The 72,089-nt window shown below is 41.1% G+C and overlaps 2 protein-coding genes across 3 annotated transcripts; one reads left to right on the top strand and one right to left on the bottom strand.

Moving 5' to 3' along the window:
* The first annotated feature begins 36,825 nt into the window (after positions 1-36,825).
* Positions 36,826-42,899, top strand: nr4a1 (nuclear receptor subfamily 4, group A, member 1). The gene is made up of 7 exons (XM_034173069.1): positions 36,826-36,923; positions 37,376-38,151; positions 38,236-38,365; positions 38,478-38,641; positions 38,727-38,929; positions 41,169-41,347; positions 41,535-42,899. The coding sequence occupies exons 2-7, from the start codon at positions 37,378-37,380 to the stop codon at positions 41,789-41,791; spliced, it is 1,707 nt and encodes a 568-aa protein (XP_034028960.1). The 5' UTR covers positions 36,826-36,923; positions 37,376-37,377; the 3' UTR covers positions 41,792-42,899.
* Positions 42,900-54,840: 11,941 nt separating this feature from the next.
* On the bottom strand, positions 54,841-70,973 carry zgc:56699 (uncharacterized protein LOC405758 homolog). Of its 2 annotated transcripts, XM_034173070.1 has the most exons (8): positions 70,896-70,945; positions 67,635-67,733; positions 63,276-63,375; positions 58,547-58,653; positions 57,211-57,337; positions 57,025-57,108; positions 55,403-55,460; positions 54,844-55,322 (listed from the first exon to the last, which is right to left on the bottom strand). In XM_034173070.1, exons 2-8 carry the CDS (start codon positions 67,635-67,637, stop codon positions 55,244-55,246), a joined length of 558 nt encoding a protein of 185 aa, XP_034028961.1. In that variant the 5' UTR covers positions 67,638-67,733; positions 70,896-70,945; the 3' UTR covers positions 54,844-55,243. The 2 variants fall into 2 exon arrangements, with proteins under 2 accessions (XP_034028962.1, XP_034028961.1); XM_034173071.1 differs by lacking the exon at positions 67,635-67,733 and having other exon boundaries at positions 54,841-55,322; positions 70,896-70,973.
* Positions 70,974-72,089: the final 1,116 nt, after the last annotated feature.

Here is a 72,089-nt window from a genome sequence, read left to right as displayed (position 1 = left end):
TCTACCAGTATGTTTGCCTTTAACAACCTTCCCATGTTGTTTGTATTTGGTCCAGAGTTTAGACACAGCTGACTGTGAACAACCAACATCTTTTGCAACATTGCATGATGATTTACCCTCTTTTAAGAGTTTGATAATCCTCTCCTTTGTTTCAATTGACATCTCTCATGTTGGAGCCAAGATTCATGTCAGTCCACTTGGAGCAACAGCTCTCCAAGGTGTGATCACTCCTTTTTAGATGCAGACTAACAAGCAGATCTGATTTGATGCAGGTGTTAGTTTTGGGGATGAAAGTTTACAGGGTGATTCCATAATTTATTCCTCAGAATTGAGTGAGTCCATATTTTTTCCCTCTGCTTGGTCTAAAAAAGTAACCGTTACTGACTGCCACAATTATTTTTCCTGATTTCTTATAGTGTTTCTTAAAGCCAGAAAGTTGCCATTTGAAATGACTTTAGTTTTGTGTCATGTCTGTGATCTGCTTTTTTTCTACAAAATTAAACAACTGAATGAACATCCTCCAAGGCCGGTGATTCCATAATTATTGCCAGGGGTTGTATATGATATATTTACCTGAAATTGCTGATCCAAACAACCAAGGATTTATAAAGGAAAATCATGGAAATCACCAGGGGTACCCAAACTTTTACATGCAACTGTAACATGACACTCAGTCATCAACTCACAATCATATATTTTATTTACAATGTATTAGTAACACTGTTTGTTTTGGATACATTTTTCAAAGCCCATCTCCCTCTCTATTTACATAAAATAGTTCGGTGGAAGTCAGAACAAAAAAGAAAAGAAAAGAAAAGAAAACAGTCTAGATAGGAGAAAGAAACAAAGGGCCAACAGTATATCAACCAGTTCTTTCATAGGCAAAGTGGGTCTGTTAGTGGGTCATGTGATGGAAAGTTCTGGAACATTAGCCTGTTGTCTGTTCCTAACTTTGTCCATAGTTTATAAGGTAAATCACTTTTCTCCCCATATTAGCTAGTATTTCTGAAGAAAACTCTGGATTTATATATTTCACTGTTGTTTTAGTTAAATAATCAATGCAGGCAAACGTTTAGCAAGCTGCTCTGCTCAAAAAATGATACATGTTCCGAACAGACACATCAAGAGTAGCATCAGCCATCTGTGATTCCCCCCCGCAAACAAGCCCAAGTACCCCCTGAGGAGCTGAGTGTTGAATTAATCAATTATTATGGAAAAAAAACATTAGCCAAAAAGCCTATAGTCTGTATTTATTTCAGAACGATTTTAATGGTTTAAAAACCATCAGCTCTCACTGTAATATAATGTTGGGTGAGTAGTTTGGGACTCTCATCCCCCTGCTTTGCAGTAGGAACATAGAACATGTTGTGTGGGCCGCTGAAGAGGAGGTACTGCTGGCCCACCACCAGAGGGCGCCCTGCTTGAAGTATGGGCTTCAGGCACGAGAGGGCGCAGCCGCTGCCTTGGAGCAGCCGGGAGTGGCAGGTCCCACCCGGAAGCGAACATTTGCAAACATCAAACAAATGTTCATAGAATGTTTGTTTACTGTTCAGCAAGTTTGTGAACGTTCATTTAATGTTTGTGATGTTTGTCTAATGTTTGCATGGAAGCAAACATTAGACAAACATGTAAGGAAACATTTGCAAAAATCAATCAAGTGTTCATAGAATGTATGCTTAATGTTCAACATTCACATAATGTTCATGTTGTATGTGTAAAGCTTGCCTCTAAATAAAAGTGTGTGTGTGTATATATATATATATATATATATATATATATATATATATATATATATATATATATATATATATATATATATATATACATAAAATTTCACATTATAGGAAAACATTAAATATAATTTACAGCATACAGAAACTTAATGTTGGACTCCACTTAAATTATGTGTGCAAACATAGGTAGAATGAACAATAGGAAATAATTTAAGCACTCTACCATGGTAACCAAGAATTTGTCGATTTATGATTTATTCAGACCTACTGAATATATTGTATAATTTCAAGATTACTGTAATAAACTGACAGAGCTAACTCCGAAACATGTCTTGGTGCAACTTGCATAAACATGCACTCTGTTAATTGGAATATTAATTTTTGCAAAATAATTTACATCACTACAGACTGTGGTTGTCAGCTACCAAAATATGTTTTTTATGGAAACAGATTGCAATGGCAGCTTATTATCCAGAAGTCCCACAGACCTGAGTTACATACATTTTGCCAAATTTAAAAAAGCCTATCTTTAGCATTTTTGTAAATAAGGAAAAATACATTAAAGTTATTAAAAATTGATTTACAAAATAATGTTTTCAACATACATGAGCAGGAAGCATTGACATTTAAATAAAACAGCTCACAGACAAATAATATTTTTTACTGGTCACTTCACAACTTGCAGTTCAAACATGCTTTTGAACAAACACGCTGAACATGAGATGAATATAGCAGTTACACACATTACAGTGGCAGAAATCAACTAGATTTCACATTTCCAGAATGAACATTTGTCCAGGGTTTAGTGTTTCGCTCAGGCCTCATTTGAGGATGACTTCATGTCACAGTTGAACAGTGTTTGGTGGGAATTGTTACCACATAATTGTTACACATATTTCTTGCTTTCTGATTCCTTTAATTTCAGCTGCTTAATTCATGTTTGTAGTGAGGCATGATATTATAATTATCCAGCGTAAAACATGTACATTGTACACAATATAATTGTAAGACCTGGATACAATCATTTCTATATGTAAAATGCAACATACTCATTCTGGTAAAAAAATAAAAAAATAAATAAAAAAATAAATAAATAAATAATAATAATAATAATAATAATAATAATAATAATAATAATAATAATAATAATAATAATTATAAAAAGCAACAGTGATCATTATGTATAATTTCCTGTAATCACATTATACATTCAAGTATTGCCAATTAAGTTAACAAATTTCTAGCATAAGTGTTTGGTTCCTTCGTGATTAAAGGTAAAGCCAGAGCAGGTTTATCAGCTCAAAGAAATGCTGTCTCACAAAACTACTGTAATAATTGGGTCAGAACGTCTGAAACACTATAGTGCTTTATTTTAATACAGGTTTTACCACCATTATCAGAGGATACAATTCAAATGAATTCATTTTATTTAAAGTAGTTTGTGTACATAGATCTATTTACTATTAAATTATTTTGTTAACAATATGCTTGCTGCTTCACAGTCGCTTGTAGTGCTGCTCACGAACCAGTTGGTGGCAGTAGTGCACCGAGTTGGGTTAAAACCCGCTGTTTAACAGAGCAGAAGAAGAAGACTCAACTCTGTTCTGTTTTAGCAAATAAAAGTTTGTGTTCCACAAGTTAATTTGCCTGTTCAGTCTCTATTATGATTAAGAGACCATTGAGAGCAGAAGAGGAGACTAACGCTGGACGCTCGTCGACTGGGATTCCTCACAAAGAACCACCACATAGCTACCCACGAGGTAGCAGCTAGCTTCAAATGGCTGGGCCTTTGTGCCGTGATATCGACGCTGTGACTATCAAAAGAAGGTAACGGAACCTGATGTGAGCACAAATTCGTTTTAGTCAGAAATGTGTTTTGTTTTTGTTTCTGTAGTTTTCTCTGGGCCCCTCCCCAATCAGACCGGGAGTGACATGTTTAGCCGCATGTTCTCCTTGAATTGCTGGCTGTCTGAGTGGTGTCCAAAAAATGAGGTGGGCTTCATTGATAATTGGCAAAGCTTCTGGGGAAAACCTGGTCTTGTTAGGAGAGACGGCATCCATCCCACTTTAGATGGAGCAGCTCTCATTTCTAGAAATCTGGCCAATTTTCTTGGATCCTCCAAACTGTGACTAGCGTTGGGACCAGGAGGCAGAGCTGTGGTCTTATACACCTTTCTGCAGCTTCTCTCCCCCTGCCATCCCCTCATTACCCCATCCCCGTAGAGACGGTGCCTGCTTCCAGACCACCAATAACCAGCAAAAATCTATTTAAGCAAAAAAATTCAAAAAGAAAAAATAATATAGCACCTTCAACTGCACCACAGACTAAAACGGTTAAATGTGGTCTATTAAACATTAGGTCTCTCTCTTCTAAGTCCCTGTTGGTAAATGATATAATAATTGATCAACGTATTGATTTATTCTGCCTAACAGAAACCTGGTTACAGCAGGATGAATATGTTAGTTTAAATGAGTCAACACCCCCGAGTCACACTAACTGTCAGAATGCTCGTAGTACGGGCCGGGGCGGAGGATTAGCAGCAATCTTCCATTCCAGCTTATTAATTAATCAAAAACCTAGACAGAGCTTTAATTCATTTGAAAGCTTGTCTCTTAGTCTTTTCCATCCAAATTGGAAGTCCCAAAAACCAGTTTTATTTGTTATTATCTATCGTCCACCTGGTCGTTACTGTGAGTTTCTCTGTGAATTTTCAGACCTTCTGTCTGACTTAGTGCTTAGCTCAGATAAGATACTTATAGTGGGCGATTTTAACATCCACACAGATGCTGAGAATGACAGCCTCAACACTGCATTTAATCTATTATTAGACTCTATTGGCTTTGCTCAAAAAGTAAATGAGTCCACCCACCACTTTAATCATATCTTAGATCTTGTTTTGACTTATGGTATGGAAATAGAAGACTTAACAGTATTCCCTGAAAACTCCCTTCTGTCTGATCATTTTTTAATAACATTTACATTTACCCTGATGGACTACCCTGCAGTGGGGAATAAGTTTCATTACACTAGAAGTCTTTCAGAAAGCGCTGTAACTAGGTTTAAGGATATGATTCCTTCTTTATGTTCTCTATTGTCATATACCAACACAGAGCAGAGTAGCTACCTAAACTCTGTAAGTGAGATAGAGTATCTCGTCAATAGTTTTACATCCTCATTGAAGACAACTTTGGATGCTGTAGCTCCTCTGAAAAAGAGAGCTTTAAATCAGAAGTGTCTGACTCCGTGGTATAACTCACAAACTCGTAGCTTAAAGCAGATAACCCGTAAGTTGGAGAGGAAATGGCGTCTCACTAATTTAGAAGATCTTCACTTAGCCTGGAAAAAGAGTTTGTTGCTCTATAAAAAAGCCCTCCGTAAAGCTAGGACATCTTTCTACTCATCACTAATTGAAGAAAATAAGAACAACCTCAGGTTTCTTTTCAGCACTGTAGCCAGGCTGACAAAGAGTCAGAGCTCTATTGAGATGAGTATTCCATTAACTTTAACTAGTAATGACTTCATGACTTTCTTTGCTAACAAAATTTTGACTATTAGAGAAAAAATTACTCATAACCATCCCAAAGATGTATCGTTATCTTTGGCTGCTTTCAGTGATGCCGGTATTTGGTTAGACTCTTTCTCTCCGATTGTTCTGTCTGAGTTATTTTCATTAGTTACTTCATCCAAACCATCAACATGTTTATTAGACCCCATTCCTGCCAGGCTGCTTAAGGAAGTCCTACCATTATTTAATGCTTCAATCTTAAATATGATCAACTTATCTTTGTTAGTTGGCTATGTACCACAGGCTTTTAAGGTGGCAGTAATTAAACCATTACTTAAAAAGCCATCACTTGACCCAGCTATTTTAGCTAATTATAGGCCAATCTCCAACCTTCCTTTTCTCTCAAAGATTCTTGAGAGGGTAGTTGTAAAACAGCTAACTGATCACCTGCAGAGGAATGGTCTATTTGAAGAGGTTCAGTCAGGTTTTAGAATTCATCATAGTACAGAAACAGCATTAGTGAAGGTTACAAATGATCTTCTTATGGCTTCGGACAGTGGACTTATCTCTGTGCTTGTTCTGTTGGACCTCAGTGCTGCTTTTGATACTGTTGACCATAAAATTTTATTACAGAGATTAGAGCATGTCATAGGTATTAAAGGCACTGCGCTGCGGTGGTTTGAATCATATTTGTCTAATAGATTACAGTTTGTTCATGTAAATGGGGAATCTTCTTCACAGACTAAAGTTAATTATGGAGTTCCACAAGGTTCTGTGCTAGGACCAATTTTATTCACTTTATACATGCTTCCCTTAGGCAGTATTATTAGACGGTATTGCTTAAATTTTCATTGTTACGCAGATGATACCCAGCTTTATCTATCCATGAAGCCAGAGGACACACACCAGTTAGCTAAACTGCAGGATTGTCTTACAGACATAAAGACATGGATGACCTCTAATTTCCTGCTTTTAAACTCAGATAAAACTGAAGTTATTGTACTTGGCCCCACAAATCTTAGAAGCATGGTGTCTAACCAGATCTTTACTCTGGATGGCATTTCCCTGACCTCTAGTAATACTGTGAGAAATCTTGGAGTCATTTTTGATCAGGATATGTCATTCAAAGCGCATATTAAACAAATATGTAGGACTGCCTTTTTGCATTTACGCAATATCTCTAAAATCAGAAAGGTCTTGTCTCAGAGTGATGCTGAAAAACTAATTCATGCATTTATTTCCTCTAGGCTGGACTATTGTAATTCTTTATTATCAGGTTGTCCTAAAAGTTCCCTAAAAAGCCTTCAGTTAATTCAAAATGCTGCAGCTAGAGTACTGACGGGGACTAGCAGGAGAGAGCATATCTCACCCGTGTTGGCCTCTCTTCATTGGCTTCCTGTTAATTCTAGAATAGAATTTAAAATTCTTCTTCTTACTTATAAGGTTTTGAATAATCAGGTCCCATCTTATCTTAGGGACCTCGTAGTACCATATCACCCTAATAGAGCGCTTCGCTCTCAGACTGCAGGCTTACTTGTAGTTCCTAGGGTTTGTAAGAGTAGAATGGGAGGCAGAGCCTTCAGCTTTCAGGCTCCTCTCCTGTGGAACCAGCTCCCAATTCAGATCAGGGAGACAGATACCCTCTCTACTTTTAAGATTAGGCTTAAAACTTTCCTTTTCGCTAAGGCTTATAGTTAGGGCTGGATCGGGTGACCCTGGACTATCCCTTGGTTATGCTGCTTTAGACGTAGACTGTGGGGGGGTTCCCATGATGCACTGTTTCTTTCTCTTTTTGTTCTGTATGCATCACTCCGCATTTAATCATTAGTGATCGATCTCTGCCCCCCTCCACAGCATGTCTTTTTCCTGGTTCTTTCCCTCAGCCCCAACCAGTCTCAGCAGAAGACTGCCCCTCCCTGAGCCTGGTTCTGCTGGAGGTTTCTTCCTGTTAAGAGGGAGTTTTTCCTTCCCACTGTTGCCAAGTGCTTGCTCACAGGGGGTCGTTTTGACCGTTGGGGTTTTTCATAATTATTGTATGGCCTTGCCTTACAATATAAAGCGCCTTGGGGCAACTGTTTGTTGTGATTTGGCGCTATATAAAAAAAAAGTTGAGTTGAAGTTGAGTTGAGAAATAACAAAACTTGCTTGAAGCTTGATTATGCCAGCCATGGATTAATGGGAACCAAACCAACACATTTTTGACTAGCATGGAGCTAACGTTAGCCACAGAGAGGCACAGGCCTAATTAATATTTTGACTAAAACATGACTAAAATATATACTCTCTTTTATTAGGTGTTGACGCAATTGAAGTTTAAGTAATGTCAGTGCCCAGAAAGAGACTTTATGAAGATAAGCTTGTGATAATATTTTTCAATTATTGCTTGTTTTCCCCCCAACAGCAACCATGCCGGCTGCCATAAGAGTTGTTGAATCAGTGAATCCTCCATCTGATCAGTGGGTTGAGCGTCTGCCTGCAGTTGATTCACATCAGCCCAATTATCCCGAGGTTTGTACTATAATGGGATACTATAAATAAGATTGTATAGTGTCTTGTACCAGTAGACTCTAAAATTCATGTTCAGCAAGCAAAATATTCACACATTTCTGGCAGGAAATACTCTGTTCTATTTGGGATATAATTTGAAAATAGAGTAAAATCTGTCAGTAATGAAGTTGTATATGCTAACTTTCCTTCCTTAAAGAAATAATTTATAGGCCCTGTTACTCAACATATTTATTTATTACTGATATAAAGTTTCAGAATTTATATAAAAAATTTTGTGTCCCTTGCATAATGTTTCATTTGCATAGTGTGTGCATACTGTCTATGGTACCATACACTTGAAACATAAGGACTTCTATGCTGTACTACTGAGGTTTCCACCTTATCTGTGGTGGAAAAACTGACCTGTGCCAACAAAAAAATAAATTTTTGTAGATTCTTTTGGAATAGACCTGAGTAGCACCAGAATGCATTTGAGATTTCACATTTTTGTGGGGGACAACCACCAGACCCCGCCAGGGCCTTGTCAAGATCTTTCAAGTTTTTGTTTTTTCCCATAGCTCACTTTCATCACTCAGTTCATTCACAAATTTGTCCGTGCTCATGATGAAAGGCATCAACAGCATTGGCTTAATCATTTGTGAAGCATAGGATTTAATAAAAAAGTGGGAACTTCTGTATTAAGGTTGTAACATGTGGATCTATATACATTTTGTGTTCCAGGAGAAGCGGAATGACATCATTCACAGTATCGGAACAGCTGAATGACAAAGTTGATGCAGTGCATCCTTGGACCATCCCTGAAAGTGTCGGTTCCCAGACATACCAAGAGAGAGAACAATGTGAACGCTGCTGACACAATTATCCGAAGGTTGTCCAGCTCTAAACCAGAAGTGTGTGCTTGAACCAATTACAAGCAGTGCCTGGAAGTAATGGGGCTTCCAGTAAAGTCACTCGAAGTGTTAATGTGTTTTCTGTTTGTTAGATCCTCTTCACTTCAATAAAGTTTTGCTTTTTTTTTTTCCCCCCCCACAGTGTATTATAAACATGCTGTAGTTATGTAAACTAGCAACTAAAGGGCCTTTCACATTGCATGCTTTATACGTGTCAGGCAGCAACTCCCAATGTGTCGTCAGTCACGTTGTGTCGTCTCCCTACGCCCTGATGCGCCGCATGCAGCAGGGGGGCGGAGATCACTCTGATTCCCCCCCAGAGGAAAGCTGAATGATTGCCATGTTGTATATGTGTTGATGAACCAAGAAAAAGCTTTAATATAGCAATGTGATTTCACAAATTAATTTTTGGGTTAAAAACATTTGCAAGGATTTTTCTTCAGAAAACTGCTCTGTATAAATGTGCAGTCTTGTGACACGTTTCTGTTTTGTAGAGATCAGTGGTTTCTGCCACGAGTCTTCCATGTTTGGACCCAACACGTTTCTATTGGACAGTGCGAAGCTTTGTCACAGTTCAGAGCGCCAAAAGTTGGATTGGGTTGAACTTTGAACATCATTCTGTTGACAAGCAGGAATGTGCACACTCCTGGCAGAAGCATTTGTTTAGCTCAGCTTTTGACGCAACACTTCTAACGCCTGTAAAAAGCTGCGTGTTTCATTGAAAATAATGCTCTTTAGACCGATTTGTGATGCCTCTGACACTTCCAAAGCATGCGGTGTGAAAGGCCTTTACACAAATAGCGGTGCGTGGGTACAGAGGATTAATCATTTTTGTCTGATCTGCTTTTACCTGTGTGGTATACCTCGCTGATAACTAACCTGAGAAAAATTCTGCAAGTAAATAAACAGCTTGTTAAAAATATAGGGCCTGTCCAATAAGCAGTTGAGTTGAATACCAGTTATGACAATGCCGCTCAAATTATACAGTATCTGAACAGGAAAGTATACATAATTGCTTATGACTAACAATGGAAATGTTCAACTTGCAGCTCAAGAGTGCTAATGACAGACTTGATGGTGAGGACAAGTGAACCAGGCACCAGAGGAATGCCCTAATCAATGCCTTGATTGCATACACCCCTGGAATGGAACAAGGGAAGAATATGGTAAAGAGCATTGTCAGGGGCTGCTTGTACGCTATGGCTCCTGTTTATCTTTGGCAGTGCTTCAGCAGTCAGGGCAAGTCAGGAACCATCAAAGGCAGCCTTGCCAGGGACGTGCCACAAATTTACAAAGTTGTTATGGAGGCTGCAATAAATATCACATCAATGGACAGTAGTACATCATTTCTACAATTGTGCCATAGTCTGAAGATGTCCTATCCAAGCAGAAGAAGTATAGACGGGACCATCCTGAACTTCTTCCTGACCCAGATTACAGGTTTGAGAAACTAGCAATCTTGCAAATCTGTCTTTTGGGGGGGGGGGTGATACCCAGTCACAGTAGAGAGGCACCGTGACATCTGGTCTCTCTGGTTGCTAATGCAACATTGCAGAATCTACTCCAAAACATTAATTTCTGTGTAAATCTAACATGTCTATCATATATTATGTAAAAGCTACTGAAAAACACTTCGAAAACAGAAAATGCTGTTTTCACAACCTAACACGACATCTCGCAGACATCAGTGTGTACACACATCCTGCAGTCAAAGGTAACTTCCACATTTTTCAGAAGCTCATGCATGTGCACACGCATGATCTCCTTTGGATGCCATTAAAATGTCATTGAGTTTATCCTACAACACCAATATAAACATACAGAGGCGAATATATTAGTGATACACAGATAACACAATAAAGGGCATATATATATATATATATAAAAATACACTTTGCACTGGGTTACCAATTATTAAGAAGACAATCCTCATACGGCTGAGAGTATTTTAGCATTGTTTATATTTCATAATATCAAAGCTTATGAGCAGATTAGCAGCAGCATTTAATTTGCATTGTACATGGAATATTTTTGATAAAATTTAATTTTACTTCCGGAGAAACATTTTCTCTGGTGATCAAACATTAATTTAAATTAATATGTTTTTATTTTTGTATATTTTTTTATCATGAATTTCCTCAGGAAATTTAATTGTAATGTGTTTGTGTTAAAACTGTTCCAATTTTGCTTTAAAAATTGTGTTCAATTATATTGTCGTATCTGACTGTCATACTTCTATGTGATTAAAAACTTAGTGTTTTGTCATGTGAATTTCCTCAGGAAATTTATTGATTGTAATGTGTTTTTGTTAAACTGCTCAGTTTCGCTCTTAAAAATATGTGTTCAGCAAGTTGCATTGTCAGATCTGAATCTGTGATTAAAAACTTTATATTAATATTTTTTCATAGGAAGTTTTTCAGGGAATTTATTGAGAGTAATGTTTGTTTTAAAACTGTCCACAGTTTTGCTCTTAAATATCATAAAGAATTAACTGTATGTAGATGTACGCTGAATTTATTTTTGCTCCTAAAATGTGTAGTTGGTTGTAGATCAATAGATTAATTTTTTTTATTTTTTTAAGGTTTCATTATTATTTCTCGATGTATTCTTTATTTTGTCTGAATATCTTTTGGAGTAGTGTCGGTGGTATGCTATGTAAGAAATCTTTTGTAAAGTTGAAAATTTTTCATTTTATGTGCTTTTTTTTTGAGCATGATGTGTAATTCTGTAAAGATAAATTCCATCATGTTTTTTTTCCATCATTTCAAAAGTTTCTGCATTATTGATTTTATATGTGAATTCCATAAATACATTGCAAGTTACTATTTGAATAAAACCTGTTGAATTTTAAAACATTTATAAATGTTTTACCTACTGGTGGTTGGCTCTCACTGCGGTATTGTATCACTTCCTGTTCCGGAGCACAGCGGTGTTTTTCTGTATCTGTTAGCTGTTTAATCTGCGCAGTTAGATTGATCTAGTTATCTAGATTACGATTTGTTTCCCAGTGTAATCTTTACGTGCCTTAACTAAAGCACTCCTTCTGCTGAATCACCTCTAAATTATTTACACATTATTCACTTTGCGTGTTTTTAGGAATCCGCTAGCTTAGCATAGCTACTAGCTCTTAGCCGGTTTAGCATGGCGGCTTCTCCTGTCTCTCCCGTACTTTTCTGCTCTGGGTGTGAAATGTTTAGTTATTCCTCGGCTTCCTTTAGCAGTAACGGTACTTGTAATAAGTGTAGCTTATTCGTAGCTTTGGAGGCCAGGCTGGGCGAATTGGAGACTCGGCTCCGCACCGTGGAAAATTCTACAGCTAGCCAGGCCCCTGTAGTCGGTGCGGACCAAGGTAGCTTAGCCGCCGTTAGTTCCCCCCTGGCAGATCCCGAGCAGTCGGGAAAGCAGGCTGACTGGGTGACTGTGAGGAGGAAGCGTAGTTCTAAACAGAAGCCCCGTGTACACCGCCAAACCGTTCACATCTCTAACCGTTTTTCCCCACTCGACGACACACCCGCCGAGGATCAAACTCTGGTTATTGGCGACTCTGTTTTGAGAAATGTGAAGTTAGCGACACCAGCAACCAGTCAATTGTCTTCCGGGGGCCAGAGCAGGCGACATTGAAGGAAATTTGAAACTGCTGGCTAAGGCTAAGCGTAAATTTGGTAAGATTGTAATTCACGTCGGCAGTAATGACACTCGGTTACGCCAATCGGAGGTCACTAAAATTAACATTAAATCGGTGTGTAACTTTGCAAAAACAATGTCGGACTCTGTAGTTTTCTCTGGGCCCCTCCCCAATCAGACCGGGAGTGACATGTTTAGCCGCATGTTCTCCTTGAATTGCTGTGTGTCTGAGTGGTGTCCAAAAAATGAGGTGGGCTTCATAGATAATTGGCAAAGCTTCTGGGGAAAACCTGGTCTTGTTAGGAGAGATGGCATCCATCCCACTTTGGATGGAGCAGCTCTCATTTCTAGAATCAGACTAAAACATGATTTCTAGAAATCAGACTAAAACAGTTAAATGTGGTCTATTAAACATTAGGTCTCTCTCTTCTAAGTCCCTGTTGGTAAATGATATAATAATTGATCAACATATTGATTTATTCTGCCTTACAGAAACCTGGTTACAGCAGGATGAATATGTTAGTTTAAATGAGTCAACACCCCCGAGTCACACTAACTGTCAGAATGCTCGTAGCACGGGCCGAGGCGGAGGATTAGCAGCAATCTTCCATTCCAGCTTATTAATTAATCAAAAACCCAGACAGAGCTTTAATTCATTTGAAAGCTTGACTCTCAGTCTTGTCCATCCAAATTGGAAGTCCCAAAAACCAGTTTTATTTGTTATTATCTATCGTCCACCTGGTCGTTACTGTGAGTTTCTCTGTGAATTTTCAGACCTTTTGTCTGACTTAGTGCTTAGCTCAGATAAGATAATTATAGTGGGCGATTTTAACATCCACACAGATGCTGAGAATGACAGCCTCAACACTGCATTTAATCTATTATTAGACTCTATTGGCTTTGCTCAAAAAGTAAATGAGTCCACCCACCACTTTAATCATATCTTAGATCTTGTTCTGACTTATGGTATGGAAATAGAAGACTTAACAGTATTCCCTGAAAACTCCCTTCTGTCTGATCATTTCTTAATAACATTTACATTTACTCTGATGGACTACCCAGCAGTGGGGAATAAGTTTCATTACACTAGAAGTCTTTCAGAAAGCGCTGTAACTAGGTTTAAGGATATGATTCCTTCTTTATGTTCTCTAATGCCATATACCAACACAGTGCAGAGTAGCTACCTAAACTCTGTAAGTGAGATAGAGTATCTCGTCAATAGTTTTACATCCTCATTGAAGACAACTTTGGATGCTGTAGCTCCTCTGAAAAAGAGAGCTTTAAATCAGAAGTGCCTGACTCCGTGGTATAACTCACAAACTCATAGCTTAAAGCAGATAACCCGTAAGTTGGAGAGGAAATGGCGTCTCACTAATTTAGAAGATCTTCACTTAGCCTGGAAAAAGAGTCTGTTGCTCTATAAAAAAGCCCTCCGTAAAGCTAGGACATCTTTCTACTCATCACTAATTGAAGAAAATAAGAACAACCCCAGGTTTCTTTTCAGCACTGTAGCCAGGCTGACAAAGAGTCAGAGCTCTATTGAGCTGAGTATTCCATTAACTTTAACTAGTAATGACTTCATGACTTTCTTTGCTAACAAAATTTTAACTATTAGAGAAAAAATTACTCATAACCATCCCAAAGACGTATCGTTATCTTTGGCTGCTTTCAGTGATGCCGGTATTTGGTTAGACTCTTTCTCTCCGATTGTTCTGTCTGAGTTATTTTCATTAGTTACTTCATCCAAACCATCAACATGTTTATTAGACCCCATTCCTACCAGGCTGCTCAAGGAAGCCCTACCATTATTTAATGCTTCGATCTTAAATATGATCAATCTATCTTTGTTAGTTGGCTATGTACCACAGGCTTTTAAGGTGGCAGTAATTAAACCATTACTTAAAAAGCCATCACTTGACCCAGCTATCTTAGCTAATTATAGGCCAATCTCCAACCTTCCTTTTCTCTCAAAAATTCTTGAAAGGGTAGTTGTAAAACAGCTAACTGATCATCTGCAGAGGAATGGTCTATTTGAAGAGTTTCAGTCAGGTTTTAGAATTCATCATAGTACAGAAACAGCATTAGTGAAGGTTACAAATGATCTTCTTATGGCCTCGGACAGTGGACTCATCTCTGTGCTTGTTCTGTTAGACCTCAGTGCTGCTTTTGATACTGTTGACCATAAAATTTTATTACAGAGATTAGAGCATGCCATAGGTATTAAAGGCACTGCGCTGCGGTGGTTTGAATCATATTTGTCTAATAGATTACAATTTGTTCATGTAAATGGGGAATCTTCTTCACAGACTAAAGTTAATTATGGAGTTCCACAAGGTTCTGTGCTAGGACCAATTTTATTCACTTTATACATGCTTCCCTTAGGCAGTATTATTAGACGGTATTGCTTAAATTTTCATTGTTACGCAGATGATACCCAGCTTTATCTATCCATGAAGCCAGAGGACACACACCAATTAGCTAAACTGCAGGATTGTCTTACAGACATAAAGACATGGATGACCTCTAATTTCCTGCTTTTAAACTCAGATAAAACTGAAGTTATTGTACTTGGCCCCACAAATCTTAGAAACATGGTGTCTAACCAGATCCTTACTCTGGATGGCACTACCCTGAGCTCTAGTAATACTGTGAGAAATCTTGGAGTCATTTTTGATCAGGATATGTCATTCAAAGCGCATATTAAACAAATATGTAGGACTGCTTTTTTGCATTTACGCAATATCTCTAAAATCAGAAAGGTCTTGTCTCAGAGTGATGCTGAAAAACTAATTCATGCATTTATTTCCTCTAGGCTGGACTATTGTAATTCATTATTATCAGGTTGTCCTAAAAGTTCCCTAAAAAGCCTTCAGTTAATTCAAAATGCTGCAGCTAGAGTACTGACGGGGACTAGAAGGAGAGAGCATATCTCACCCATATTGGCCTCTCTTCATTGGCTTCCTGTTAATTCTAGAATAGAATTTAAAATTCTTCTTCTTACTTATAAGGTTTTGAATAATCAGGTCCCATCTTATCTTAGGGACCTCGTAGTACCATATCACCCCAATAGAGTGCTTCGCTCTCAGACTGCAGGCTTACTTGTAGTTCCTAGGGTTTGTAAGAGTAGAATGGGAGGCAGAGCCTTCAGCTTTCAGGCTCCTCTCCTGTGGAACCAGCTCCCAATTCAGATCAGGGAGACAGACACCCTCTCTACTTTTAAGATTAGGCTTAAAACTTTCCTTTTTGCTAAAGCTTATAGTTAGGGCTGGATCAGGTGACCCTGAACCATCCCTTAGTTATGCTGCTATAGACGTAGACTGCTGGGGGGTTCCCATGATGCATTGTTTCTTTCTCTTTTTGCTCTGTATGCACCACTCTGCATTTAATCATTAGTGATCGATCTCTGCTCCCCTCCACAGCATGTCTTTTTCCTGGTTCTCTCCCTCAGCCCCAACCAGTCCCAGCAGAAGACTGCCCCTCCCTGAGCCTGGTTCTGCTGGAGGTTTCTTCCTGTTAAAAGGGAGTTTTTCCTTCCCACTGTAGCAAAGTGCTTGCTCACAGGGGGTCGTTTTGACCGTTGGGGTTTTACATAATTATTGTATGGCCTGCCTTACAATATGAAGCGCCTTGGGGCAACTGTTTCTTGTGATTTGGCGCTATATAAAAAAATTGATTGATTGATTGATAAAGTTTGTTTTACGTCATTTTTAGTTCTCAATAGGAAAAATCACAAAAAAAATTGTAGATATATTGAGCAGGAACATTGCACAAACATCATATGAACAAAAAAATGAGGACAGGTAATGTTAGCATTCGAACATTCTACAAATGTTCATTTAATGTTCTGGTTCAACTGTTCATATGATGTTTGTAAACATTTGTATAATGTTCATTGAATGTTTGCATGCAAACATTACCTGTCCTCATTCTTTATTCATATGATGTTCATCCATGCCATGTTTGCAAACGTTCAATGAACATTCAAAGAATGTTCAGTTTCCGGGTGGGGTGCCACTCATCATCATCAACCCCATAAAAGCCGGACAGCATCTCCACCTCGCTGCCGAGATATCATCTTACCTCCTAGGTAAAATACTCAGCCGTTGTGTTGCCGAACGCACGTTACTCTCTCTCGTGTTTGTCGTGTTTGCAGGTGTCTTGCTCGCTACTTTCAGCTGGAGGCTGGATTCGCGGGTGGTGAAGGAGTGACGGATTTCACTTCTCACTCCGAACTTCACTAAGTATGAAATTGACTGCATAAACTGTGTACTTATTTCAGAGGTGGAGGTGTTTTTCCCACCAGAAAAAGGAGAGACGGTTTGTTGACTGTTTTACTGGGTGTGTACACACACACTCACCATTAACTGTTTTTGCTTCCTGCCAGCAGTACCAGATCTGACAGCTGGAGACGGTGGCCACCTGGGGACTCGGGACTTGGCGGCTCCAGTATACTCCAGATCCGCTGGCAGTGGAAATCGTGTGGGATCCGGCTCTTCTCTGGACAGACGTCTTCTATCCTCGAGCCTGCCCGCACGCCACCTTTGTATATTTGACTGCATTCCAAAATCTGCAATTGTCTGTATTTCGTTGTGCACATTTCACAACAGTAAAGTGTTAAACTTTTGGCTCATCCATTGTCCGTTCATTTACGCCCCCTGTTGTGGTGTTGTGGGTCCGTGTCACTACACTTTCCCAACAGAACAGTTCTAGTGCGTGCAGACTGGGTAACTGCTCTCAATCCAATCAGAGAAATGTTTACATTTTCTGGAAATCGCAAGATTAAATAGCAACAACCATATAGCCTCATATATGTATATTTTTTTTTTCCCACCACAATGCTATCACCTATGAGTCTACAGTTTTGGAGATAAATTAGACCTGCATGTGGGGCTACAACAAGGAGACAGTGAGTAGTGGAGTATTGGTAATAAAATCACATTTCCCTTTGTTATTTTTGTTCAACTGACTGAAAACACCTTTAAGTAAAACAAAATGGGGAGAGGCTATTTGAAATAGTGATTATGATGCTATTACAAATGGTATTACATTATAGGAAATACTATGCACAAACCACTTGGCCACCACCCCTGCTTGTATGGCATGAACATAATTGTGTTTATTATAATAACAACAATAATAATAATAACAATAATTATTATTATTATTATTGTTGTTGATTTTATTTATGTTTATTGTTTGCTTGTTGCATCTTGTTCTATAGATGATAATGTTCAATAAATCATAATAAGCAATTGGTCATTTTGTTTTTGATGGTGTTTTTTTGCTGAGATTTTATTTGTTTTTTCCATTATAATTGTATTTCATTTTAATGAAAGAGGCTATTTTGTATTTAATTTTTGTATTTTCAGGTAATTAATCTTAAAATCAGTCTTGCAGCAAATAATTGAATCTAAATGAATTTCATTGTATCTTCAGTGCTTCTCCTACCAAGTAACTGTCGTGTTTTTCTTTTCACAAATATGGGAACGATAGTCAAAAATATTAAAATGCGTAGTTCTATGTAAAACAGTATAAAAATTTTCTGCCGGCCCAGCAATATTTCTTTTCATGGGGCCCAAAGTCCCTGGCAGATGCACACCCAGATAACTTGTACATGTTTTTAAAATCAGGTGAGACAAAGCAGCCAATTTCATAGAGCTGACAATTCTTATCAATAAAATATTATTTGTCCACGCACACATAAATATTAGTATGTGCACTTAGCCATTAACAAAATGTATTTCAAATAAGCATGTACTAAATTTTAAACATCCCCAATTTCTTTATTTTTGGAGGTGCCTTTGGATTGACTCAGACCACCACCACAAAAAAAATAAAAAAAATCAGAAGCAACAGTGGCCTCTAGTGGCTATCAGGACCCTGTGATTATGTTATCTTATGGTCATTGTGCATGTGAAAAGATGCTAACATGGACCATAAGAGGATGGTCAATAGTCCTCATCTGTCCACCAGAACCCAAATTTCAGAGGTGGATATACACTAACTGTGACAGAATAATAGGAATTTGGTGGACTCAGTGACTCCATTAGTGTTTGCTCTGCTGTTCACTGTGAATATGGATGTGAGGCGAATTAGCTTTCTGTGACCTATGTGGAGAGCTGATGAAAAGTTGTTTTCATCCTAGGATTTTGAAAAGAATGTACTTTTGGTCATCAGTAGGTCAACAGATAATCTAATGTGACAAGGAAATTTGTGCAGTATACTTTGATGTTTTTTTTTTTTGGCAATGTCTACTGCAGAAACCTCGAAGAGGAAGATCAGCTGCTACCTCCGAAGATGGCCGGGCCTGCCTCATAGCCTCACCGGTGCAGTGCTCTACAGCAGGAGCAATAAGCTGCAACTTCCATTCAGCAGCCTGGAGGAGGAGTTCAGAGTCTCTAGTACAAGATTTTAGCCTATGGGGACTCAAGAGATTCCAGAGTGGCATCAGCAGGCGTTGTAGTGCGGACAGGTAGGAAGTGGAGCGCGCAGGAGGGGCTGGTGGTAGCGGAGTCTTAGCTGAGACACAAGGCGCTGCTGGGCACAGTGGCAACAGGGCAAATAGGACATTGAGCCATCTTGCACCCACGGTATGATGAGGCTCGCGGCAAAATCACACAGCACCTGGTGTGAGCAGGTGTGGAGGAAGTGAGGACGAGCAGGATGGTGATCATGTGCCAGCAGGGGGGCATGGACGAGGTGGGGGGAACGCTGGAGAATGACTGGAAGGCAGAGCCACAGTGCATGAAGTTCATGAGTGATGTTCCAACCTGCTCACTCTGTCCAAGACGGGGAACCCTGGAACATGGCTGCTGAACAACCCTTGGGGAGGGTCGCTACCGCTGACGGCATGACCAAGTCCTGAAGACAGTGGCAGAGGCTATCTCCAGGGCAGTGGCCACCAACAAACACATCCACAGCCATAAAAAGATCACCTTTGTAAGGGCTGGAGAGAAGCCACATGCAAGAACTTCACCATCAGGCAGCCTGCTCTCAGCGGCCTCAGACTGGGAACTTGACTTGGGCATGCAGGTCAAGTTCCCAGACTTCATAACATCAACCTCCTTGAGACCAAATGTGGTGCTGACATCGGCTTCTTCCAAGCAGGTCCTATTAGTGGAGCTAACAGTCCCTTGGGAGGACCACAGGGAAGAAGCCAATGGAGCGCAAGTGGCCCAAGTACCAGGAGCTCATCAAGGAGTGCCAGAGAAAAGGCTGGGAAGCTCACTGTGAGCCAGGCAAGGTGGGGTGTAGGGGCTTTGCCGCCCACTCCCTTTGCAAGACCTACAACTTGCTTGGTATCATGGGACCAGCAAGGAGGAGAGCCATTAAGTCCACCTCAGAGGCTGCTGAGAGAACCTCGAGGTGAACTTGGATTAAAAGGTCCGAGAAGTGGGTCAACTCTGCTGGGACACAAGTCAGGGACTGATGAACCCCGGCTGGGTCGCCTGAAGGAGGGTGTTTGATGTTGTGATACCTGAAACACCCGTTGATCTCTGGAAAATCACTGATGATGTGTCCGAGCGCATCTGTTGCAGATGTATCTACACACTTTTGTTGATTTCTTTGCAGAACCACATAATTGTATAGTGAAGTTGATAACTTAAGTCAAAGACTTGCAAGTCCAGACTAAAGATACACTTATTTTTCCTTTCGTATGGCTAGCATACTGGTATAGTATGTTACTATGCTTTTTACTCTTTTAGGAAGAGTAGGAAAAGGAGTGGGCCGCAGCCTCAACTTTATCTAAATTCTGGGTCTTTTAGTGACGCTTAGGGCTAGTGGCCGGTGATCACCTTGGTATTTCTTCTGTTTTTCTTGTTGCTTAATGCTGACAAATTATACTGTATTTGTTGTCTTTCTGATGCCTGATTGTGCTTTTTTCTTTTCTCTCTGTTTGAGGTGCGGCACCATCCAGAGATGGGTGTGGTGTCTGTTCCTGAAACCCTCCTGTCCTGTGCACCGGCAATATTTCTTGTATATTCGTGTATATCTTATATATTTTGTGAATTGTTTTGTAATTTGTGTTAGAGCCCAACCGATATGGATTTTTTGAGGCCGATGCCGATAACGATATTTGGATGAAAACATTGCAGATAATCGATAAATCGGCTGATTTGCCGTGGCCGAGAAATGAGCCGATATTACTATAATTTTTTTAAATGAATAAAATGTTCTTTTTGGACCCTTAGCAAAAAAGGTATGAGCTAAAAGCTGAAGCTTTGTCCTCATATTGATTAACTTTATAACAGAGACGAATTTTCAAGTTCAAAAAAAATGCAGTCAAGAATTAAACCTTTGTGAAATTAGCAAATACATATCCTTAAAAGAGTTGTGAAATACATCTGATCTTGTACCTCTTGTTGCTGCAACTTAGATATAGGTTCAGGATAAGGATATAGATCCTTATAAACTTACTTGTATGCTTTTGTCAGCCGATCAATGCAGTGTGAACTACGGGGGCCGGTGATGAACACATTTAAGCAGGGGTGTAAGCAGCTCTCAGTTGAATGGAGTCAGAGCTCCATCTACTGGACAAACGGTGCAAGGACATTTTATATTGCCGACAAACATTATTTCAGGAACTGTTCTGTTTATGAGAAATTATCGGCGTTCTATCGGCAAATTTCGGTCGATAGTGAGTACTTTGAAAAGGGCTTATATCGGCCGATAATATCGGCCGGCCGATATATCTGTCAGGCTCTAATTTGTGTCTGTAGCATGTCCCAAGCAAAGGGTCACACCTTTGAGTCTGGTCTGCTTGAGGTTTCTTCCTCAGAGGGAGTTTTTCCTTACCACTGTTGCTCTGGGGGTTGGCAAGGTTAGACCTTACTTGTGTGAAGCACCTTGAGACAACTTTGTTGTGATTTGGCGCTACATAAATGAAATGAAATAAATTGAAATTGCTAAAATGTTTTGGGTCTGGGTTGGAAAATAAAGCATTATAATTCTGGCCAAATCAGGATAATATAATGTGGATCCAGAAATTTAAAATAATAATATTATAGTTATTTTTATCAGTGCATTAAGGAGGGCTCGGCATGTGTATGCACTCTAATGTGTGCTTTTTCTCTCCCTCTTTTCCTTTGTATTTCTCTGCAAGCCTGTCTGCTGTCATGTGTCATATCTTACTGTGATACTATTAATATAATACGATCAAGTGTGCAGCAATGTTAAAAAATGTCATGCTTCCCTACCGCACCACCAGATGGAGCAAGTACCATCCTTACGATTACAGAAATGTTTTATAATCTCCCAACTCATCCATTAGCAAACGTTGAGCTGCCTAAAGTGAGAGAATGGATAGGATATCACCTTTTTTCATGTGCTGAAGTTCAGGGTTACGGTCACTAAAAACCCACTGACCTCTGACCTCAACATTTTAAAAAAGCATTAACGCTCTGCAGAAAGGGATGAAGATTCTAATTTTATAATCTCAGTGTAGAATCTGGATTTTACGTAAGGCACGCTGGAAAGTGAAACCTGATAATGACAGTGGCGGCTTACGCCTTGCAGAGGAATGTGGGCACGGCTGGAAAGTGTCACTCGACAGATCATATTTCCTGTCAAGAGACAAAAAAAAAAGGAAGAGTTACAGCAGCAGCAGCAGAACAGGCTTGGTCATGTTTTCGTCATGAGTCTGGCAGTTGTCCCATGATATCACTGATGTCAACAACATGATGAACTTCTCTCTGTCTCTCTCTCACACACACACACACACACACACACACACACACACACACACACACACACACACACACACACACACACACACACACACACACAGTTTGCACATATTGTTTGACTTTTCAATTGATCCCATTATTAAATAAGGTGTTTAAAAAGTAATTTGTGTTCAGCTTTATATATTTATATTATTCAATTATGGGCAGCACGGTGCCTTAGTGGTTAGCACTGTTGCCTCATAGCAAGAAGGTCATGAGATCGATTCCCACACATCAAATTCACCAGTGTAAAACTAACAATGACAGTGTACATATGGTCCTATTCTGGTCAGAGTGGGACTATACTGTATGTTCACTGTCAGTGTTAATTTAACACTGGTGATTTTACTGTGCACCTGTGGTCTTTCTGTGTGGAGTTTGCATGTTCTCCCCATGTTTGCGTGGGTTCCCTCCGGGTGCTCCGGCTTCCTCCCACATCCAAAGACATGCAGGTTAGGTGGATTGGGACCCTTACCAAAAAGTAGTATATGTAAGTATGTTTCAAGTATACTTCTAGTTTACTTTTTATATACTTATCAGTACTATTTTTTGGTAAGGGGAACTTTAAATTGTCCGTAGGCGTGCGAGTGGGTTTGAATGAGTTTCTGTCTTTATGTGGCCCTGCAACAGACTGGTGTGCTGTCCAGGGTGTACCCCACTTCATGCCCTGCAGCCCACCTATGACCTTTAATTGGAGTAAGTGGTTGAAAATGAGTGAGTGATATGAATTAATGAAAGAATGAATGAATGAATTTTTATTTGGCGTGTACACACACATATACTTAACAAAAGAATGTCTGATTATGGCCTTTCTGTTATATTTTTCTTTTTTGGATGTGTGTGTGTGTACAGTGCAAAAAAGTATTCACAGAGCTTCACTTTTTCCACATTTTGTTATGTTATGACCTTATCCCAAACTGGAGTAAATTAATTTTCCCCTCAAAATTCTACTCACAACACCCCATAATGACAACATGAAAAAAATGTTTTGTTTTGTTTTTGTTTATTTTTGCAAGTGTATTAAAAACAAAACAACAACAAAAAAGAACTCACATGTACATAAGTATTCACACCCTTTGTACAACACTTTGTTGATGCACATTTGGTAGCTGTTACAGCCTCAAGCCTTCATGAATATGAAGCACCTATCTTTGGGCAGCTTTGCCAATTCCTCTTTGCAGCACCTCTCAAGCTCAATCAGGTTGGATGGGGAGTGTCAGTGCACAGCCATTTTCAGACCTCTCCAGAGATGTTCAATTAGATTCAGGTCTGGGCCACTCAATTCACAGAGTTGTCCTGAAGCCACTCCTTTGATATCTTGGTTGTGTGCTGCTGAAAGATGAACTCTTTGTACATTGCATTAATAAAAAAAAAAAAAATCTCAAGAAATGTTTTTCACACTGTCATTATGGGGTATCGTGTATAGAATTTTGATGAAAAAGAATGAATTACATCTTACTGTTTATGTACCACATGTTGTGTGGGCTGCTGAAGAGGAGGTACTGCTGGCCCACCACCACCAGATGGCGCCCTGCTTGGAGTGCGGGCTTCAAGCACGAGAGGGCGCTGGAGCCACTGGGAGTGACAGCTGTCACTCATCCTCAGCACCAGCTGTCACTCATTAATCTCATCACCATCACCATAAAGGCTGGACTGCAACTCCACCTCCTCGCCGAGAAATCAACTACCATTCAGGTAATTTTCTCTGCTGACTCAAAACATTGAGTAATAATCTGAACTTCTTTGCAGCCGTTTTCCTGTGGTGTGTCCTTATCTGTGGGATTGGCATTTGGTGTGATCAGCGACGGCTTCGCTTCACACCCCAACCAGATAAGTGGTTAGACAGGAGCTGCACGAGTGTGTGATTGGAGGTGGAGGTGCTCCCTCCTAACTAAACACTGACTGTGGGATTACTGAGTGTGCGAACTCACACTCATCAGGACTGTCTCTGTTTTCTGCCAGCAGTTCCGGGTCTGACTGCTGAAGACAGCGGCCACCTGGGGCGCAGGGCTTGGCGGCTCCGGTGTTCTTCAGCTCCGTTGGTGGTGGAAGCTGTGTGGGATCCGGCTCTTCTCTCGCCAGGTGTCTTCTATCGTCGAGCCTGCCCACACGTCACCTGGTGTATGATTGATAGTCCACCATATTGTTATTGTCTGTACGTCGTTGTGCGATTTACAACATTAAATTGTTACTTTTGGCTTATCCATTGTCCGTTCATTACCGCCCCCTCTTGTGGGTCCGTGTCACGACACTTTCACAACACCACAAACCCAATTAAAATATAAAATAAACAAACCGTAAATGCACCACACTGCACATATCAAAGACTAGCTGTAACTTAAAACGGGACCAGAAAATTGATGTTAAATCGAGCAAATTCTAAATTAAAGCTGGTGTAAATTCTTTCATTGGTTATTTTTGGTTTTTGTTCCGCCTCTGACTTTGCACATTACTTCCTTTTCCCCATGCTGTCAGCCACAAACTCTTGGGTCATCATGTCTGACCAATCAGCAGTCAGTATTTGGATGCTGCACTTTAAATGGGCATAATTAAGAAGAAGTTTATGAGATGTTCCACACCTCAAGAACTCCATTTTTCATACCCTGCTCTGTCCATATGCCATGTCCATAAAAATTTGTACTTTGTTATTTCTATCTCTAAAAGGTCTCTTGGAGGTCTTTCTTGGAACTACAGGTTCTTTCTATCCTGCTTAACCTTTACATCCAAAATCCAACACTCTGTTGAAGTAACAGTGACATCATCGATTTCTCTTTATTCCAAACCAACCTTTCTGTTACAGAAGAAAGGTTTTAACCCTCTGGAGTCCAGGGTATAATTGGCTGTTTTTGACTACTTTTGGTTTTACTTTTATAAATTACCATTAAAAAGTGTTTAGCTGGCCTTGTTTGGTGTCATTTCTTTCAGTCATTTGGTTTTTTGACTGTGAAAACCACAAACTTGTTTAATGAACCATTTTCATAACTTAAAATGTAAATATAAATTGTAAATTTCAAAAACATACACTCAACAAAAATATAAACACAACACTTTTGGTTTTGCTCCCATTTTGTATGAGATGAACTCAAAGATCTAAAACTTTTTCCACATACACAATATCACCATTTCCCTCAAATATTGTTCACAAACCAGTCTAAATCTGTGATAGTGAGCACTTCTCCTTTGCTGAGATAATCCATCCCACCTCACAGGTGTGCCATATCAAGATGCTGATTAGACACCATGATTAGTGCACAGGTGTGCCTTAGACTGCCCACAATAAAAGGCCACTCTGAAAGGTGTAGTTTTGTTTTATTGGGGGGGGATACCAGTCAGTATCTGGTGTGACCACCATTTGCCTCATGCAGTGCAACACATCTCCTTCGCATAGAGTTGATCATGTTGTCAATTGTGGCCTGTGGAATGTTGGTCCACTCCTCTTCAATGGCTGTGCGAAGTTGCTGGATATTGGCAGGAACTGGTACACGCTGTCATATACGCCGGTCCAGAGCATCCTAAACATGCTCAATGGGTGACATGTCCGGTGAGTATGCCGGCCATGCAAGAACTGGGACATTTTCAGCTTCCAAGAATTGTGTACAGATCCTTGCAACATGGGGCCGTGCATTATCCTGCTGCAACATGAGGTGATGTTCTTGGATGTATGGCACAACAATGGGCCTCAGGATCTCGTCACAGTATCTCTGTGCATTCAAAATGCCATCAATAAAATGCACCTGTGTTCTTCGTCCATAACAGACGCCTGCCCATACCATAACCCCACCGCCACCATGGGCCACTCCATCCACAACACTGACATCAGAAAACCGCTCACCCACACGACGCCACACACGCTGTCTGCCATCTGCCCTGAACAGTGTGAACCAGGATTCATCTGTGAAGAGAACACCTCTCCAACGTTCCAAACGCCAGCGAATGTGAGCATTTGCCCACTCAAGTCGGTTACGACGACGAACTGGAGTCAGGTCGAGACCCCGATGAGGACGATGAGCATGCAGATGAGCTTCCCTGAGACAGTTTGTGCAGAAATTCTTTGGTTATGCAAACCGATTGTTTCAGCAGCTGTCCGAGTGGCTGGTCTCAGACGATCTTGGAGGTGAACATGCTGGATGTGAAGGTCCTGGGCTGGTGTGGTTACACGTGGTCTGCGGTTGTGAGGCTGGTTGGATGTACTGCCAAATTCTCTGAAACGCCTTTGGAGACGGCTTATGGTAGAGAAATGAACATTCAATACACGAGCAACAGCTCTGGTTGACATTCCTGCTGTCAGCATACCAATTGCATGCTCCCTCAAATCTTGCGACATCTGTGGCATTGTGCTGTGTGATAAAACTGCACCTTTCAGAGTGGCCTTTTATTGTGGACAGTCTAAGGCACACCTGTGCACTAATCATGGTGTCTAATCAGCATCTTGATATGGCACACCTGTGAGGTGGGATGGATTATCTCAGCAAAGGAGAAGTGCTCACTATCACAGATTTAGACTGGTTTGTGAACAATATTTGAGGGAAATGGTGATATTGTGTATGTGGAAAAAGTTTTAGATCTTTGAGTTCATCTCATACAAAATGGGAGCAAAACCAAAAGTGTTGCGTTTATATTTTTGTTGAGTGTATGTACAAGTGTAGCAAAAAAAAAACAAAAAAAAAAAACAAAGTTAAATACAACTATTTACATAAATGCAGGAAATGCTTCAGGTGTTTTATGTACAATTATTTACAAAACAGTCAGATATCACGATAAGATTTAAAATGTAAAGATAAATTGTAATTTAAAATGTAAAGATAAATTGTACATTTCAAAAACATATAGTGCAGGAAATGCTAATGCTAAACTATTACAAAACAATCAGATGTCAAAATAAGATGCAACACAAATTATTTGTGCCACTCAAAAAAAACAATTCCTGTCCAACACAACACAGAAGGGCACATCGCAGGCCTGACACTTCCACGGTGTGTCACTCCTCTTATTATCCACCTGAAGGCACCATTGGCACCTCAGTCTGTCTTTTGTGGCTTTTTGGCGAGGATCTGTGCCTGTCACAAATGGCACAGGACTGTAGTTCTGGCTCCTGTTCTGTGGGACACCTGTTTTGTCTGCGTCACACAGTTGACACACCAGCTCCACCATAAAGTCCTTGTGTGTCATGGACTGCACTTGCTTGACACTGCTGATCTCACGATGCAAGATGAATGCATTTGTGGTTGCAATGTCAAGGAAGTGCAGCAACACTGTCCTGTACCAGCGTGCAGTTTACCGATGGATGGAATAGTACTGGATGAGCTGGTCAGATAGGTCAACTCCACCCGTGTTTTTATTATAAGTCAACACTGGGGTAGGACAGGGAATGTCTTTCACAGTCCAGCATCCATCCTTCCCATCCTTCACCCTTCTCCGCACTGTCTCACCCAAAAATGCATGATGGATGGTGGAGCACACAGACACCTCCCTTGTGTCCATCCACTTTACAAACACCAGAGGCCCCTCTCTTATCCATCTTATAGATCCTCTTCCAGATTTTATTGTTACAGCATTTGCCCTCCCTCTGGGGCATCTTCATCTGTTCTCCCTGTATGTGCCACATGCCCAAAACTTCATGTTAGCCAGGTCCATGAACAGTTTGGGACTCGTGTAAAAATTGTCCATGTAAATGTGGTACCCAGTACCAAGCGAGGATGGCTGGATCAGGTTCATAGCCACATCGTATGACAGCCTATGCTCACTTATGGCCACAGTCTTGCCAGTGTAAATGGTGAACTTGAGTGTGTAACCATTACATGAAACAGCCAACACAAAAAGTTTCATGGCCCATTTTGTTGGCATGTCCTTCGAGTCATTCCAGTTTTGCCTTCATTGCCACCATCCTTTCATCCACTGCCAGCTCCCTCCTCGGGTGGTAATAAGCCTAGCAGACACTGAAGATGTCATCATAAAGAGGCCTGACTCAAAACAGTTTGCCATGACCTGGTGTCCCCTTTTTTCTATCATTTTCTACATCCTCATCTGGATCACTTAGGTGGATGTTCCAGAATATTGATCTAAATCTGTTTCTGGACATTAATTTACTGGAAAGGGCACAGACAAAATATTATTTTGTTTCCAGTAGTCCTGGAGACGTGGCAGTGACACCAATGACATGTATATCAGAAGTCCAAAAAATTTGTACAGATCTTTCATTTCAATGTCTGTCCAGTTGTATTTTTTCTGTTTCAATGTTTCCCATAATCTCCCTACGCTTCCCAGAATGCACCGCAGTGCCAGCAGAGTTCTGGCATCTCAGAGCGCATGTAAACAATGCCAAAGCGAGGATGTGAATGGCGCTGATTCAGCGAGTTCACGAGCGATTAGTTGAGAGGGTTATCTAGAAGAGGTGTAGCACCTGTGATAAACTTCTGCCTTGGTCCGATGTTGTCTTGTTGTCCACGCTTCACGAGGTGAGTTTACATTGTGCCATGAACTGGAACTCTTCTGAAACTGACCTCTTGCGTGAGTCACGGGCCGCAAAACAGCGCAAGATTCACAACTGCAAAGCACCGAATAGTGCATCTTTTGTCTTTTGCACCATCAATTACAGCTTGATTGTGGAGTGGTGCAGAGAAAGATTTAGTGAATAAGAAGATGTGAAATTTCAGCTACAATCTCCTAGAAGGCACATGGGAGATCCAGCCTAGATTTATTCTGCTTTTACCCGAGGCCATCAAATTCACAAACAAATTGGGTATTGTGAAGGTTTTGCGTCCATCCCTCCATCCATCTTCTGTGCGCAGCATAAGTCCAGTCCTATTACTGCCAGGGTCTACAATTTCACAGGGAACATTCTTGGGACATAGACTTCGGACAAGTTCAAAGATGGCAAACCCTGACATTTTTTAAGAGGTTAAAAACTCACATTCTCTTCCTATTTTTACGGTATGATCTCACAGACATTAGCATGGTGACTTCACTTCCTGGTGTTGCTAGTTGCTAACTTTGCTTTGTTTTTTGCTAAATATAACACCTTTTTTCATATATTATGTAAAAGCTAGAGAGAAATAAACACTTGTAAAACTGGAAACACTGTTTTTGTAAGCTGATAACACCTCTGTAGTGATTTACAAAACATCTCATGGACGTCAGCGTACATGTTAACTTCTGCTAACTCAAAGCTAACTTCTGCTCTTGTCAAAAGCTCATATACACATACATGCACGCCCTCCTGCAGTCGCCGTTAAGATAAGACTTTATTGATCTCACAGTGGAGAAATTCACATGTTACGCCAGCTCTTAATAAACACACAAGATGAGTGCGAATAGAGGAAAATGTGCATCAAACAGCGTGTGCAAAGATAAACAATAATAATACTTGGAACAATACAATAAAATAAGAAAATAAGGTAGAAACATAAATATTGTTAATGATTGATTGATAGAGGGGCTTTTTTGAACATGTAAAAATTGTTACGTAAGACAGTAAGATCTTAATAATTACTTAAACAACTGCAAATTATAAAGAACACAATGCTCATACGGCCGCAGGTATTTTAGCATTGTGTTATATTTGTGTATTAAAATCCTTCCCTGTGCCACTCCATCGTGAAGCTATAGGAGTACAACTTCTGATACAACAGACAAAACGTTGCACACTAATCACAGTTTCTCTAATCAGAGCCACAGATGTCTATAAGGTCTTCAGAGCTACCATCACTGTCTTGGTGGTTTTCCTCACTCGTCTCCCTTTTGCACATTCTCTTAGTTTTTGAGTACTGCCTACTCCAGACAGATTTACTATAGCTACAGAACCCCTTAAATCAAAGCTGAAAGTCTACAAGCACATCTTGATTGTTTCATTTCTCCTCCACTGCAGAGGTGTACAGAGGCAACATTACAAAAAGTGTCTCACTATCCATAAACGTATAATCTTGACTGTACAGCTGACCTCAACACCTGGAACAGCCTGATGGAAATGAGCTGTTTATCTGTTGGAAACACTGTGCAGCGTGCTTCACTGGTATCAGATATTATCATCACGCTGAACGACCACGTTTCTCCAGGAAGCTTACAGAGCCAAAATGAGCAGATAAGCTGGTGAAGCCCCAACAGAAAACCAAGCGGATGTGTTTCGGCACATGAAAGCTTTGGAGTGACACACATACAGGGTTTCTCTCTATACTGACAAACACAGAAATAGTACTGAGGAAGTGCAACAGGTGGTGGGCAGTGCACACGTGATAATACACCAGAACTACATGTGTGAGTGTGTGAGGGTGACACACACGCACACACACTCAGAGGGAAAAGACCAGTTAGACAATCTGTTTTCGTCCATCATGAAAATGCAAAAACCAAAACTTGACAGACAAGTAACTGTTAACAACAACTTTGTACATCTAATGTAATACTCAACATCCTCTAAATGGCACAGAAACAGGAACCAAATCATTTTTTTCTACATTTTTGCTAAATTGCAGCCTTATGTTGATAGAGCTTTTTTTTTATTTTGCTTTCAGTTGTCTGCGATTGCACAGCTGATCCAGTTCTGCAATAGGATTTGGCAAACGGTTTACATCAGATGCTCTTCGTGAGACAATTCCAGTAGTACAAGGAGAAACATGCACTAATCAGGACCTACTCTACTTCACTTTTTAGATTTGACAGGATCAGGTGTGCTATTTACGAAGTCTGTTAGGAAAGTATCGGACCGTTTCATTTTTTTCAAAAACCATATGGATTTGAATCACGTGTGATTGCATCAGCCAATCTTGAACCTTCGTGCGCATGCGTGAGTTTTTTTCACGCCTGTCGGTTGCGTCATTCGCCTGTGAGCAGGCTTTGTGTGAGCAGTGGTCCACCCCTCTCGTCTGATTTTTATTGCGAATAAATGTCTGAACAATTTGGAGCTTTGCTGCATCAAATTTTTCCAGAAACTGTGAGAGACCTCCAGGTGGACACCATTTGGAAAATTCAGATAGCTTTCAGGGACGATTTTATGGGGATTACACAGATTAAGGAGTGCTCCAGCCGGTTTAAAGACCGCCCACAGCGTCTGAGAGCGCGCGCACTCCAAGCGCCAATCGACAGGCTGAAACAACCACATCATTTCCAACGTGAAGGCTTTGTTGATCCGGGACGTCGTCTGACTTCCACAAAAAAGGCAGAAGGCATGGACATCAGCACTTTTTCGGCACATTCCACTGTTACAGGAGTTTTTTTCACGGAAAGAGGAGCGGAGGAATGCGCCACCGTGCCGTTCATGGCGCGGCACAAAACCACAGGACGGCTTTCAGATGGCTCAGACGGCTTTCGGTGGCTTTTCAGTCGTGTGACTATCTGAGAAATTGTGGATGATCTGGACATGCCAGAACATGTCCTGTGAGGCTTCATCACGGCGTTGCTTTGTGCTATGTGGCTCCGCCGCTACGCACGGAATTCCTCCACTCCTCTTTCCATGACAAACCTCCTGTAACAGTGGAATGTGCCGTTCATTTCCACACTGGACGCTGTGTTGATCCGGGACGTCGTCTGACTAACACAGAAATTGCGGAAGACGTGGACATCAGCACTTTTTTGGCACACTGAGACAGACGTGCGGACGAATTCCGCTCGTCGGGACGTTTCCGCATGGCGCAAAGCAACGCCGTGATGAAGCCTCACAGGACATGTTCTGGCATGTCCAGGTCATCCACAATTTCTCAGATAGTCACACGGCTGAAAAGCCACCGAAAACCGTCTGAGCCATCTGAAAGCCATCCTGTGAGACCAACACAGAGGTGGTTTTGTGCCGTGACATGAGCGGCACGGTGGCACATTCCTCCACTCCTCTTTCCATGAAAAAAACTCCTGATGATCTGGTTGTTTCAACGGGGTTTCAGCCTGTCGATCGGCGCTCGGAGTGCGCTGTGCTCTCAGACGCTGTGGGCGGTCTTTAAACCGGCTGGAGCACTCCTTAATCTGTGTAATCCCCATAAAATCGTCACTGAAAGCCATCTGAATTTTCCGAATGGTGTCCACCTGGAGGTCTCTCACAGTTTCTGGAAAAATTTGATGCAGCAAAGCTCCAAATCATTCAGACATTTATTTGCAATAAAAATCCGACGAGAGGGGTGGACCACTGCTCACACAAAGCCTGCTCACAGGCGAATGACGCAACTGACAGGTGTGAAAAAACTCACGCATGCACACAAAGGTTCAAGCTTGGCTGATGCAATCACACGTGATTCAAATCCATATGGTTTTTGAAAAAAATAAAAAGGTACAATACTTTTCTAACAGATCTCGTATCTGTGCCTATTATCTATTATTATTAAATGTGGCTGGATTTTCATGTCAAACATCATCAGTCCCACAATTCAACGACCCTGCATGAAGAAACTCTCCTGCCGAAACCACAATTTAATACTTAAATGGGAACTCCAGAATTTTTCAACACAGGCGCTATTTTTTTTATGTTTTTTGGTTTCTTTCGCTCAGGTCAAAAATAATTAGAATCAGTGCAATAATGAGTGAGCACGCTAACACCGTAACAGGCTAAAGCTAATCAAGTTTTCATGATTTTCTCAGGAGAAAATGCAGATTTGTTTTTGCTTGTTTGTTTGTTTTTGTCAGTAACAGTATAGAATGCCCTCTCACAATGTTAAACACAGTGAAAAAAAATAATAATTCCTGGATCTGCCCCGTTAATAGGGCACCGTAGTCTTGTTTAAACCCTGTGTGATATCGCGGGATTTGACCACTTAATGGAGACAGCTGCTCCTGTTGTGCAATATTTACATAGCATAACTTCACATGTAAAAATGGCGTACTGTTTTGTTTTCGGCTACAATCACCAAAGCATTTGCGAAAACTGCATTTTTTTTTCGGTTTCCAGTCGAGAAGGGAAGACGAGGTCGTGTCGGTAAGTGTTAGCCTACACAGCTAACCAGAGTAGCTACGTTCTCTCGGCTCTAAAACCGTTTTGACACATTTGAGCTCCAGGTCATAAACAAACTGCAACACATGTCCACTTTTCCACTGCATTGTCACTTTTTATTTACATTTTCACTTTGTTTGTGTGTAATTTGCCCAAAAACTCAGAGAAAATGATATGTTTTTTTCACTGGAAGTAGAGAAATTACATCATATGTGTCATATTGTACCCCAAACAAGACTGCAGTGCCACTAGAAAGTTAATAGTTCATCTGTGGTCCATAACGCACCCCTCCACCAAATTTCAAGAAAATTGTTTCAGTAATTTTGCGTTAATCCTGCTAAACACACAAAAATTAGTCATATGTAGCATGCTAACATCTAACAAAAGGTGAGATTTATTGTGTTGGCAGACATACGTGCTATCCGAGTGCCGTTTTATCTTGTTTTTCATTTCCTAAAATTTTCTACCATCCTAAAACTTAATAGCTGATACTGCTTTGTCTGGAGTACTCGTATACTGGAAAAAATCAGAAAATAACTAATTAAACTGGTTCAGTTGGCAACACAAATGAACTGAATTTGTTCAAATTAATTTACAACTTGACATAAATATTACTTAATGATGAAGTCATTTTGAGCTATTTTATAAAGGTGCAACAAAGTAAAAAGGGTAAAATATTTTCTTCCTGAACCCACTACAATTTACTGGCTGTTTTTTGTTTTTTGTTTTTTTACACCTTTATGCCACATTTTTGTGCACTTGGTGTAAAAGGGGATAATGTACCCCAAAGTTCAGGCAGCTTTCTGGTGCAGCGTCTTGCTCAAAGACACCTCAACAACACTAAGCCTCATCCGTCAACTCCCATAAAAACTACTTACAATTTGCCAGGACGTTGACTGCATATAATCCACATCAGGTAACCAGTAAAACCAGTTTGCGTACTGCTGGTGCAGCAGCTGGTGCACGTGAAGCACAAACCAGTGCTAGCATGACATGACAGGAAGCGTGATTTCCTTCACAGGATGCAATCGGAAGTTGAAGAGCCAAAATGCGTCATCAAGAATTTCTTCTTGAAGCTGAAGACAATCATAAATAATGCACAGTTCAAGTTCCGCTTCAGCTGATGAACCTCTCCTGGACCCTGAGGGGCCTCAATGAAACTACAGGACTAATTTTGAAAGGCTGACTAAGTCTCTCTGTAGGATCCTTGGAGACCACTGGAATGACTTTGTATCAAACAAATGGGTACTTATGGAGACTCTGATGAGGTGTACCAGAACTAGCATGGTGAAGGAACTCCAGCTCCAACATTATTTTCATGTGGCGTACTTCTCTGAGCATGATCCAGGGCCCATGTGACGCAGTACTGAGGACCCCAGCCAGTGAACAAGACCAAAGACATGCACACAGACACCTGGCTGTGACAGATAAATGACTACTTTCAGGAGGTGGTGATAGACCAGTTGTCTACCTGGGTGGTTGCCAACCAGGACCCAGCATGGACACATAGTATGGGGGATGTGGCATATTGCAATACAAGCATGTACCCTGACCGGACCTTGTAAAAAAAGGTGTATCAGGGATTTATCAATATGGAACCTGGTAGGACAGACCCACCCTGCTCAGAGTGCCACTCTCATTGGACATCTCTGCTATTTTGGAATTGTGGGATAGCTCGCGCCCACAGATTGAACTCACCGGACTACTTTCGCCACACTCTCATGAGCGCGACTAGCTCGTGACATGGTGACATGGTGACATGAGAAGATGCTGCTGGATGAGTGTGTGTAACACATATGACTGTGAGTGGGGAAATCATTAGGATTTTCCTGGTGAAAATTAAATCAAAGCAAATGCCTACCTGTGGGCAACATACTTTAAGTTTCTTAAATATTTATTACGGCCATTCTTAAAACTTCAGTTAGCTTTATAATGTTATTACTTTGATAATTACGGCCTGCAGCTCCAAAAAACATATCTCAAAATATTAGAATATTTAATTTCAAGTTTGAGCAATTCACTATTTATGCAGTATAAATACCACAAATCTCAATCTAGTTCAGCATGCACATCCACAATCATGGGGAAGACTGCTGACTTGACAGATATCCAGAAGAGACTCACAGACAGGCTCTACAAGGAGGGTAAACCACAGAAGATTTTCGCTAAAAGTGATGGCTATACACAGAGTGTTGTATCAAAGCATATTTGTGGAAAGATGACTGAAAGAGAAAAGTGCAGTAGGAAAAAATGCACAAGCAACAGGGATGACCACAGCCTTGAGAAGTTTTCAAGCAAAGCCTTTTCAAGAACTTGGGGGAGGTTCACAAGGAGTGGACTGAGACTGGAGTCAGTGCAACAAGAGCCACCACACACAGATGGGTCCAGGAAATGGGCTACAAGTGTCACATTTCTCATGTCAAGCCATTCTTGAACCAGAGACAATGTCAGGACTATTTTACCTGCGCAAAGAAGAAAAAGAACTAGACCAATGCTCGGTGGTCCAAAGTCCTCTTTCCAGAAGAAAGTAAATTTTGCATTTCATCTGACAATCAAGTTCATAGAGTCTGGAGGAAGAGGACTGGAGAGGCACAGAATCCAAGTTGCTTGCTTGCAGTGTGAAGTTTCCATAGTCAGTCATGATTCGGGGTGCCCTGTCATCTGTTGGTGTTGGCCCACTGCCTTTTTTCAATCTCAAAGACAACATAGACATCTACCAGGAGATTTTAGAGCACTTCATGCTTCCATCTGCTGACAAGCTTCATGGAGATACTTATTTCCATTTCCAGCAGGACTTGGCACCTGCCCACAGCGCCAAAACTACAAAAAAGCTGTTTGCTAAACATGTTGTTACCCTACTTGATTGACCCCATAGATAATACTCCATAGATTGTCTATGGAGTAAAGTAAACCGGGTTCCAAAACATCTCAGCATTGCCACAGGGTGATCGCCTCCATGCCATGCCGGATGCAATTTGTGCAAAAGGAACCACAATTAGTGCACAAATTAACATACTTTTCAGGGGTTTGACATTTTGGGATTCTAAATCCTTTTTAAAAATGGATTTTATTAAATATTAAAATAGTTTGAGATATTATTTTTTGGGGGAACTGTAAACCATAATTATCAAGATGAAAATAAAAAAGAAAAGTTTGATGGTAAATGGACTGCATTTATATAGCGCTTTTCCATCCGAATCAGACGCTCAAAGTGCTTTACAATTATGCCTCACATTCGCCCTGATGTCAGGGTGCTACCATACAAGGCAGCTCACTACACACCGGGAGCAATAGGGGATTAAAGGCCTTGCCCAAGGGCCCTTAGTGATTTTCCAGTCAGGTGGGGATTTGAACCCATGATCTTCTAGACTCAAGCCCAACACCTTAACCACTAGACCATCACCTCCCCTTTGAAACATTGATTGAAACATTACTTTATGTGTAATTAGCCTAAAATATATCAAATATGCAACTTTTTCCATGATATATTTTCTGAGACACACACGCACGCACGCACGCACACACGCACAGACGTTGTTGCAGGCAAAACAGTGACACTTTTCTTCTTTTTTTTGTCCTGAATAAAGGCCTGCTACTGTCACTTCCTGTTCATAAATAATAAAAGTGCATTTATCGCACTTAATTACTGAACTAATTCCTGCAGTTACTTGATGCCAGCTTCTGAATTTCACGAAAGGAGCAGCTTTAACTCAGCTCTTCGAGCCTCCGGCGTGTCTGAGCGCCTGCGGTTCTTTGCCTTTACGCGCGTCACCGGAATCCCATCGTGCGTCATCAAACGGCTCGTCTCTGGAAGGCGCGCTGTGATTGGCCTTGGTGCGGGCCACACGCTGGAAATCTCCCCGCCCACCTCACAGCCTTGTATGGAAAGCTTTCTCCTGCGTCATGGGTACAATAAAACTTAAACTATAAATGTGCGGCGGAGCTGAGAGCCAGAGGGACTCAGCCGAACATGAGTGACTGCTGGATGTTTAGTACAAACATATCAAAGTACTTATAAAAGGGCACAACAGGTAAGAAATATATCTTTTTTTGATGCTGCAGATATTTCATACTCATGTATTTATTGCAACAAATAATGTTATAGTACTTGGTCTTAAACAGTAGATTAGCTCAGTCAGAATTTAAGTGTATTTTAGTAGAGAAGAATGAGTGTGTATAAAATTGCATTTATGTTCTGCTCATATTCTTTATGAGGATCAGATTACTGCTGCTAGATAATTCAGTTTGCAAAAATATATTTCAGCATTTCCATTCACAACTGTGGTCAATCGAGCCCTCCCTGAAAGTCAACCCTATAGATTTATGTCATGTGCAGCTTGCTGTATATAGAACTACTACATACTGTGGTCTGGAGGAGAGTGTGTCCTCTTCAGACATTGAAGGATGCTAAGTTAAGCCCACTGCATGATGTGTTACTTGATGCCATCTTGCTCAGCTCTAGTATTTCTTGTATGTCTTTCAGCAATGACCTGCATTTATCCACGGAATCAGTCTCAGCCGTATGAGAACAGCCTTCAGAGTGCAGAGTCCTTCTCAAGGCTGGCTGTGGATATGAGCGGCTCTCAGGACCCCGTCTCTGCTCCGTCCTTGCCGAGCATCGGCTCCTTGGCGGGCTCTCACGCCAGTGGCATCGATGCATATACATGCCAGTTCACTGCCTCTCCTGCTCGTGTCACTCCTTCTTCAGGCCAGGAATCTCCTTTCAAGTTAGATGACCTACAGGTTTACAGTTGCTACCCTGGAACTTTCACGCTGAATTACCCAGATGAGGCTTTGTCCCCAAGCAGCTCAGATTATTTTGGCAGCCCTGCATCGACCTCGTCTCCTTTAACTCCTGGGTTCCACGGTTATCACGGATCCGCGTGGGATTTGGCTTTTGGTCCTTATCCGCCCAGTCCAGGATACTGGACGAATGAAGAAGGTTCAGCACCATGTGCACCCTCCTTCTTTAATTTTAGTTCAATATCTGTGGAGGATGTGTCCCATTTGGGTCAACCCCACTCGCAAGAGCAAGACTCCTTCAATTTTATGCAACCAAATCCATCAGTACTGACCTTTCCTGCCTTGGCAATGGAACAAGCATGCAGCACAGATATCACCAGCCACCTGGATGACAACTTATCGCCCAAATTAAAAAGTCCCAGTGGAAATGATGGATGTTGCGCCGTGTGTGGGGACAACGCATCCTGTCAGCACTACGGGGTTCGCACTTGTGAGGGATGCAAAGGTTTTTTCAAGGTAATCAGATCTACCTTATCTGTGCATCTATAAGTGTATCTAAACAAAATGGGTTGTGCCAATTGCTTTATTTCTGTTTTGCAGCGTACAGTCCAAAAAAATTCGAAGTATGTTTGCCTTGCCAACAAGGACTGCCCTGTGGACAAGCGGAGACGGAATCGTTGCCAATTCTGCCGATTTCAAAAGTGTCTGGCTGTTGGGATGGTGAAAGAAGGTGAGGTCAATAGATCCCCATAGGTCTAGTAGATCCTTAATTCTACCCTGTTTCCAGCGCAGAAGCAGAAAATTTTCAAATGTGTCATTGAATATCTGTGAAATTTTTCCAGTTGTGAGAACTGATAGCCTGAAGGGTCGCAGAGGTCGCTTGCCTTCCAAACCTAAGGCGATTGCAGATGTGACGACTACCGTGTCTCCAGTTAGCATGATTGCTTCTCTTGTGAGAGCGCACGTTGACTCAAACCCTGGCATAGAGAAACTGGATTACTCTCAGGTAGGAAAAAGTTTCTTTGTGAATCATTTACTTGAACTGAGCATGTGGCACCTGTCTGAACTCCTCTCCTGTCCACAATTTTCAGTATGAAGACACAGAGGTCGGTTCGACATGCAAAGAAAACACCAGCGACATCAAACAGTTTTATGACTTGCTCACGGCCTCCTTGGAGGTCATCAAAAAGTGGGCCAAAAGCATTCCAGGTTTTGTTGACTTCTGCTCAGAGGACCAGGAGCTGCTGCTGGAGTCTGCTTTTATTGAACTATTCATTTTACGCCTTGCATATCGGTGAGTACAAGAGGATTGTGACAATACATACGTGACAGTGTAATTATCACTTATGTATTGTTTGTCTGTTTTCCCACAGAAATATCTTCAAAATGTAAAGTGAAATTTCAATCAAATTTGGTGGATAAACTCTGTTGACCCTCCTGTAGCAGCATATGCCATGTCAAGGTCATAGGTTTAAGATCAGAGGTCAAATGATCCATCGATTTTCAAGTCAGAGGTCATTGTCGAAAATACGTTAATGAGCATATGTCAGGAACTACAGTATTCTGTAATATGGTTTTCTGCATAGAGTTACTTAGATTCACTTCACTTTTCATATTAGTTGTGCAGCTTAGCTAAAATTCATCCATCCATTTTCTTCCGCTTTATCCGGAGTCGGGTCGCGGGGGCAGCAGCTCAAGCAAAGCCGCCCAGACCTCCCGATCCACACACGCCTCCCCCAGCTCCTCCATGGGGAACCCCAAGGCGTTCCCAAGCCAGCCGAGAGATGTAGTCCCTCCAGCGTGTCCTGGGTCTTCCCCGGGGCCTCCTCCCAATGGGACGTGCCCGGAACACCTCTCCAGCGAGGCGTCCAGGGGGCATCCGGAAAAGCTTAACTAAAATTTCCATAGAAATTGTGCATTTTGAGATAAAAGCATGGAATTTGGCACACATATTCTAAATTACCCAGTGTTTATTTTCAGATATGGAGCCATCCTGGAGCTGACCTCTAATGAGCTACAGGGGTCAATAAAGAATTATACAGTGGTCAAAATTTAAAAAACACATTAGTTTGGACTATCTATGACTAAATTCCATGGAGTTATGGGGTAAAAACAGCAAAAATGGTGACAAAGGTCAGTTTCAGTTTGTACAAAGGTCAAAAGTTAAAGTTGCTCCAATTTTGGTTAAAAAAAATTAAAAAAATTTAAATTATTGGTTGAGCTAATAGCATTTTAAAAAAAGGAATAGTTTGCACCATCTGCCATGCTCAGTTATCATGTTGCAGGGTAACATATATCACATGTCATAGAATCCTTTACTTTGGAGACCAAGCATTCAACACAGTCAAAACTATTCCATTTATTAATCCTTTTATTTCAACCAATAATATGTATCACTTTTTTACCTAAACTGGAGCAACTTTAACTTCTGACCCCTGTACAAACTGAAACTGATCTTTGTCACCCTTTTTGCAGTTTTTACCCCATAACAGAACATTCAGTCATAGATAGCCCAAACTATATCTTTTTGGAATTGCTATGATCAGACAAATAATGTGGTATAGTTTTCACCATGACTGGAGCATTTTTAAATTTTGACCCATGTGTAATTCTTTATTGACCCCTGTAGCTCATTAGAGGTCAGCTCCTGTGGATGGCTCCATATGTGAAAATAAACATTTGCTAATTTAGAATATGTGTGCCAAAATTGATACTTTTATCACAGAATGCACAATTGTTTTGCTATACCGCCCCACTATATCACCTTTATCAATTACCCTTGAGGCTAAATTTTTTTTTTGGTGAGGTTTTTTACAGAATCTTATATTCTATTAGCTTTAGATTCAATTAATTTTTCAGTTAGCTCAAAGCTAGGAAAGTTTCTTTGAATTATCTTTCAGTTAGCTTTATATTATATTAACCTTTCCGTTAGTTGTAGACTCATGTAGGTTTTTAGTTTGAGATTCAGTTTTTCATACTTTTTTCCAGTCAGCTTTAGCCAGTTTTATATATAGTGAGATTTTTTACTAAGTACATCTTCGGATAGCTTTGACATTAAATTACCTTTACCGTTAATTAACTTTTCACTTCACTTTACATCCCGTAGTGTTTCAAACTCAGTTAATATTGTTTTAGATCCAGATAGCGTCATGTTCAGTTTGTAACAGACTCAGTTAGCTTTATATACTTTTTGTGGGCAGCACAGTTAGCTCTAGTTAGCTTTCTTGTATCATAGCAACAACAATATCCTTCGAAACCCTGTTCCTGTGTTGAATTGGCATGTTCTGTCCATATGTACGTGAGGTTTGTTCCCAAAAACATAACATAGACAATAAGTTCAGTGGCTGGTGATGGCACTCACTGTAAAAACATTCACGCGACTTGAAACCACATGAGGGTAGATATTGATATGGTGGTCTAACCAGCCTATTTGGAATGAGGCAAGGCACAACTGGGAGCGCACACTCCTCAATCTGATTAAATCTACATGGAACATCATTGAACAATCTGTGTAACTTTGATGTTTTTCATAGATCCAATCCTGAGACAGACAATCTTGTCTTCTGCAACGGGGTTGTCCTTCACAAGAAGCAGTGTCTCCGAGGCTTTGGAGACTGGATCGTCTCCATCTCGGAGTTTTCTCAAAGTCTTCACCGCATAAAGCTAGACGTGTCCTCGTTCTCCTGCCTCACAGCACTGGTCATAATCACAGGTGAGAGCCACAGTCATTGATTGCATTTACCTTTTACCGGGTTAATGTGTTTTAACTTGTTTCACAAATAGTTTCTTTTTCTCAGCTACATCAACACATGATTTGCAACGTATGATGTCAATCAGAATTAATTTTTCCATCTTGACTCTGAGCCCACCTCATGTTTGACAATTATCTTCTTCTACAGACCGACATGGTCTCAAAGAGCCAAAACGTGTGGAGGACTTACAGAACCAGTTCATCACCTGCCTTAAAGATCACGTCTCCAGCTGCACCTCAGAATCCTTGAGGCCCAATTACCTGTCTAGACTGCTTGGAAAGCTGCCTGAGCTCAGGACACTGTGCACACAAGGACGTCAGCACATCTTTTACCTTAAACTGGAAGATCTTGTTCCTTCACCACCGATTGTGGACAGGATCTTCATTGATGCACTTCCATTTTGAAAAAGACACACAAAAAGACAGCCTCCTACTTCATGTAGGATCAACTGAAGCTGCATAAAGAATACATGAAGAATAAAGTGTTATGCCTTTCCTGTGGAAAAGGGGCTTTCGCAGTCCCTTAGAAATTACAGGTAGACGAGGAACTTGGGGAAGCTAGTTGTTGAGAAATGACATTAAAGCTGTCCCAGAACAACGTACTGTACAGATGTAAGGAGACGGGGCAGCTCATGGACCAAAAAGTGACTGTTTACATATAACAAGGTGCCTTAAATGAAAACTTGCTTTACAATAAAAAATTATTAAAAAATAAATAAATAAAAAATAAAGGAAATATGACAGAGATACTTAAAAACTCTAGAAAAACGATGTCAGCTCCGTTCAAAGCATGGTTTTGTTTGATCAATCTTACTCTGATCGGGGTGCCTGTAACCTGCACACAGAATACTGTATTACAAAAAAGTAGGGTTGCAACTAACTATTATCTTCATTACCAATTAGCCAGTCCACTGTTTTCCAAACTGATTAGTTTGTTTGGCCCATAAATATTTCAAAAAACTGTGGAAAAATCTATGTCAATGTCAATTAATTATCAAAATAGCTGATGGTTAATTTAAAAACAGACTCATCATTGGTGTTCCAGAAATTGTGGCATCTTTGCCTTGACTATTAAAAGTTAATTATCATCAGTACATTGTATTTTTTGCAGAATTAAACACGCAAGATGCTCCTTTGTCTTGCGACACAACAACAAAAAAATTTCCAGCCCCAAAGCTAGTATGTTTGAACTTTTCATTTAAGGTTCCAAAATGTTTTGTATTCAATAACTTTTTTTTCTGTATTGATCAAGTATGTTAAAATAACATACTGTATTAAGAACATTCAGTGGTATCTTTCATGTATCATGAATAGACATTGAGCAGCTAATATACTGTGTATGTGATTTTTACATTCAGTCTTATACACTGGTCTTGTTTATGAAATATTTGGATTTTATTTTATTTTATTTTTTACACATTGCTTATATTGCCATATCTGGCTCTCTCATTTTGACATATTGTACAGATAGATCATCTTTTACAGCAGCTTTGCACTGAATAAAAGAAAAAAAAAATCTCTATCAGCATAGTGAATTGCTTTATTATGCTGATGCATGCAGGGCACATTCCTACAGTATTGCTGGAGGTGTTTAATCACAGCTAATTAACATGAGGAAAAATGCAGTGTGTTGATTTATCAGACCAGTCTTTATTCTCCCACTAGTATCACGATGTGGCAGCAGCTGCTCGGCCTGAGTCAGGCAGAGCAGATCAGAACTGCTGATTAAAAATGGACCCAAGTCCAGCCTGCTTGCTGCTATGTGCTGGTCTCTTTTTAGAAGGCTGTGGAAATCCCTGACCACCGTCTCAAGTGACCCAGACGGCTTCATCATTGTATAACGCTGCCCTCGCTCATCCACGTGTCAGAAGGTGACAGCTGCTTAATGCCAACTGTTATGAAAAGAAAAAAAAAACAGATTTAATAGCATTAACATTATCTCTAGAATAATTCTAGAGAAGAATATTAGAGAAGAATTATTCTTCTCTGCAAGAGTCAAGACAGAAGTCAGACTACCAGAGCAAGAATTTTAGCTGAGGAAGCTTCTGCGATTAGAAGCGAAACGTCCTCTCATCAAGCAACCCAGACCAGTTCTTCTCTACTCTGGCTACGAGATTTTTTGGTTTGGCTGAGTTTGTAACCGTCAGCAGGATACTTCTAAAAGACAAAGCTTTCAGTGAAATTTGGAATATGTTTTTTTTTTTTCTTTTTTAATTGTTTGAGTCAGAAGTAAATCCAGGATAATTTTTTGATATGTCTATAGTGCATCCCATCGATGCCGGGGAAGACTTTATGGAGTAATGGCATCTCTGGCCAGAGGTGTTTAGTAACACCTGTTTCTTTGCAGGAGCAAAAACATCCAAGTCTTGAGGATCCTGAAGTTTCCTGAATACTCTGATTATGAAACTTGGAAGCTCAGCAGTGACCAAAGGCGATGACTGGATGTTTTCTGTACAAGGTCTCCTTGGTGGATCCTCAGGTACCACTGGAATGACTTTGTGTCAAACAAACAGGTTACTTGAGGAATCTCAGATGAGGAGCATCACTTGTGTTGTGTGGGAGTGTCAGCCACGACATCTTGTCCATGTGCTGCGTTTCTCTGGTCATGATCCAGCACACAAGTGCCTCTGTGCTGAGGACCGCAGTGGGTGGAGAAAGCCAAAGGAACACCCATGTTTCACCTGGCTGTCTCAACTAGATGGATCCTTTTGAGAGGTGAGGATGGACCGGTTATCTGCCTGGGTGGTTGCCATCAAAGACTCACTATGGATCTGTAGTGTGATGGATGCAGTCAAGCATGACATTAGTGTATCCTCCCAGCCCTGACCTGTCCCAGTAATTTCCAGATTTTCATATTTTGGAAAACCAATGTCACCACCAACACCTCCGTACAGCTAAGGACAGATAAGTTGACGACTGTGGTGGAAGTATGCACACCAATAGTTTCTGTCAGTCATTGGATCATTGCTTGAATAAATTACTGCCATATTGGCCTCTCTTCATTGGCTTCCTGTTTATTCTAGAATAGAATTTAAAATTCTTCTTCTTACTTATAAGGTTTTGAATAATCAGGTCCCATCTTATCTTAGGGACCTCGTAGTACCATGTCACCCCAATAGAGCGCTTCGCTCTCAGACTGCAGGCTTACTTGTAGTTCCTAGGGTTTGTAAGAGTAGAATGGGAGGCAGAGCCTTCAGCTTTCAGGCTCCTCTCCTGTGGAACCAGCTCCCAATTCAGATCAGGGAGACAGACACCCTCTCTACTTTTAAGATTAGGCTTAAAACTTTCCTTTTTGCTAAAGCTTATAGTTAGGGCTGGATCAGGTGACCCTGAACCATCCCTTAGTTATGCTGCTATAGACGTAGACTGCTGGGGGGTTCCCATGATGCATTGTTTCTTTCTCTTTTTGCTCTGTATGCACCACTCTGCATTTAATCATTAGTGATCGATCTCTGCTCCCCTCCACAGCATGTCTTTTTCCTGGTTCTCTCCCTCAGCCCCAACCAGTCCCAGCAGAAGACTGCCCCTCCCTGAGCCTGGTTCTGCTGGAGGTTTCTTCCTGTTAAAAGGGAGTTTTTCCTTCCCACTGTAGCCAAGTGCTTGCTCACAGGGGGTCGTTTTGACCGTTGGGGTTTTACATAATTATTGTATGGCCTTGCCTTACAATATAAAGCGCCTTGGGGCAACTGTTTGTTGTGATTTGGCGCTATATAAAAAAATTGATTGATTGATTGATTGATGAGTTAAGTGAACATTAGTCATACAGTGCTGGTCCGTTTGTAGCCCATCTCACGTGCGCTATGCTGTACACAATGAAAATAGTTTTATATATTGAATTAGAAACAAATTCATTCTCTATTGGAATAGGGAGCTGAGTTCTTGATAAACTTGCAGACATAGCAGTCAGCATCACTAGTTTCAGACGATATGCGAGTGATGGTATACTGATATGGCATGAAAGGCCAGCCTTTAATGTGGCCATCATGCCCCAGTGGAAAGTGAGAGCAACTTGAAAGCACTTTATTCCAAATGGAATATGAAATGTCAGCAACTATAACAGAGGATCAAACCACTGGACAGAGTTACAGAACTGGAAGCCACCTTGGGTCTGCACCACGTGTCACACATTGTGGAGGACTCTTGTATCTGTGAGAACATGAGAATGTCACATTTAGAAAAAATGATGCCGACAGTGGCATCAGTTTCACTTGTGAGCATCAAGACTGAGAAACATGCAATAAAACTTGTCTGCAATGTCCAGAATCCAGTGAGCATGAAGAGATCCCAAGGAGTCACATCTCCAGCACGGTAATGTTGATTAAACCAACTGAAAAACAATCTGCACAAAGTGAAATGCATTAAAATATCTCTCGTCATTGCCAAGTAATATTAAAATAGCATTTCAGGATTAAAGGCCAGAATATCCGAGATCCATGGTCATCTCATCACTCATGACCCTTCCAAAATGTCTCTGCATTATTTTGTCCTATATAGGTTATATTAGCTATGACTCAAAACCTTAAAGACACCTACGTACAACTTATGATTCAATTGCAGAAATACTTGATATCCGAGGGGACAGATATGATGCATTATATTCACACTGAAAGAAAACATTTATGACATATTTGCATCAAATACGAGTCTCTTCAAGGTGCCCGCCTTAAAAATATTCAAGAATTTCCTTTGGAGAAAGGTTTTGTTATAACAGTAAAAGGAAAAGCAGCGGGTATGGTAACAGAATTACAATCAGATCAAATTTTAAATAGCAAGCTAAAATATGGCTAGATTTTTGTCATAATTCCATTACCATAGAATTGCCCATATGTACCGAACAACTTTTGCAACAACTGTACCCAACAATGTACTTGTTTCCCAGTTAGATCATCATGGTACTGCACATAAGTAGTTTAAATCATATTTGGCTGAGAGCTTTTCCATAGTGATTGGTGATCTCTCCTCATCAAGAGCTTTTCCATTGTGATTGGTGATCTCTCCTCATCAAGAGCTTTTCCATTGTGATTGGTGATCTCTCCTCATCAGTTGCTGCTTTTGTTGTGCCACAGGGTTCTATTCTTGGCCCCATTCTATTTTCATTGTACATGTTGCCTTTGGGGTCAATTATAGCTGAGCAGAACCTGTCCTTTCATTGTTGTGCAGATGATCTGCAAATTTATCTGCCTATGAGTACTAATGGAAGCGATGCTTTGTCCTCATTATTTAATTGTATTCATGATGTAAAGCAGTGGCTGTCCCAAAATTTCCTTTACCTGAGTGATGTTTACCAGAGACCATTGTGCTTGGACATACTGGCGTGCCGAGCGTTATACATTTTTGTGTTCTGGCTAATTATTTAAAACCAGATGTCAAGAATTTGGGAGAGATATTTGACAGTTGTAAACTCAAAGCACATTTTTTTCCAGCTATGTTTTCTGGCTAAAGTAAAGTCCTTTCTAAGTAGACATGATCTTGAGACGGCCATTCGTGCTTTCATCAGCTCCAGACTTGATTACTGTAATGAACTTTATGTTGGTGTTAACCAGTCTTCACTTGCACTGCTCGCCTTTTAATAAACAGTTTCAGACATGAACATATTATGCCAGCAGTTTACTCACTGCACTGGCTTCCAATTCATTTTACAATTGATTTTAAGGTTTGTTTTAAAAGCTATTAATGACCTTGCACCATCCTACTTGTCTGAAATGTTAATCTCCACATTTACAGTAGCACATTACGGGCGTCTGGTCAGCTTTACGTAGATGTTCTCGAGGTCAAAATACAAACACTGGGGTGACCATGTTTTTGCAGTAGCTGAACCCAGACTGCTGAATAAGATACCCCCGGATTTACCCACTATTTCTGACCCAGCACTTTTTAAATTATAAGAAGGCAAAGTCTACATTGAAAAGATGTTCTTACTAGTGTGCTAGTGAGGAATTCCCCTTTGGCTGACCTCGTAGAGCCTTGGTCTCAAGGATGACTGATATGGTCATGAAATCAAAGCTGAAGACTTGGTGCTGTGACATGTTTTGTTTTTATGTGCCTCTAACTCTACCACGTTGTTTTATTTTTTGTGAATTCTTGATCTTTGATTTTAATGTAAAGCACTTTGGCCACTACCTGGCTTCCGTAAAGGGCTACAGAAATAAATAATTGATTGAACAACTTGCAAAATATTCCAATACAAAGTTTAAATATGGTACAGTATGCCGGTGCATATAAACGAGTTACTAGAGAAATCTTGCAGAAATCTCTGTAATTGCAAAATAACTGATTAAATTATATTTTATCCCAACTCTTCTACAGAGCAAGTCTGTTTCTTCCCTATGCCAAATCTTCCCAATAAATCTCCAGTGGGCAGTGTCTGATCCAGGACACCCACACTGGGACACAGTGTACCAGGGCGATTTAGTTTCCTTTTCTGTATCAAGAGGCAATACCAATGTCACATTAGGGAACAAAACTTTATTTAAAGCTCCAGATTGCATTATGCAGTTGCTGGTCCCAATTATGGTTCCCTTCGTAATTTTGCTTCATGATCTGCCTTCTCTTGAGATAAGCATGATCCTCCATCAATGAGGGTTCTCAAATGTGTTACCCTGCACTCGCAACCAATGGACATGGTATATTGGAGCAACTAATTTTTGTTTAGAGTATGCTGAAGAAAAATGCTCTAAAATGCAAAAGACTGAATAATTATGTCCCTTCTGGGCTACTGTATCAACGTGACAGCCTCCATGAGGGGGCTCCACTCCCATGTAGATGTAGTTGCATGCCACATGGCAACCAATCAGACAGACCAAGGTTCAACAGATACCTACTGACAGAAGCCATGTATCTGGGTTATGTGGCCATCCCCTTGGCCTGAGCCAGCTACTGGCGGCCCTGGGTCTTATACCACAGTTAAGTTATTGCAGTGATATCCAAGAATTCAAGAATTCTCAGGAGACCTGGTACCAAAGAATCCAATCACTCCAACTCTCAGGTTGGTGTACAGGACTCAGTCATGCTGTTAACCAGAACTACCATAAACCACCTGCAGGCCATGGGCAAGCATGGTCCCCCATGCCCCCTATAAATTTTGGCATCATTAGAAAGGTTAGGATGTCTAGCTCACAAAAATAAGTGGTAACAGTAAAAATACTGGAACTCACTGTGACATAAGAGGACTTTTATTGACCTACACCAGCCAAAAGAAAAAATGTCCGATGATGAAATTATTTTTTCCTGCACAACACGAAGAGTTATCAAATAGTCATCTTTTAAGCAAACGACAAATAAGACACCAAATGAAAGCTGTCTACGAGGGAAGGCTGAAAAGTTCTAAGGCTCACCATGATGCAGTTAATGCATAAGTCCTTCACGGTGAGCCTTAGAACTTGTCAGCCTTCCCTCGTATATAAACTAGACTACATCTTGGGTTAGATGCACAGCTGTGTGTCAAAAAGGTATACCTGATCGAAATAGGATATTCTATAAAGAAAAAAACTTGCACAAAAACTATAAATATAAAATAAGGTTTAGATGTTTAACAATGAAAATCTCTACACCTATCCACACAAAATCAATATACAGTAGTGTTCAGAATAATAGTAGTGCTATGTGACTAAAAAGATTAATCCAGGTTTTGAGTGTATTTCTTATTGTTACATGGGACTATGTCTTGAACGTCCCATTTTCTTCAGGCTTTCAAAGAGAAAAGCATGTTCAACAGGTGCTGGCTTCATCCTTAAATAGGGGACACCTGATTCACACCTGTTTGTTCCACAAAACTGACAAACTCACTGACTGAATGCCACACTACTATTATTGTGAACACCCCCTTTTCTACTTTTTTTTTTTTTTTTTTACTAATAGCCCAATTTCATAGCCTTAAGAGTGTGCATATCATGAATGCTTGGTTTTGTTGGATTTGTGAGAATCTACTGAATCTACTGGTACCTTGTTTCCCATGTAACAATAAGAAATATACTCAAAACCTGGATTAATCTTTTTAGTCACATAGCACTATTATTCTGAACACTACTGTATATCATTAGAAAGAGTGAGTGCTTCTTGTATCTTTCAGGCTCATTCCCGATCAGAGGGTATGCCTCCATAGAAACCCCCATGTCAAAGGTTGTAGTGAGTTGTCATGTCAGTGAGCACCCGTATTTTTACTGTTAGTTATTTTTGTAATTTAGGCATCCTAAAATTTCTAATGATACCAAATTTACATACATTTGGGGGGGCACAAGGGACCATGCTGGCCCATGGCCTACTGCATCTACTGCTGGTAATCTCACTCACATAAAATCCTTAGAAGATTGCCTTTCATCAGTGAGAAGTTGGATGTCTAGAAACGTCCTACTTTTAAACTCTGATAAGACTCAAATGATGGTTCTTGGTCCAGTGAGACATCGGCATCAATTTGACCAGTTAACGCTCAGCCTAGGCTCGTGTGTCATACGTCACACTGACAAAGTGAGGAACCTTGGGGTAATTTTTGATCCTACATTGTCCTTTGGCCTCCACATTAGAAATACGTATTACGAAGACTGCTTTCTTCCACCTGCGAAATATAGAAAAGACTTGTCTCATCCTGTCTATGGCTGATGCTGAGACCCTGATCCATGCATTTATCTCTTCTAGATTGGACTACTGCAATGTTCTGTTTTCTGGTTTACCGCAGTCCAACATTCGAGCTCTCCAATTAGTTCAAAATGCTGCAGCCAGACCTTTGACACGAAGCAGAAAGTTTGACCACATTACACCCATTTTGGCATCCCTTCACTGGCTTCCTGTCCCAGTGAGATCAGATTTTAAGGTTCTGCTACTAGTCTGTAAAATTGTTCACGGACTGGCACCTCCCTACCTAGCTAACCTAATTAAACCTTATGTACCAGCCCGGGCTTTGCGGTCTCAGGGTGCAGGACTACTTTGAATCCCTAGAGTGAATAAGAAGTCTGCGGGTCACAGAGCTTTCTCTTATTGTGCCTCTGTTCTGTAGCATGATCTCCCTGCATCAATAAAACAGATTCTGTAGAGACTTTCAAGTCTCCACAGTGCTACGCTTTTAATTCATTTTATTAGGAAACAGAGCGTGTCGCAGCCTTAACTTTACCTAAATTCTGGGTCTTTTAGTGAAACTTAGGGCTAGTGGCAGGCGATCACAGTATCATTTTTCTTGTTTAATGCTGGGAAATTATACTGTATTTCTTGTCTTTCTGACGCCTGATTCTGTCTTTTCTCTCTGTTTAAGGTGCAGCTCCATCCAGAGATGGGTGTGGTATTTGTGCTGAAGACCCTCCTGTCCTGTGCACAAACAGCTTTTCCTGTATATTCGTTTTGTGAATTGTTCTGTAATTTGTACCTGTACGAGGTCTGTTAGAAAAGTAATGGACCTTTTTATTTTTTGCAAAAACTATATGGATTTGAATCATGTGTGATTGCATCAGCCAAGCTTGAATCTTCGTGCGCATGCGTGAATTTTTTCACGCCTGTCAGTTGCGTCATTCGCCTGTGAGCACGCCTTGTGGGAGGAGTGGTCCAGCCCCCTCGTCGGATTTTCATTGTCAGGAAATTGACTCATCGACTGCCGCTTTGCTTCATCAAAATTTTTTCAGAAAGTGTGAGAGACAGCCAAGTGGAAACCATTTGGAAAATTCATATGGCTTTCGGTGAAGATCTTATGGAGATCACACAGATTAAGGACAATTACAACTGGATTAAAGATTGCCCACAGCGGCACAGGGCGGCGACAGGCTCAAACGACCAGATCATTTCCACAGTGAACGCTTTGTTGATCCGGGATGTCGTCTGACTACCAGAGAAATGGCAAGACAGCTGGACATAGCACTTTTTCGGCACATTCCACTGTTACAGGAGTTTTTGTAATGGAAAGAGGCGCGGAGAAATTCGCCACGGAGCCGCTCATGGCACAGGACGAAAGCACCTCCATGTTGGTCTCACAGGACAAGCCCTAACATGCCCAGCTTTTGCATCATTCGGAAAATTCAGACGGCTTTCGGTGGCTTTTCAGTCGTGTGACTATCTGAGAAATTGTGGACGAGCTGGACATGCCACAACATGTCCTGTGAGGCTTCATCACGGCATTGCTTTTTGTTCTGTGCCCTGCATCTCCTTCCAGACGCGTGGTTTTTTCATGACAAAAAACTCCTGTAACAGTGGAATGTGCCGTTCACTGCCAAAGTAAACGCTTTGTTGATCCGGGACGTCATCTGACAACCACAGAAATGGCAGAAGAGTTTGACATCAGCACTTTTTCGGCATGAAAAGACGTGCGGAGGATTTCACGTCTACTCGACTTTAAAAAAAAAAAAAAAAAAACACAACTCAAGCACAACTCCAGTAACAGAAAAATAAAGTAATAATAATAATAAAGTTTCACTTAAATACAAGTGTGCTGCCTGAACAGGCTCAGTTACATTAAACAGATACCTGTGTATTCTGATAACACTGGTCTACAGCCAAAAAAAAAAAAAAAAAAAAGGAAAAACAAAAGTCAAACTTCACTCATTTTGGGCCACTGAGGATGAAAATATTTAAATAGGTAATTAGCTCTCATTTTTAAGATTTACTACTACGTATGCTATTAAGAGTTAATACATGATCCTTTTGCTGATTTTTTTGTGTTAAAAAAGAAGAGGTAGATCCCTTTCGGAGACCAGGGCCCGTATCCACAAAGCAGCCTAAGGCTAAAAAGAGCTCCTAGTAACGTTATTCTAAGAAAAAAAATCTTAAGAGTTCTTCAAATTGTTAGACATTTCTTAGAATGTTCCTTTAGTAAGAGCAGGGCGGAGGACTTTTTAGAAGCCTAAGAGTGTCTTAAGCAGAGGAGATGGTGGAAAGGAGAGGAAGCAGAGATATTCACCATATGTAGGACGATAGTGAGTCAGTAACACGCTACGGCTTGATCTACGCGATTATTTTATGTTAATTTACTGTCTTAATGTATTCATAAGTTGTTTAGGTTCTTGTTATCATACACACAATATTATTATGGGTATTATTAATATTGTTATTTTCCTTTAATATGTATATGCCACTCCAGGGGAGCATTAGCATGGTTAAAATCTTTCAGCTTTGGAGAGGGGGGGCGCTGCCTTTTTAAGCTTTTTTTTTTTCAGCTGCGGGGAGGGGGGCACCCCCAGAACCACCTAATTACAGCCCTCCACCCTGCCATATTAAGCAATTTTTTTTTTTTTTTTTTTTAAACGTAGATGTAAAATATTCAAAGGTTTCAGCTAGTTGACAGTAGGGTTGTACAATATGGCTAAATTATCGTATCTCAATAGTCATATATGATATACAATATGACTGACTTCACACAAAGTGCAGCAACAGTGAAACGTAAACATTCTTAAACAGTAATAATACCACACTCATAAGGTTAGGATACCGTGCCCTCCAAAAGTATTGAACACTTGGTATTTCACAGATTTTGTTTATGCCATTTCAAATGCAAGAAATACAAAAATATATAAATAAAAATTTCTGAAATTATCTTCCTCAAACTGAAAGCAAATCTCCAAAGCTTGATAAAACCTGTAAATAATACGTTTTACTGACAGTTTTCTTCAGACAAGTCAGGGGATAGAAACACAAACATTTCCATGTCACTGAATATGTCTTGGACTATTTACATCATTTATGAAGAAATACAAAAGTTTCTTTCACCAAAATATCAAATCTAGGCTTTCATCTCAAATATACTTTGTCAAATTGTAGCTGAACTTTTAGGTCTTCTTTTTAAGAAAATCATCCACTACACCACTTCATCAGGAAGCTGGATTTTATATTTAGTCTTCTAAAAGCTGTGATTGGTTGTCACAAAAGGGGAACGAGAGAGAGGGACCAAAAAAATAAAAAAAAGGGTCAGTTACAAATGGACTAAAAATCAAATCATAACCTGGACTGTATTAAGAAATGTGTAATCATGAAAATAACTTATGATGATGAAACTGCAAAATTAAAAATTGTTACACAGCTTCAAAATGTACCTCATTCACATGCCAATTATATTAATTTAGCTTATTGTTATGTTTACTCTACATGCTGGCAATTTTACTACTTCATGTATTTGATATTAATAGTGGACACAGACTCTGCTGTCAGCATTTTTATAAAAAGCAGTTGGATTTGGCACAACCAAGACAAAGAACAATGGATAAAAAAAAAAACAAAAACAAACAAACGAAGGACTACAAAGCCCAAGTGGACAGAATAGCAGTGGCTGGTGATGGCACAGCTCGTGGAGGAGAATAAGAGTTTTAAGAGGGAAATTGGTTCCCAGGATCATGGCACAAGCGAAGAGGCAGACTTAAGAGTGCATTGCACAACAAATCAATGTGTCGTTCCCTTCCTTGTACGCACAAGAGATGAGTATGAGAAGTGCTGGTACGTGCCACAATCCAAAGCGAGAGCAGAGATTGCTTCTTCTCAAACAGGTGAGTGTTGCAGGCTTCCATTTAGGAGGTGGCTGCTGACGTCGCTTACTTTGATAGTAATTACACAATTGTTATAGAATTTACATTTTTACCATAGCCAGGTATCACAATGTTGTAATGACCTTCATCTTGGGCGTTATTACGTTACTACGCTGGGTGGGAAACAAATATTCCTGATGAGGTCAACCACAAACGTTATCCCTGCACCATCAGCCTGGTAGCATGTTACTGAATCACACTGAACACATGGAGAATGACTCTCCTTCCTCTGTCTTTTTGCCATCTTGTCTGTATAAGACACTCAAGCTTCTTAAAAGTACTCATCTTAACAGTTTTTCACTTTAGGAGGTCTCTTAAGGTCCAAGATGCTTTGAGAGTAACTTGTATTTTACCAAGGGAAAATTCTGTCTTAGAATTTGAGGAATTCTAAGATTTTTCTTAGAATGATGTCACTACGAGCTACCTTAGCGTGCTTTGTGTATACACTCCCAGATGTAGAGACACTGACTTATAGACCAGAGAAAGTAGTTGGCCCTAATGGGCATGGGTGGAACTGAACCCCAAGCCTGCTTGCTGTGAGGTTAGATTGCTCACCAGTCACTGTGCTGCCTTCAGTGGCTGACTTACGTCAAGTCAGGAGACTTGTGACCACGTCGCAAGATCAAATTCCATGTATATACACACACACACACACACATAAAAATCCCAAATTACTCCCACTATGCAGGTGAGCACCATGCATGGTAGTGCACCCCTCAGTATACACTAAATTGTGAATCTGAGGCAAGAAGTGATTTAACAGCAGTCCAATGACTGCTCGGGAGTGATACACACCACCATCTAGTGGCTGAATGCCACACTGTTCTGTCTTGGAAACTACAACATCGTAATACTGTGCACAAAATAAAATAAACCACAACTACACCTGAGTGCAGCAGTTAGAATAAAGCATGTTATAGAAGGATGACTGCAAAAACATTTAATTTTTGATTATTAAAAACTCATGAAAGATATTTCCTAACAATTGTTTATTCCAAACATTAAGATGATAAAGTAGTTAAAAAAAAAAAAAAAAGCACAAAGAACAGACTATAATATTTGTCTTGTAAAAATCCACTGTGGAACCTCAAACAAATGGAAGCCTCTTGTAGGGAGAGGGAGAGAGAGAGAGAGAGAGAAACTAGAAACCACTTAATAGAATACATTCACAGTCTACTGTGGAAAAAAGCAATTCTCTGAAGAAAATAATCCTGCTTAGTGTGAAAGTCAGACTAAGCCTAGTTATGCCAAAACCTATTGGAACAAGTTTTAAGAAACACCATTATGTACTAAACAAGCCCACCTATACTGTTCTTAAAAAAGAAAAATATAATCACACACACAATATTAAAAATCCAACTACAAGTTATTACTTATAATCTGTCCATGGGAGTTTACTTGGTGTCCTAGAATTTGAGCCAAGATTGCTGACTGGTTTTGCCTCCATCCTGTAGAGAAACAAGGTGAAATTAATTAATGGTACATCTGCAAATGATATAAACTAATAAAATGGTGAAACAACACTTACGCCAAATTCAAATTCCGATTTACGCCCCACACAAATGGAGTTGCCCCCGTTTCAATTTCTGCAAGAGAAAAGTGGGTTTTTACGAAATGCACTTAAAACAGGGTGCAATCTGAGCATCTTCAAACTTAATAACGGGGGGGGGGGGGGGGGGGGGGGGGGGGTATGCCAAGGGTATACCCTGGTATAGGTTTTTCCAGGGAGGCCAAATTGAGTGAGCTTTATGCAGTTTACATGCAAAATAGAAATAATTTTTAAAAAGTGCTCACACTTGGGCCACACAGAACTGTGACTGAGGCTGCAGAGCCAAACCTTATTCTAACCAGGAACCTGGTCTTGGGTCCATACTGCCCCAAAAACTCATCACCATCTCAACAGTCTTCACGACAATCATCAGTTTCTGAAACTTTCAAACAATTCAGTAAAGAATTGTCACAAAACGTGTCTTGCTGGTGTTTTAGATCAAAGCAACCAAATATTCAGGAGTAGATTTAGCAGCTGACATCAGGTGCTTGATAATAAAAGCTCAACTCTGGATGTTTGCCGACATTTTTCACCCCCCCATGTTTGGCAGCTCACTGAAAATCATGTGTAAAAAGGCCATTCCTGCTGTTTGTGGCATCTGTGAATGGACCAAGTAAAGGTCAGTAAATGGGGTTGGGGACAAGACTGCAGAAATTTAAACTTTACAGCCAAATTCAAGAAAAGTGGCTATTATATTTAATAGAATGATATACTGTGTAGAAATCACTATTTAGTCAAACCAGCATTCTGATTCCTGAAGGACTACAGACTGCAATGTTGCACTTATCCAGAAATTTTTAAATCACCACAGTGATCATTTCGCCAGTTAAGGGAGCCTGAATTGGCTTAAGTCCATTTAGAGCAGTCTTTAATGTTTTGTACTGCACACAAACAAGCTCTGCTGATGAAAGGGTTATTTTTTTGGAATCACAGGCTAATGGACAATTTTCAAGATCTGCCGCCATCTTGAAACTGTGAGACTTCCAGTTAGTGAGCCTCTCACTTGCGTGTTTGGTGTTATTATAAACACTTGGTCACCCGTCACATTTCCAGGGTGCGGTATGGGAATTACGCAAACGATGAGGAACCGTCAAGACAGAAAGCAAAACGGAATACGGACAAATTGAAGTTGTCGTTGGGATTCATACAGGAACAAAGCTGGACGACAGTTAAATGGTGTCTCTGAAAGTCAACCCAAGTCCAGACTTCTTGTTTCGTTTTGGGTTCAGGGCCCTTTGTTAGTGCCATGTGATGGGGGCTTTAGATCAATATTCACACAGAACTGCAGCACTCCTTCTCATTCCTTGTGGGTTAACAACAACGACAACAAAATTACTTTCCGATATGGTGTGGAATTCGCCTCCAGTGACCATTTCACTCCCTGGAATTCTGACAGGTGAGCAGGTGTTTCTAATGACACCAAACACTTGAGCAAGAGGCTCACTAACTGCAAGTCTCAGTTTCAAGATGGCAGCGCAACTTGAAAATTGTCCATTAAACAGATAATCGGCTATGCACTGGGGTTTATGAAACAGGTGCTATTGTTCCATAGACTGAGTCACCTGCCACCCACCCAAAACAAGAAAACTTAAATGTCAAACCTTCATCCCAGTCTTCAGCCATGTTCGGATTTACCCAGGTGCTGACTGGGACATGCCAATTCTGCTTTCCTGTTGCATTTGCATCTGCAAAAAGCATATTTTATATATAAAATAATAATAATCAGGTGAAGCACTGATTCTGCTTAAAGTCAGCTCACAAGCAGGAAGGTCAAAGACCAAACTCACCGTTTTGCTTGTCTAGAGGCACTCTGTTTGGACAGGTCTCTGTGTGGCCTGCCAGCTTGTACTTGGGCATGATGTGGCGAGCGTTAAAGGGGCATGTTTTCATTTCACGGGCCGTCTCTGGATGGTTCTACAGGGATGATAAAATTAACTTCCATTGAGAGTGCGTTTCAAATCAGTACAGCACACGCACCCCCTCCCCCCAATTTATCAATATGATCCTGATAAGTAAACTGCAGGTGACAAATTTATAATCTGACGTGATACTCAAGGGGACCACGCGACTAGAAAAGTAAGCCCCTTCGGTTGCTCTCTTGTTTTCCACCCGGGTTCGCCACAGCAGATCTGAGGTGGATCTGCATGTTGATTTGGCACAAGTTTCACACCAGATGCCCTTTCTGACGCAACTACATAAGACATGGAGAATGGGCAGGGGCGGAGTTTAAACCAGGAACCTCCTGCATTGGAAAGAAGCACACTTAACTGCTTGGGGACCACTCCTACTTAGGAGACCATGTATAAGAAAATAAATGCTTGTTGAAGACTATATAACAAGATTTAAATAACACAAGCACTAGGAATTAGGTATTGCAACTTATGCTTGCACTATGTTTTACAAAAAACTGTGGCGATGACCAGTGAAACTTACATGCCCCTGGCCCCTTCGAGGTGCACATGCATAATGAATATATGGGATGAATACAAAACTAATTATTTGGAAATTGAAGTTTGATTTCTTCTGGCAGGGTCAACGGCCAAGACGTTAAGTGAGCTTGTTTCAAATATGGAAGGTTCCCAATTCAATGCCACCTCTGCCCATTCACCACGCAATGTGGAATCACGTCAGGAAAGGCATTCAAATGTAAAATTTGTGCCAAATCAACATGCAGAGCTGCCTTCGATCTGCTGTGGCAACGTGAAACAAGCTGAAGGGATGTCTGGTTTATTTTCAGATTTCCTGCAACCTCCCAACACCACAAAAGTATGACATGTATGACATTAAAAAATAAAGTTTTGTACCAGTTTTCATGAAATTTATTTCAGCCTTCATGTGAAAGTAACTGAAGTCCAGTGACTCAGGATCTGCAGTTGCATTAAAATGTACTAAATGGCCTGATTCATCTGGATGGCAGTGAAAGACAGATCCAAAAATAGACACAAAATAAAAATCTACTGATGTGGTTTCAAATTTATGCAAAATGTTACTGATAATCATTGTACCCCAACTTACTTTTGCTTAAACAAAAATAGTTACAAAATTGCAGAAGACATACACCAGAGAAAAAAAAATTTTCAACAGCCTGTAATAAATACTGATACCTGTATCCACTGTACTCACCTTCACACACTTTATAATATGGTAAGGGAAGCGGCAGCCTCGGATCCAGTGATTCTTGTCAAAGGGGCACTGGAAAAGCTTTTCGGGATCATCATCTCCTTTTGCATCTTGTGTATAAAAAAAAAAGGAAAAAAAAAGTCATCTTTAGACTAATTATAGACATCTAGGCCTGTCACAATCTATATTATAATAGCCAGATGACCTCTGTGTGCATACATGTGTGTGGCAGAAACCAGGGAGAGGTGACATTTGTCGTGAGGTATGCTTATGTATTTTGGGTCAAGGATGAATGCTGCGAAAACTCAAAGTTGATAGGACAAATATTTTTGGCGAAATTAGCAACTTTAGCTAACCAGTAAACAATGGATGTTGTGCTGCAGTCTACCATGGGAGTTCTCGGTTTTAAATGTAATTTGTTGTGGTTCATATTAGGCTGACAGTCTTGCTCGAGTTATTGATTTAGGTCCCACACAAAAAAAAAAAAAAAAAAAAAAAAAGACCCACACATCCCGGCCCGCTTTTTTTTTTTGTTTTTTTTGCAAAATTTTACTGACGGCAGTACAGCTGGTGCAAGAACTGGCATGGCAGTGTTAAAAATACATGGATGCTGCATTTAAAAAAAAAAGTAATAATTATTATTATAACTAATTATTACCACCCTTGAAAAATGTTAGCTACCCATTTTATAAACGCTACCCAATCGAAAGCCCGTGGCTCTCCATGGGCAGCATGTTAGAGATTATTATACTGATGTAACATTCGATAAGTAAAGATGAACACAATCATTTTGCTGCCCTCAATGTCGCTACCTTTATTAAAAATAAACATTTCAGTGAGTTGTGCTGCTCACTCACACAATAACATTTTCACTCGTCCTCACATTCCCAGCACTAAACTGACCCCTCATCAGGAGGAGGGTGCGCTGGCAGGAATGTGTGTCTCTCACATGACTAAGTGTGCACGTGTGCGTGCACAGAACAGGTGCTCCAACCAGTGTATGAGTGTCTGGCCAGATGAAATGGTCATTCAGCTGCATGTGTGCATTTATAATGGCTGAACAAGCAGCTGCGCGTGCATAGAACATGTGATCAAACCGGCGTGTGAGTGTGTGGCCGAAATGTTCGCTCAGCTGCGCGTTATTCATAATGGCTGAGCGAGCTGCTCCGCATGCACACCACCTGCAACAAGCGGTGTAAAATTCAAAGAACACTCCAGCGATCTCCAGATTTGGAGCAAACACACTCACAGCACAGAGCCCAAGCTCAGCATGTGAAACGACTGCTGTAGAAAATAAGCATCAACTACTCGCAACAAGCAGTGTAAAGCAAAGAATATGCAAGCAGTCTATATGCAAGGAACAGACACCAATGAATTGGACATTCATACTACAGTGGTCAAAACCGTGCTCTCATATACTGTTTGCTGACATCACTCCCACTAATGTTACGTTGGTGGTATAATACAGGTGCTAAGCACCTTCCTCTGGCGGTCAGGAGGAATGAAAGATCTGCACTCTGCTTGCTGTGAGACATCTACAGGAAACACACAGAAGGCTGACCCACTGCCCTGCTCCCTCCTGCACAGTGCAGACAAGACACAGGGACTCACTGACTACATTTACATGCCGTTAATATTCGGGTTAAGGTCAATATTCCGGTTTCTGAATCATTAGGAATAACCCGTTTACATGCTTAAGCAGACAGAGTTACTCCTGTATACATGGTCACTGACTACGTTTACATGCAGCCAATAACCCTTTCATAACTGGAATATTGGCAAAAACCCGAATATGCTCATATTCAGGTTTTTAAAAGCCTGAATAAGACCCCTGGGTTACTCCTTTTCTAACCCGAATATCAGGTCATATAAACGCACATCGGGATATCCCTATAGAAAGGAACATTGTGTTCTGCGCATGTCCTATCCGCAAGGAATCTTGGTCTTGAGTACAGCAACTACTTGTATGCGGCGCGTGCAGCCCACCGGACACCACAGAAGCAGATGTAAACAGCACATTGTGTTCTGCATCCTTATCAGGCGGGCCGGTCGCGGCACCGGTCGGCATATCACCGCGATTGCTCTGCCTCCAATGCGCTTACCGTCTGCAGCTCAGTAAATGCCACAACGGACCACTCACACCGCCCCCCTCTCTTCTGTGCGTACCTGCACCAAATCTGGCAACAGGTCCAGAGACGCTCGCTGTTTTGATGCGGAGGCAGCCCGCAGGAGAGAAAAATGAGAAAATGTTAATGCCTGTTTGAGAAAAGTGTGTAGTGAGGGGTTTTACACGAAGCAGGATTTGCAGGAACGCCAGATCAAATCTAGCACCGGTGGACGACGTGCGTCGCTGTTTAGATGGGGATATTCCAAATGATACCAGTGACCATGTATACAGGAGTAACTCTGTCTGCTTAAGCATGTAAACGGGTTATTCCTCATTATTCAGAAACCAGAATATTGACCTTAACCCGAATATTAACGGCATGTAAACGTAGCCATTGTATCATTTGGAATATCCCCATCTAAACAGCGACGCCACCGGTGCTTGATTTGGTCTGGCGTTCATGTAAAACCCCTCACTACACACTTTTTTCAAACAGGCATTAACAGTTTCTCACTTTTCTCTCCTGTGTAAACACTTTCTTCTGGGTGAGAAGATTATAAACAGACACACGCAGAACACAATGCACGTGCTCTCCCTTCGCTCACTGCCTCTGGGGGTACGGATGCGGGCCACGGAGCATTGCGGTTGCAGTTACCGAGACCATGTGGCGCTGTGGATTTTTTCCGCAAGAAATCTATCCTTGAGGCTGCCTCCGCATCAAAACAGCGAGCGTAGTCTCTGGACCTGTTGCCAGAGTCGGTGCACCTCCGCACAGCAGAGAAGGGGGCGGTGTGAGTGGCCCGCTGCGGCGTTTACCGAGCCCGCAGATTCAGTAAGCGCACCGGAGGCAGAGCAATTGCGGTGATGCCGACCGGTGCTGCGACCGGCCCACCTGATAAGGACGCAGAACGCAATGCACTGTTTACCTCTGCTTCTGTGGTGTCCGGTGGGTTGCGCACGCCGCATACAAGTAGTTGCCGTACTCAAAAGACCAAGATTCCTTGCGGATAGGACATGCGCAGAACACAAAATAATGTTCGCTTCTATGGGGATATCCCAATGCGCGTTTATATGACCTGATATTCGGGTTAGAAAAGGAGTAACCCAGGGGTCTTATTCGGGTTTTTAAAAACCGGAATATGGGCATATTCGGGTTTTTGTGGGTGTTTACATGGCCGTGCGCAACCGGGTTATTGCTAATATTCCGGTTATGAAAGGGTTATTGGCTGCATGTAAACGTAGTCACTGACAGCAGAGGAGGAGGGAAAAAAATTTAATAACAGATTTTGGGATGTGGCGTGCATACATCCTGGGGATGCAGTAAAGTAAATTTCATATCTTGCGGCCAGCCTTGATTTTACGTTAGGACAGCGTCAGCACGAACCCTGCCTTTTAGCAGTCCAATTGAAGGAAATCCGCTGTAGAGATTGAGAACTTTAATCCCTGGCAATGGCATAAAATGGTCTTAAAATGATGCCAACGATATTGTTCATTGTAGGGTTGAAACGATTAGTCGAGTAATTCGAATAATTTGATTACAAAAAATGTTCGAGGCAAATTCTGTGCCTCGAAGCTTCGTTTAACGTTGTAGTACATATGCCACGCCTGTGTGTGGCGCTGTAACGTCCGCAGAAAAACAAGACTAAAGCAAGCGCTAATCAAATTAGCACAATAGCTACAGCTTTCCAACGCGACAAACAGAATGAAATAAAGTATTTTATGAAAAAGACGGTCCACGCTGAAAATCTGAAATAGTTTACTGTGCATTTAAAGCAAATCAGTGTTTTGTTTTGTTTTTTTTTTAAAAACAGTTTCGTCCACTGGCCGCTCTACGTGTGGCGGCCGGCTGCTGCCTCTCTCTACCCGGTGTGAGCGGCTCAGCTCTGCCCTCACACAGCTCCGTCCCGGCCACAGAGTCTCTGGAAGAAGTCCACGCTTTCCTCTGCGTTTTGTTTAGATTCGTAATAAGTGCTTCGCTTTTTAATTTTCGCTTTTTTTGGCAACACACAATGCTTCACAAAAACGGCAACTCAAATAAAATAATAATAAAAAACAGTGACTGCGAGGCTGCATGTTCAACCTCCAGCTGAAAATGAAATGCATTGGCTGAATCGCAGTGTTAAAAAGAAATTCATGCAGGGACCCAGTCCACCAATCAATCAATAAATAAAAATGGTTGCATTTTACAAGTTGGGAAAACAGAAAGCCACAACCCATCACCATTTGAGCAAAATGTCAAGACTTTGGCTGAGCTCCTGACACCAGGGAAGATCCAAAACTTGATGTGAAAACATAAATAACTATCCAGGAAAACAGAAAGGGATACACTAAATTTGACAGTCTCCGTGATGACGCAGTGACATTGTGCCATTACTTAGGGAGAGCCCTGGACTGTTAATGTTTTAAAAAGCAAGAGTACTTTTTATCCGATTACTCGATTAATCGCCAGAATAATCGATATAATACTCGATTACGAAAATAATCGATAGCTGCAGCCCTAGTTCATTGTGATATTTTCTGAGGCAATACATCATCCAGCAAAATTTGTTACTGTGACAGGCCTATAGGTACAGTAGGGAAATATTTTTCACCAATTCTCAGGTGATCATGTGAAGAAAATCTCACCATTTTCCTCTTGAGAAGTCAGTGCCCTCTCAGCAGTGGCATTCTTAACCTCACCATTAAATCCAAATTTAAAGATGTGAGCCATCTCTAGCCAGACGTACTGAAAAGACAAGAATGGTAAGAGACAATGAATTAAAAAAAAAAAAAAAAACAGATTTATTGTAATAACAGCGAGATGCACATGTCAGCTCATCTGGAGTATTCACATTTTGTTATTCCTTATTCTAAAGGGATGAAATTTTTTTTTTCAAAATTCTACACACAAAACAGCATAATGACAATGTGAAAAGTTTCTCTTTTTTTAAAGACTTTTACAAATTTAAGTTTAAAAAAAAAGAAAAAAGAGAAATCATGTACATAAGTATTGAGTCTTTGGCATGAAGCTAAAATTGAGCTCAGCTGCATCCTGTTTCCACTGATCATCCTTGAGATGTTTCTACAGGTTAAGTGGAGTCCACCTGGGGTAAACTCAGTTGATTGGACATGATTTGGAGAGACACATCTGTCTACATATAAGGTCCCACAGTTGACAGTGCATGTCAGAGCACAAACCAAGCATGAAGTCAAAGGAATTGGCTATAGACCTGTGAGACTTGATTGTCTTGAGGCACAAATCTGGGAAAGGAACAACTGCTCCCCCAGCTATGGCACAAGCCCAACCCCACTTCGCATCCCAGCCCGAGCGATCCAGCCCTTTGAGCCAATCCTTGTCCTGAAGTTATGGATATGACTTGCTGACTCCCCAGACCTGCCTTGTTCCAACATGCCAAAGGCTGTTCACCTTTGAGACCTGCTGCGGATATCGGTACGGCCTAACGCGAGATTTACACCCTCTCTCCCGGATTTTCAAGGGCCAGTGAAAGCTCACTGGACACTGCCAGAACCGCAACACTTTCCAGGGCATTAGCCCTTCTCTTGGGGCAAACCCATTCAAGGGCGTCCTGCACTTCACAAAGAAAAGAACTCTCCCTGGGGCTCCCACCAGCTTCTCTGGGATCACTTGCATCACCTCACTGGATATTTAGAGTGGCCTTTTATTGTGGCCAGCCTATGGCACACCTGCGCCCTAATCATGGTGTCTCATCAGCATCTTGATATGCCACACCTGTGAGGTGGAATGGATTATCTCAGCAAAGGAGAAGTGCTCACTAGAACAGATTTAGGAACAATATTTGAGAGAAATAGGTCTTCTTGTGTATATAGAAAATGTTTTAGATCTTCAAGTTCAGCTCATGAAAAATGGGAGCAAAAATAAGTGTTGCATTTATATCCCCCTTCTCAGCACATTACTATGTGCATCTTTTACCACCCTAACCTGCTGCACATCCTTTCCAGCTCTGTCCTTTTGTCTAGCCAGTCGGTACAAGTCCTTTTCTCCTTCTTTACTATTCAACTTCTTGTACAGCTCGCAATATGCCTTTTCCTTCGCTTTTGCCACTTCTCTTTTCACCTTACACTGCATCTCCTTGTACTCCGGTCTACTTTCTTTATCTCTCCGACTATCCCAAAACTTTTGCCAACCTCTCTCTCCTTATGCTTTCCTGGACCTCTTCATTCCACCACCAAGTCTTCTTGTCTTCCTTCCACTGTCCAGATGTCATACCCAGTGCTGCCCTAGCTGTCTCCCTCACCACATCTGCAGTACTTTTCCAGTTGTCCAAAAATTGCTTCCCCTCCAACCAGTGCTTCTCTCACCTGCTCGCTAAATTTCACACAACAGTCTTCCTCCTTCAGCTTCCACCATCTGATCCTTTGTTGAGCTCTCACTCCCTTCTTCTTCTTTACCTGTAAAGTCATCCTACAAACAACCATCCTATGCTGTCTAACGACACTCTCTCCTGCCACCACCGTACAGTCTCTGATTTCTTTTAGCTTGCATCTCCTATAAAGAATGTAGTCCACCTGTGTGCACCTTCCTCCACTTATGTTACCCTGTGCTCCTCCCTTTTCTTAAAGTAGGTATTCACCACAGCCATTTCCATCCTTTTTGCAAAATCAACCACCATCTGTCCTTCCCCATTCCTATCCTTGATACCTTGGACCAAGATGGCGCCACGTGAAGGCGCCCTGGTATTTTGGTGGTCCCTGTTTTGTCTGTTTTTGTGCGTAAATCATGTCATCGTGCTCCTACACATCAGATCATCAACACCCATGGACATTACGCCAGTTTTTTTAGTGCCTGCAGCTGAACTGGTTCAGTTTTTGGCCAAAAGAGTGAGATGACGGCGGAGAGGAAAACGAGCTGGAGCTCTCGTGCGCCTCAGACAAAGGGGCACGCGCACGCCCCTACCTGGGATATTTCTCTCCAACGTCCGCTCACTCGGCAACAAGATGGATGAGCTGGCACTGCTGATGAAGAAGAATAGAGATTTCTCCTCATCTTCTGGACTCCCCAGGAACCTACGCTAGGATCCTGTTTGTGGACTTCAGCTCTGCATTCAACACCATCCTTCAGGCTTTGCTTCAGGACAAGCTTTCTCTGCTCCACGTGCCCGACTCCACCTGCAGGTGGATCACAGACTTCCTGACGGGCCGGAGTCAGCGTGTGAGGCTGGGAAAGAATGTCTCAAACACAGGATCTCCACAGCGCTGTGTCCTTTCCCCTCTGCTCTTCTCCCTGTACACTAACTGCTGCACCTCCAGCCACGACTCTGTAAAGCTCATCAAGTTTGCGGACGACACCACCCTCATTGGACTCATTTCGGATGGGGATGAGTCTGCCTACAGGAAGGAGGTGGACTGGCTGGTGAATGATGCAGCAGCAACAACTTGGAGCTCAATGCCCAGAAAACAGTGGAGATGATCGTGGACTTCAGGAAAGCCACAACCCCCCCGCCCTCCCTCACCAACAGCCCCATCACCACTGTGGACTGTCACCGCTTCCTCGGCACCACCATCACCCAGGACCTCAAGTGGGAGTCAACCATCAGCTCCCTCATCAAGAAGGCCCAGCAGAGGATGTACTTCCTGCGGCAGCTGAAAAAGGCCAAGCTGCCTGTCCAGCTGAAGTTGCAGTTCTACACGGCCATCATCGAGTCCATCCTCTGCTCCTCCATCACGGTGTGGTACGCCGGGGCCACAGCCAGGGACAGACAGACTGCAGCGCATTGTGGCCTCTGCTGATAAGTTGATTGGCTGTAGCCTTCCATCTCTCCACGACCTGCACGTCTCCAGGACTCTGAGCCGAGCAGGTCGGATCACAGCTGTCCCTTCTCATCCTGCACACGGTTTATTCGAACCACTCCCCTCGGGCAGGAGGCTACGGTCCATCCGGACCAGAACCTCCTGCCATAAGAACAGTTTCTTCCCCTCTGCCATTAGACTCATGAACACCTCATAACTCAGTCACCTTAACTCTGTCACAGGTCACTTTAGACAATGTACTCTGGTTTTTAATTGCACTCCTACTGCACTGTTCGTGTCATTGTACATAGCCTCTCATATTTCATCTTATCTTAGCATTTTATACTGCTCTCTGTTTAATGTTGCACCATCATACCAAAGCAAATTCCTAGTCTGTGAATCCTGTTCATTGGCAATGGCAAACTTCTGAGTTCTGATATCTACCCATTACTTCCTCATCACCTCTGTTCCTTTCACCAACATGCCCATTGAAGTCCGCTCCTATCACCACTCTTTCATGCTTGGGCGCACACACTCCACCACCTCATCTAACACACTCCAGAAATCTTCTTTCTCCTTCATCTCACAACCTACCTGTGGGGCATATGCACTGATGATATTCATCGTCACCCCTTCAATTTCCAACTTCACACTCATCACCCTGTCAGACACTCGCTTAACCTCCAACACACTTTTAACATACTCTCTCTTTAAAATGACCCCAACACCATTTCTCTTCCTGTCCTCACCATGGTACAACAACTTGTACCCACCGCCTATGCTCCTGCTCTTACTTCCCTTGCACACACACAATATGTCTACCTTTCTCCTCTCCATCATATCAGCCAGCTCGCTCCCTTTACCAGTCATACTACCAACATTCAAAGTCCCCACTCTCATTTCCACCCTTCCAGTTTTCTTCTTCTCCCACTGTTTGTGGAAATGTTCTCCTCCTCTTCTTTGTCGTCTTCGCCCGGTAGTAGCCCAATTTCCACCGGCACCCTGTTGGGCAACAGCACAGGTGGCGGACGTTGTTAACCTAGGCCGCAAATTCGATTCTTAGTCTGCATAATTGGGTTGGCTTGTTTTACGCCGGATGCCCTTCCTGACGCAACCCTCCTCATTTATCCGGGCTTGGGACCGGCACTCAATGTACTGGCTGCGCACACCCCATGTTGCTGAGTTTTTCACAGAATAAACAATGCAGTAAAACACTCAGGATATTGGAAATTGTACCATTGTGTAGACTGTTGAGCAAAGGGAATTCCAGTGGCACAGTTTATGATGATTTCAAGCATTTATGGGACACCCCATTATGCTGCATTCACAAACCTGCTGTAAATGACAGAAGGAAAAGTGGTTTGTGCATTGTTTTCAATTACAGGCTGACAGAAAAATTACTCCACCTCTGGCTGTGAGTGAGGCATGCTGCACTTGCTGTCAAAGTTAAAAAGGATCACCACTTTGTAAACAATTCCGTGAAAAAAAAAAAAAAAAAAAAAACTCCAACAGTTTAACAATGTTTCAACATTCAACTGCAAGGAAATTAGGGATTCCATCATCTACAGTTCATAATATAAATCAACTTGCTACATGTAAGCGGCAAAGCCGAAAACCAACACTGAATGCCCGTGACCTTCGATCGTTCAGGTGGCACTGCATTAAAAACCAACATCATTGTTTAAAGGATCTTACCACATGGGCTCAGGAACACTTCAGAAAACCGCTGTCAGTTAACACAGTTCGTCGCTACATCTACAAGTGCAAGTTAAAACTCTACCATGCAAAGCGAAAGCCATACATCAACAACATCCAGAAACGCCGCCGACTTCTCTGGGCCCGAGCTCATTTGAAATGGACAGACGCAAAGTGGAAAAGTGTGCTGTGGTCTGATGAGTCCACATTTCAAATTGTTTTTGGAAATCATGGATGTTGTGCCCTCCGGACAAAAGAAGAAAAAGACCATCCAGATTGTTACCAGCGCAAAGTTCAAAAGTCAGCATCTGTGATGGCACCAATGCTGAAAGGTACATCCAGATTTTGGAGCAACGCATGCTGCCATCCAAGCAATGTCTTTTTCAGGGACATCCCTGCTTATTTCAGCAAGACAATGCCAAGCCACATTCTGCACGTGTTACAACAGTGTGGCTTCGTAGTACAAGAGTGCTGGTACTAGACTGGCCTGCCTGCAGTCCAGACCTGTTGTCCATTTAAAATGTGGCACATTATGAAGCGCAAAATATGACAATGGAGACCCCGGACTGTTGAACAACTGAAGTCATACATCAAGCAAGAATGGGAAAAAATTCCACCTACAAAGTCCTCAATTCCCAAACACTTGTTGAGTGTTAGAAGGAAAGGTGATGTAACACAGTGGTAAACATACCATGGTCCCAGCTTTTCTTTGAAACGTGTTGCAGGCATCCATTTCAAAATGAGCAAATATTTGCACAAAAACAGTAAAGTTTATCAGTTTGAACATTAAATATCTTGTCTTTGTGGCGTATTCAATTGAATATAGGGTTAGACGATTTACATTTAGGGTAGACGATTTACAAATCATTGTAAATACAATGATTTGTATTTACAAATCCATTATCCATTACAAATCCATTATTTGTATTTGGTATGTTGTGTAAAATGTAAATAAAAGCAGAATATTCTGCTTTTATTTACATTTTACACAACATCCCAACTTCATTGGAATTGGGGGTTGTACATTGAATGTCAATTCTGAGGCTATTCTGTTACTCATTCATACACTTAATATTCATGTACCGAGTTTATTAAAAAAAAAAAAACACTTGTTCTGTAAATAGCTCTACTATTGTGATCAAAAACACTGAATGCTTTGAAAAAAATGCTTTGCATACATCCCATTTAACCTGATTTGCTCCATTTATAACATGGTTTATGTTAATGTGATTTTTTTTCATTATTAATAATTTGATGGTGAAATATTCCATTTTAACCAATGCTTGTTTATGTCGTAGTTGGGTCCCTTTTAAAAGTTTCAGAATGGAGCTCCTCGCCCTTGTGGCTCTCTCTCACCTTTTCCTCTCTTCTTTTGTGGCTAACAAAAGGCCCCAAGCTGTCTAGCCTCATGTAGCTAAGCTACCACATGGCTCTTTTCTCATAACAATTTACCAGCTGATAACTCTTTTTAAAGGCTTGTCAAGCTTTTAATTTTATAAGATAACTCCCTAGTGGAACTTTTCAGAATAACAGCAAATTTACAGAAAAGCATCTTTGTCATTTTTTTCAATTTACAATGCCACTTTTAACTTTTTCTAAATTCAAAAACACTTTTTAATCTGGTTCCACAAATTTTTGGAAGCCACCAAGAGTACCATTTTTGACAAACACCTTCACCTTTTGGGGCAACAAGTTCCGACGGACCTGACTGCCAAAGAACGGCCGGTTTTGCTGGCTGACTCAGTCGACACTGGGGCCTTGGATCACCGGGGAAAAACCAGCGGTTCAACCCCAGACCCAGGAAAGCTCAGGCTGAAAAGGCCTACCACAAAGGAATTGGACGGACAGTTCATCCAAACCTCCTCTTCAATGGACCAGCCAAGTACCCGTTAAAACGTTCCAGCAAGGGTTTTGTTGTCAATGGATGCAAAGTGGCATTAAAAAATATTAACAGGCTCCAAATTCATTACTAAATGCAAATCAGATTTATTACCTTGTAGCCCAATCACTAAACACAGTCAAAACTATTCCAATTATTAATCCTATTAGTTCTACACTGTTTGACCATTACCTTGCAGACCAAGCATTACAGTCAAAACCATTCATTAATCCTATTAGTTCGACCAATAGGATTGCAACACCTTTTACCAAAATTAGAGCAATTTTAACTTCTGACCACTGTACAAACTGAAATTGACCTTTGTCACATTCTTAATGTTTTAGTCATAGACAGCACAAAGTCCAAACTACACCTTTCTAGAATGCTTGTGATCAAACACAATGTTAAAGGCGTATTTGGCGCTTTAAATCACCATGTGAAGGATTGTTTCAGTTATCGGCGGCATTTTATCTATCTGTGGTGCAATAGTGATAATCCGTTAATCTGTGAAGTAGTTTAGCCTATATAAAGAGAAATCTTGATCCAGAATCTGGATCACCCCCAAAATCCATGGCTTATCTGTGTTGAAAATGTCGTCAAAATCCGTGCAGTAGTTTTGACGTAATCCTGCTAAAAGTCAAGACAAACAAACAAAGAAACGTTGATGATTTCCTTGGCGGATGTAATAAATACATCCCCTGGAGCGCGAGTCACGGTTCATCTCCACATGAGGCAGTTTAATGTCACGTGACTTTTCCGTTTGGCGGCATTTAAAAAAAATGCTCCTCTTGAGACAAGTTTGACTTAAAAAAGAAAACGTATTGAACCACTCACTACATTTTAAAACAACCAGGTCAAACTGCAGAAACACGTAACATTTCAAAAGACAGACTTACAAAAACCTATGCACGGAAACTACTTACCTTTAGCTTGTTCCTCGCTGCTCTACTCGAATCCACTGATGCCCAAACCGACAACGACGTTTCTTTTTCTTCTTCTTCTTCTTCTTTTTATTTCCGGCAGACTAGGCACGGCTAGTGCATTGCTGCCCCCCATTTGTCAGAATGTACACCTAGAAAACACAATGAATTATCTGCCCTACACTTTAATACAACCCCTGGCAAAAATTATGGAATCACCGGCCTCGGAGGATGTTCATTCAGTTGTTTAATTTTGTAGAGAAAAAGCAGATCACAGACATGACACAAACTAATGTCATTTCAAATGGCAACTTTCTGGCTTTAAGAAACACTATAAGAAATCAGGAAAATAATTGTGGCAGTCAGTAACGGTTTCTTTTTTAGACCAACCAGAGGGAAAAAAATATGGAATCACTCAATTCTGAGGAAAAAATTATGGAATCATGAAAAACAAACGAACGCTCCAACACATCACTAGTATTTTGTTGCACCACCTCTGGCTTTTATAATAGTTTGCAGTCTCTGAGGCATGGACTTAATGAGTGACAAACAGTACTCTTCATCAATCTGGCTCCAACTTTCTCTGATTGCTGTTGCCAGATCAGCTTTGCAGGTTGGAGCCTTGTCATGGACCATTTTCTTCAACTTCCACCAAAGATTTTCAATTGGATTAAGATCCAGACTATTTGCAGGCCATGACATTGATCCTATGTGTCTTTTTGCAAGGAATGTTTTCACAGTTTTTGCTCTATGGCAAGATGCATTATCATCTTGAAAAATGATTTCATCCTCCCCAAACATCCTTTCAATTGATGGGATAAGAAAAGTGTCCAAAATATCAACGTAAACTTGTGCATTTATTGATGATGTAATGACAGCCATCTCCCCAGTGCCTTTACCTGACATGCAGCCCCATATTATCAATGACTGTGGAAATTTACATGTTCTCTTCAGGCAGTCATCTTTATAAATCTCATTGGAACGGCACCAAACAAAAGTTCCAGCATCATCACCTTGCCCAATGCAGATTCGAGATTCATCGCTGAAAATGACTTTCATCGAGTCATCCACAGTCCACGATTGCTTTTCCTTAGCCCATTGTAACCTTGTTTTTTTCTGTTTAGGTGTTAATGATGGCTTTCGTTTAGCTTTTCTGTATGTAAATCCCATTTCCTTTGGGCGGTTTCTTACAGTTCG

The sequence above is a fragment of the Thalassophryne amazonica genome, chromosome 6 (assembly GCF_902500255.1).
Source record: "Thalassophryne amazonica chromosome 6, fThaAma1.1, whole genome shotgun sequence".
Taxonomy (NCBI): domain Eukaryota; kingdom Metazoa; phylum Chordata; class Actinopteri; order Batrachoidiformes; family Batrachoididae; genus Thalassophryne; species Thalassophryne amazonica.
Note: the sequence above shows the minus strand (reverse complement) of the source record. Positions and strands in the feature narration are given on the sequence as shown.

What these genes read in the sequence shown, in the direction of transcription:
- nr4a1 (XM_034173069.1), top strand. Translation starts at nt 37,378, where the DNA reads ATGACCTGCATTTATCCACGGAATCAGTCTCAGCCGTATGAGAACAGC. An exon ending in GATGCAAAGGTTTTTTCAAG is followed by an intron (nt 38,152 to 38,235) that starts GTAATCAGATCT and finishes TCTGTTTTGCAG; the next exon opens with CGTACAGTCCAAAAAAATTC. An exon ending in TGTTGGGATGGTGAAAGAAG is followed by an intron (nt 38,366 to 38,477) that starts GTGAGGTCAATA and finishes AAATTTTTCCAG; the next exon opens with TTGTGAGAACTGATAGCCTG.
- zgc:56699 (XM_034173070.1), bottom strand. An exon ending in ATATTATAAAGTGTGTGAAG is followed by an intron (nt 57,338 to 58,546) that starts GTGAGTACAGTG and finishes TCATCCCTGTAG; the next exon opens with AACCATCCAGAGACGGCCCG. An exon ending in GGCTGAAGACTGGGATGAAG is followed by an intron (nt 55,461 to 57,024) that starts GTTTGACATTTA and finishes TTTCTCTTGCAG; the next exon opens with AAATTGAAACGGGGGCAACT.